General features: G+C 43.7%; 1 protein-coding gene across 1 annotated transcript; it reads left to right on the top strand.

Moving 5' to 3' along the window:
* Positions 1–9417: 9417 nt before the first annotated feature.
* On the top strand, positions 9418–26178 carry tshz3a (teashirt zinc finger homeobox 3a). Its single transcript, XM_079163652.1, has 2 exons — positions 9418–9538; positions 22069–26178. The coding sequence occupies exons 1-2, from the start codon at positions 9499–9501 to the stop codon at positions 25383–25385; spliced, it is 3357 nt and encodes a 1118-aa protein (XP_079019778.1). The 5' UTR covers positions 9418–9498; the 3' UTR covers positions 25386–26178.
* The last annotated feature ends 34770 nt before the right edge of the window (positions 26179–60948 follow it).

The following is a 60948-nucleotide window of genomic DNA, read 5'->3' as shown; positions in this document are numbered from 1 at the left end:
CCTTCTATCGCTCTCTGCTCTAGAGGTTCAACTTAAAAGGACTCACAGATAGCAACAGCGACGAACAGTGTAAGGTTTTTACAGGACTTTAAAATGAGTGCTGGGCCAAGGCCTTTTAAATTACTGGGATAACCTTTCAGGCACCGCTAGTGATTCTCACTTTTCACACACATGCACTACATTGAGGAACAGATAGCGATATAATAAGACATTTATAAATGCCAACTGCCATCCAGCTCAGCAGAAGAAGAAGATTGGGCCATGCCAGATGGACGTGTAAGACGTCTTGTAATGTATTTAATATTTAACAATTTTAGAAGACAATTCCGATCTGATCCCTCTTATTCTGCTGTGAGCGTATAAAACCCACATATTCTGTTGCTTTTCTCCGATACGGATCATTTAAAAACATCACTCTTGGCCTGAAAAGGCGTAGGAATGGTTTCCATGTGATTTAAAAATAAAAGGATCTGTTGTTGAAGGTCTTGCTGGCACACTGCTCCCCATGCTTGTTTCACAACACTTTAAAAAGGTGGAAAGCTGCTTGGCAGAAATTGCCTAAAGCTTTTTATTCAAGTTGCCAGAATGTGCCCGATAGAAGAGACTCAAACATTTGTCTGATGTGTTGGCATTTTCATGTGGATGGCAGAATTCAAGATAGCAATTTGAAAATGCAGGTGTTCACGGAAAACTTTTGACACATAAACGGTGTTTATGAATGTGTCCGCATTAACGTGGACAGCCTGCCTTTAAATAGGACTGAGCTTAATTGGCATCGCAAACACATTTGCGGCAAAAAGGAGAAGCACTCCAGTCGTATGCTGTTGATTTCACTGTAGCTGTTTTGTATCTCTGTATAGGTGAGTACTCCATTAGCACTGTCTGTAGCCGTTATAATGGAGCCAGTGAAGGCTTTTGGCAGGCCCATTACAGCACCAGTCCCCCCCACTACACACCCACCCACCCAAATATCTCTTCTCATTACCTGATCGACCTGTTAGCATTCGTTACCAAAAGCTGTAGCCGCTCCCCGCAGAGTACTTCAGATAGATTTCCCATTTCAGATCAGAGCAAAGTGGAGTCAGCTTCGATTGGAGCCGACATCGGAGGAGTTCTTCAGGGCAAACCAGCTGTGACTGGGCTGATGTGTAGCTGTCACTGTGTCGTGACATGATATAATATGAAATTATATTGAACAACGCCAGTTTGGCACTAAATTGTTAGCAGGGCTTCAGGTCTGACAGCAGCCAGTTTATGGCTTTAATCCCAAGGTCCTTTAAACCTTGTTTGACATAAATTGAGTTTGGCTTCTTGACGGAGAGGAAAAAAAGAGCAATGACAGAGAAAACACTTTCCGTTCTTCTGTCTTGTTTGGCTCAAATGGAAAGTTTTTTCTGTCTGTGAAGTTTCGTTTACTCCCGAGCCACAGTAAATGTAGATGTTAACAGTCACAGTAGGGCAGTTGTGAATTCAGCCCAATTTTGACAGCATATAGTTTAGATTAAACTGACACTGTCTCACAGATCACATGCCTATATCCACACACTGCATCATCCAGATCTTAAATTACAATACTGAAGCTGAACAGCTTAAGACGGTCATCTCATCTCATTGTTAGGACGTTGACATCAGCTAGTGATCTGTGATGAATCTGCTATGTAAAGCTCTATGAAAACCCCGAACACAGGTCTGAGGGACCCGTTACCATGACTAATGCCCCGACTGACAGCGAAAGATAAGACTCATCCTTCACCTCAGCCGAGCCCATTTCTCAGCAATAACGTTCATAATGGAGTGCTCCGGTGTCGTTATTGTGTGAATAATTTAAACGGTGATTTAGGTTATTGGGCACCGAGGTCGCAGCCACAACACCTACCTAGCCCAATGCAGATGAGATACAGCTTTACTGTACAGTATGTTGAGATGCCTCTGAAAAGGGACCTTCCTACACAGAAGTAAAATGGCTGGCGATGACCGAGAGGCAATGATTTGGTGTATCGCTTAATTAGATGTTCCGGTAACATCTGTTTTTAAGGGGAAACTGCAACTCTGGCACATTAATTCACTTTGTAATGAATGGCTGAATGTCAATGCAGGCCGTGAAATCACCAAGAGGAAAGTATGTGTGTCTGTGTGTGTGCAACACAGTGATGCTTTTCCATCTGTTTGGCAAAAACATTCCCCCTCCAACACTGGCACCATCGCTGCGCAGTAGCCAGAACGAGGAGGGATTCAAGATGGCCTAATGCTGATTGGAATGCCTTTTGAATGGGAAAAATGAAACAAAGATGGAGTGGACATTATGCTGCTGAATCTTAGTTAAGGACGCTTCACAAGTGTGTGACAGTGTCATTAATCTCATGGTATTACAGACAGAGAAACCAATACAACAGAATCAGAGACTGCTAATAGAAAATGTACATAGAGAGCTGTACTGAAATGCTTTGAAAATGCACAAAAAAGGATGTCCATACTGCCAACATACACATCACAGGAATGGAGACATAGTACCATAAAATATGATGTTTTATATCAAAGCAGAAGGGAATTTTTCTATCCTAAAATCTATGTAACTCAAATAAATATTATTTTCTGTATTCCAGATGAAACTGATAGAACTAAGCATTTTTCTTCCTCTCCAGCAGGATAAAAATGGGACGCTGCAGTGCTTCCTCCCTGAGTGACTGACTGCAGTCCAAGAAGACCACTTGGCACCTGGAGTGACAGGCTGCCATCAGCGTGTAAAGATGCTAATATGAATTCTGATCACTCACTCACATAGGCAAGGGAATTACTGCCCATCACCAGCGTCGAGTGATTCTCCACACATGGCAAAGTCAAGGGGCACGCTGTAAAACCCAGGTAAATGGAGTTGGCACGACAGTCAAAGCCAAATTCTGCTTGACACTTACTTCATAAGTGATAGTGCTACAAGATGTGCTCTATAATGTAATAAATTGGGAGCTCTGCCCTCAACATTTCAGGCTGATGAGAAATTTCGATGTCAAATCCACCGACAAAACTATCTCTGTCCTTCAATCTTCACGGCTGCGTGAGCCCAGGGGGGTCAAAGGCTAATTACCAAACAGGATAAGAGGAAGAGGGAGACAGAACCTGCACATTTTTAAAAGGTGTAAATTTATGCAGATTATTTCTAAGACTGGAATGTCTTTCAGCCGTAATTCAATAGGAAGAAGCACCTCTCAAAATGCGTCCACAGACATGAGCCATACATGTAAAGTTTAACGGCGCGTAAGGGATGAATAAAACAAGAGCAATTTATATCCAAAGTATTACCTTTTCATGCCACCTTACCTGTTATTATATCTTCAAAGCAATAGTTTGGCATTTGGGAAATACGCTCATTCACTGGTATCAATGTTCTCATCTAATTCTCTGCAAGAAAGCTGATAAACCTATTCAACTATTCCTGTAAGATTATTTCACACATACACAGTATCAGGTCAATGTATCAGTTTGGGGTATTTTACTTTGTTTTTACAGATACAAACGGTGTTATTGTTGTACACCGATGATATTTACGTCGACGTGATATTTACATGAAAAGAAAACGTATATCTCCAGAAGTATAATATGAGCAAGGTAACAAAGAATAAGCAAAAGTACAAGATAACAAAGAAAGAAGCCCAACCTGACACGAACGTCAGGCCAACACGCCAGAGACGACGCCCGCTCTGCACCACTGTCCCTTTACTTCTCTCCTCCCCTGCGAATTCTTGCCTCACTTGGGAGAGTGATGATACTGTCTACTCTGCTAAGACTCCCCCTGCTTGACATCTCGACACGAAGGAGAAGGATGTTCCTGTCTGTCTCGTCACATCACAGCCGTCCTGATTCGGATCCCTCCCATCCAACACCCTGTGATGCCTCTCTTTAAAAAGCTGCCCGTCCATCATAAACATCCTCCCTTTTATGTTCCCCGCCTGAGAGGGAAGGGGAAAGAGAGAAATCAGCCCTCTCTCAAACACAAGCTGACAGCACTAAGCAGACTGACGTGACATCAGGGGAGCGATGTGCCAGACGTAGCTTTGAATTTCCAAAACAAGGTAACGCCACAATTATTAGTCACTTAGTGAGACCATAGCTCTTAAAACTTATTGAAATGTTCCTGGATTTGCTCAGAATGGCAAATAGCAGCAAAACGCAGCAAATCCATAATAGAGTTATCCTGCGTTAAACTTTTCCACCCTAAAACGTGTTCATCATATGAATCATTGGTCCTTAATCAGTCTTCTAAATATTCTCAGCAGTTCTGCAAGAGTCTTAAATTAAATCCCTCACCTTGACTCCATATAAATGTAATACTGTCAATAAAGGAGATATAAATAGATATGGGTGTAACAATTCATAATCTACCTGAATATTTTAAAAGGGTCTTTTGGGCAACGAGGCAGAGAAAGAGAAGAAGAGAGACAGACTTGATCAATCGTCTGAGTTCTGCCTCTACAATCAGAAGTGTGCTAATTGAAACAGCGTGGACTCATCTACCTCCCCTAAAGGATGAACCTTATCAGATTTTTCATAATAATTTACCACAAAATTATATTACAAAAAAAAAAGAAAAAATCATCTTTCGTCTCACACATTTCCTCTCCTCTCCCCTCCCGTCTGGACAATGATTGAGAAGGAGTTGCTTGTTGGCTGTCTGGGGAGAAGCAGTGAGAAATGTTAAGGAGACCTTTTCAACGCCCGACCCATTCAGTTTGTGAATGTTAATGTTTTTTAATGAAGACATGAAGTGAAATCTGAACTATACGGCTTGATAACAGAGGGAAAGGGTTGAAAACTAGAGGAGAGTGACAACCTTATAGCAGAAAAGTGATTTTTTTGTACAGTGGGTAGTTCATGCTTAAGGGCACAAATGGCCGCGAAGAGAAATATGTAGCATGTCAAAAGCTTAAAGAAAGATCACGAGTGTTTAAGGTGGATTGGCGGACATATTTTAAAGGTGCTTACTTTGAGCCTTCATCACATGTCCACCTCTCCATGAGCTTTTTCTATTTTCAGTGTGAAGCTAATGAATTGGGATCTGGAAAAGGTTTTTCTGCAGGCTCACAATGAGAAATGATAAGAGATTATTTTAGAATGAAGATCAATGACAGAGTCCAATTGGTATGAGGAGGAGCAGGAGGAGGAGGAGGAACAGGAGAAGCATGTGCCCTAATGTAAGATGAGTGTAATGTGCAACCCAAGGCCAAAGGCAAGAGCTTCATCTCACCAATTCTCTTTACAGGAGTGGAAATTACTCGGTGCCATACATAGCTGATTTATACAAATTAATGACCCGGGTTATTAATACGCAGAGATACATATATTAAACACTATGAGTAAAGGTAGCTTTAATTATGCATCCTTTATAAAACCTGTTTGACTTCAGTGCCTGGCGTCTAGGTGCATTTTGAAAAATTAATCAGATTTGTGAGAAATGAGAGTTAATATAGCAATTGTGCCTATTTCTCCTTTTGAATCATATCTTTCCTCTAATACATCTATTCTATGCACTAAACAGTGACGATCAATAATGAAAACGTGTATTCAAACAGATAAAAGAACAAGACTGTTATTTATTTTTATGGCTTGGTTTAGCTGCATTGTCAGCCAAAGTACTTGTAATGGTCTTTCCCTGCATATTATTTATAGTGCAGACATTGTTTGAGCTTCACTATGGATGCAGCATATTTACTCAAATGCTGTTCACATCTCACCGGACACTTTGGGGCCACCGTATGAGCGAGAGATCCTGCCCTGCCCCTTCTGTTGTCCGAGGGGACCGCCACACTGACAATGGTGTCACCTCTCCCCCGGGGAGACACCTCCGAGTGATTTGTGGTCGGGGAAGACTGATGAACTGCTATTGCCACCCTGTTTCTTTGCAAGATCAATTCTACATGTAGGAGTGTGCTTTATGAATGATGGAGACCTCCTCAAGCCATCCATACAGCTGCCCAAAGACACAGCCCTGGCCCCCATAGCACCTACATGGCAGGAATAAAGCAATCACTCTTCTCAACAGGGCCATGCATTATACGCACACACACCCACACATGAACGTACCCACATGAATACACAGATGAGACAACAAAGCGCACACACACAGACAAACGGTTGTATGTGTTTGCTGCCTTTTAAGTTTTGTTTGGAAGCATTTTCTTTTTTGGAAATAGCAGCCAAAAGTTTGCCACCTTATAGAAGAGCGGCCCTTCGATTGGACAAAGCGCTGCTGAATGGGACTCGTCTCGAGAACAGAACTGTCAGTTTGCGGCGTGACGCTGCACTGTGCTGCCTTTCTGGACAGGCCCATGGTGCCAATAAGAGCGATCTGATGGTGTTGAGGGATCGCTTACAGCACACATCTGAAAGCTGAATAGCATTGTGAATAGGAGCCGCATACATAGATGTCATGAGTCCTGCCTCCCGCAGAGAGGTTGAAAGTGAAAAGTAGAGCGCAATGAATACTTGAGTGTTCTGGAAGCTATGAAATTGAAAGGACTCTCCCTTTTTTTTTTGCCAAGAGATTTCAATGGAAAAATAGAGGCAGCTCGTGCTTTTTAATCGCAACTTTGAGATTGATTGGGAGAACTTGTGTGCAAATCAGTGCCGGCGTGACAGACGCTCCTCTTTTATGATAATCCTGGTGTCAAGAGCAAGAAAAAGGGAATAATACAACGGGGCTACCTGATATGAGAGAGAATCATACTGTATATAGTACTTATATTTTTTAAAGTACCCACACTTATTTTGATCAAATTGCATTTCCTAAAACAATGGAGTAACCCACTCTGTAAAACCCATTCAGTTAAACACTTCCATCAGCACAATAATGGTAAAGCACAAAAAACATCAAAGATACAATTTAAATGTCACTAATTATCTGCATATTGTCCTCTTTTTCATGATGTGCTAAACATCCAACCAGGTTGTTGTCTCTGGATATCACAGTTTTAATGCACAGAGCAAAGCAAGACAGATGCACAGCTGAGATAACTTCCATTTACAGTGTAAGCCTGGGAGAGCCACTGTGTAGAGGCCATATACTATTTATGGGTTAATCGATACAGTGGCTGGATGACACCATGTCCCCGCTACTTTCTGTCATGATGATGGCTCACTAATTTTGGAACGGCTGCTTTCTCCTCCTGCCTTCAGCAGCCTGCAAGACGGTTTAATTTGGCTGTAAAAACGTCAATCACCAGACTACTTCTTGTTCCTGGGGGAGGTCATGATAGGGGCAAGTCCATAGGAGGAAATATATTCACATAGTTCTCTTAGAGACACTGCTAACCCCTGACATCCCATTTGGGTTGTAATTTCATGTTGTTAAAGTGACAGAGACCCAGCCTCTGTGCTCTTAGAGACGGGGAGGCGGGGGCGAGCCCTGATATCAGAGAGGTCTTTAATTCTTGTTCCCTGAGTGTGGTTGCTTGTGTGTGTGTGTGTGTGTGTGTGTGTGTGTGTGTGTGTGTGTGTGTGTGTGTGTGTGTGTGTGTGTGTAAGCATGTGTGTGCGTGAGAGGAAGAAAGAGAAAGAAGGAGTGCATATGTTTCCATTTGTGTGTGCATAAGGCTTTAGATTTGTATCTGAAAGAGGGAGCAGGCAGATCCTTGACTCTGAGCACTCTCTACTGTGTGTGTGTGCGTGTGATTGTGTGTGTTTGTGTGTGTGTGCGTGCATACAATATGTGTGCAGCATTGAGCACCCACACGCAGCATGTTTTGGTATTTGTATGCGTCTTTTTGCTGGCAGGGGTCAGAAGACATCAGAGGCACAGAGGGTGACCCGGGACCATCCCACTCAGCAGAGATACTGCTGGCTCGAGAAAAAAGCAAGACGAGTGTTGAAAAAAAAAAAAAACTCATTACCTTGGCACTAAGACTTAACGCTCCTTCCTTGAACTGGCTTTGATCTCTACCTAATGTGGATATATGTGAGACGTGATGCTTTTACTGTGATGAAAGCTAACATTTAACGGCTCACATTAAATTAGCGAGGACAGGGCCTCAGGCATGTTTGCATTTTGAGGGAAGTGAGAGGTTGCTTAACAGATTTTTGCACTAGTTATAAGATATATAGACTATGTGAGCATGTTTTCTTTTAAAAGAAATACAATTACAAAATTGACTGAAGCAACATACATAAAGGCCATTCCATTAGGGCTCATTGCCTTCTGTATTAGCACTTCCTTTTATTTACTGTAGGCTATTAAAAGTTATTTTATTTAACTCCATTTTTGACTTTACATTTTGTCTTTTACACTGTACATATTAAAAATTACACTCATGTCATTGTAGGCTATATACTATTTTTAGTTGTTTGTCCATACTGTAATAGTTACATAGCTGACACATCCTACTGCACATTTTCTATTATTTTGTTTACTTATATATCAAAAAGACGTCCCCTATTTCTGATAATACCCCACTGGTTTACTGTTCATTACATATCTTTTAAATTGCTAAACTGCAGTTACTGTGTGCAATATATGATATGATCAACTGTTGAAAATCAAATATAAAGAAACGTTTTACATTTATAACATCAAACTACATAAAGATCTGTAATAAATACTGCCTTAAAATGCTATTTTTTTATTGCACCAATCAAATCTAATTCTTATCATGAACTTGAACAAAAGCTTTGGAAATGGGTGACATTTAATAAAATATGATTAGTGGATGAGTGTGTTTTGCATATTGACGCAAAGCTTGTAACAAATGTGTTTTGCCAATTGTCAATTATAATCCAGGCCAATAATAATAATTAGAAATAACAATAATTGTATATTATTATAAAGTCCTACATTTCAATAGAATATAGGAACAGAAGTATAATAATAATAATATCTATAGAATACATTCTATACAAACATTACTGTGACAGATTAAAACGGTTGAATCCAGTTGCGATGACACATACCTGGGGACTTTATTGGAATGTTATTCGGATTGTTTGTGGTTTTGTTGGTAATTATCAGCCTGCTGTGTTGTAACAATCAACTAACAGCTCATGCGCTGTGATTCACATGAAACGCAGAGGTGGGAGGACACTCGCGCGTGGTGTCCGCCCCTCTCTGAGAAGTAAAGAGTTAACGGAGCGGTGGGTTTGCCCATTCTCCTGCTGTGAGTGACGCGATCATCTCTCTTATCCCTCAACTTTGCCTGTTGCCAGACCAGGCAGCCGAGGTGGACGCTGGCTATCACCGCTGACATTCTCAACGCGATCAAACGCACACGCAACAAAATATATATATTCCCCCACCTCGTTTATCTATTTATTTTTTCTCGCCGACTTTTCCTGCAGCCTGCTATTCCGTAACGATGATTTTTAGTTTCCCTCTCCATCGGACTCCCCGATGTTGTGCAGTCTACTGCACGAAGGCGTGAATCTTTTTTGAGTAGAGGTGGATCTTCCCGGATACGGCGAGGGGCTATATTAAATAAAAAAAAGAAGAGTTTCACGGAAATCCCCTTCAAATAAAAAATGCCACGGAGGAAACAAGAAGCGCCCAAGCGCGCAGCAGGTATGTGTATCCAATTGTAATGGTTTACTATGTGAAAACTGCGGATGTTACCTTTGTTTTGTAGAGCTCACTTTATAGTCACTGCATTTCCGTTTCCACTTTGTCTTCTTTTTTTTCTTTTTTTTTTTGCTCTCTAACGATCCGCTTTGTCAGTCTTGGCTATTCTTGCGAGACCTCATAGAAACTGTTCCTTTATGAAAGCGGATGTACAGTTTCTATACAACAATCTGTGATCCTGCGTTTTCGCTCCGCACGCTGAGAAGCTACTGTAGTCCCGACGGGCGAGTTGCCTGCTGTAAACTTTCGCTTCCTATTGTTCCCAACTTGAATCCCTGTCACTTTACCGATCCCAACTGCCTTCTACGTTTGATCCGTAACGAGTAGGCAAACCCCGGAGGAGATAAGCTGTGTTTTGTTGATGGTGATAGCCCGAGGCGTGCCATAAGGGGGCCATAGGGGCTTTGTGCGCATTTGATCCCAGCGCATAACTTCTTTGCACAAGCTGGGGAAAAAAGCCCTACCTCCTGATTTTTTTTTTTTTTTTTTTTTTGTCCTTTTCTTGGGATAAGATAAACAATTTGAGAGAGACAATGGGGTTTCGTGGGCTGGAAGGAGCCATAATCGACAGTTGCCATGTCTGATTTGACGGTTGATTGATTGGCTGTCATGCGGCTTTGATCTGATCCTTCCCGATTTGCATCAGAAAATCACTTCCCACCATGTGCTGCAGGCCCCTGACGTCACGTTTGAACCACTTTGAAAGGCCCTGTGTACTTTTTTTACCCTCTCACATACACTCGCACTCAATCAGTCTCTCTCTCTGTCTCTCTCTCTCTCTCTCTCTCTCTGATGGTCAACTGACTCACGTAAAAGTGAAAGAAGGGGGGACAAAGTGGTTTCACAGTGAAACATCACACACACAAACAGACACACACACACTTCCAGCAGAGAACATCACACTCCCATGTGCACGTGCTCACTTGTTCACTTTGAACACACACACACACACACACACACACACACACGCATACACAGTGGGTAGAGGAGGCGGGAGGAGTGGGTTAGAGGTTGTAAAAGGAGCCGTGTGCTATGTAATGGAGGGGAGGAATGGGTTTGCTCTGTCAGACCGGGCCGTCACAACGGCTTTGTTTCATGTTTGATTTAATTGTCTCTCCCCTGACAGGCCCATTCATCAATGGCTTTAATGGTCAATCAGAGACAGGCTGAGTGAGTGCTCCCATTCTGTTTAGCCATAAGCTGGCCTGGGCTTTTATTTCATCAAAATGCCCCAGCCTAATGTACATGCTCACTGGCTCAGAGTGGCCGCGGGGAGCACATAAAGAATGACTGAAAGCTTTCTGATTTCAGATCAGTGAGAAGGATGTTTTTTTTCTTTATCTCCTCCTCTCGTCTCTCCTCCCTGCTACACTGCTGTTTCTCTGTTGACGAAAGGGAATAAAGGGCTGTAATATAGATCGTTTTGTGTTTTTAGAAAACAACTTTTTCTCCCTGAAACCGCACTTCTTTGTTCATTCATTCATCTATTCATTTCTTCATTTTTTTCATGCTCCCCTTCCACCCCTGTCAGTCAGCCCGTGCAGCTGCAAGTTATAAAGTTGTCAACTGTTCAGTGGCACACAAAGGGTGATGATGAATTGATTGCAGCACAGAGCATGGTGATAGAGAGAGCAAAGAAAAGGATGACAGATGATGGGCCTTGATTAGGGACTTAGGGGGAGAGTCAGCCCACTGCAACCTTGAGACTTGCATGAAAAATCTATCCCCCTCCCCTCCACACACATGTACACACACCCACACACACACACACACACACACACACACACACACACACACACACACACTGCCTTACTCTCTCATTGTCTCTCCAACACACTCTCTCAGCTTCTCTCTCTCTTTCTTGCCTTCCCCTGTCTGAGAGTGGTTCTCCCTCCACGGTACAAAACTTGTTTTGCCTGCTTCATTAGCGTTGGTCCAATTAGCCGTGAGGCTGATGGAGTCCTGACAGGCCCTGTGATTGGAGATGACAAGCTCGGGGTGCCCAGCCCAATGAGGTTTGCCACCACTTTGATGTAATCAACTTGATATTACACAGAGCCGCTCGCCTTTGGTTGTGCTGTAACTCAATTTTCCGCTGCAGGTGACAAATGGGCCTGCCTACCTGGGTCAGGTCTGAGTGCTCTTAACAACCGAGGGCAGCTGGCCACGTAAACAGCCGAGCAAACATGAGAAAGGGACTCTCCTAGCTGTGGAAACACAGAGACCTACTTCCTTCATGGCTGCCGATTAGCTTCGCCGCAAGCCAGAGGCCTGACGCTGTTGAAAAGGCAAACGCGGAAAGTTAAAATGCTCGGCGGACTTAACAGGAAGTTGACATCGGCTTAACGACGTGTGGGCAAAGACGCGGCCATTTCGCTGGAATGTCTAACCTGTACAGTGTTTCTGCAGAATGGTGCCAGTGTGTTTACGGTGTGTTGCATGTGTCGATGCACTGTCAGGCCTTGTCGTAATCTGGTCATGTGTGTATAAGAGAGAGAGTGCGACACAGAAGAGGGGTATGCGGGGGGGGGGGGGGGGGGGGGGGGGTTGTCTGATTTGGACCAGGCTCCACAGCAACAGTCTCTTGTTTCTGCGGGGTCAGGATTATCGCTGCCAGACTGGCAGCCATCACTCATGTCTGTCTCTGACTGAGTGTGTGTGTGCGCGCTAACATCAGTGGGCATGAACTTTCTGATTTGTTTGCTTTGTGTGTGTGTGTGTGTGTGTGTGTGTGTGCGCGTGTGTGCGTGTGTGTGCGCGTGTGTGCGCGGTTTGGCTTGTGATAGTGATGAAAGGAATTGTAACTTTAGACCACCTGCCGGGGTCAGGCCATAATTCTCTGAGCTCTTTAGGCCCGTCTACGTTGTGCAGTTCCTTCTTCTCTTCCCTTCTCTCTGTCTTTGCACACCGCCTATGCAGCGCACGTAAATCCCGACATAGAAACACCAGCCATAGCACTCAAACGTGCAGTGTTGACGCGAGTAAAGATACGAGCTTTCACAGCACACATTGCAGACACATGCGCACATGTTGTGACCAGATTGTAAAAACTGGCAAGTGAAATGAAGTAAGCTGGTTTGTTTTTTTATATCGGTCTGCCTTCCTGTTGTTTATGTGTGAAAAGCATGCCCTTAACGGAAACAGCAGGGGAGCACGAGTTGGGACTTAATTGTTCGGCCGGCATACAGCGTTAGCTAGCTTTAACAACAATGCGCCTCCGCTGGCGATGTTTGCAGGTGCGAGTGCGGCAAATGTTTTGGCCTTGCAGGCCCCGTTGCTAATGAAAGTCCTATGGCTGGATTCCGGTGAGGTTGAGTCATGTCTGTGATCTATGTGTCTGATAAGTGCATACCTAATGAGGCTGTGAGCACCAGTGGAAGGAGGAGGAGGAGGAAGGCTGACAGAGTGTTTCCCACAGGTATTGACAGATGCCTTTTTGTTTTTGCCATAGGCCCTGACTCCATAAATCCTGCCTGTGTAATGATAACAGTGCCACCCTGCCAGCGAGTGAGTGAAAGAGACAGTGTAAGAGAGAAAGAGGGCAGAGGGGGAGGAAAAGGAGGAGGCGCTGGTGGTGGGGACGATGAAGAGAAGAAGAGCGGGGGCGGTGAAATGGGCCTTCGCTCCTTTTTAACACACACTTGGCAGATGTCAAGCCATAGGGTTGGGCTTCGGGAGAGAAAGAGGAGTATAAGTGCTGTAGTAGTGTCACAAATAGAAAACCGTTAGCCATCCACTCTTCCCTTTCAGCTTTCAGTGTGCTTTCAGCCGAGGTTTTCAGCCGGGACTGCTGTCTGGGCACTGAGTTGGAGGCTTTGTAAAAATAGTCCCACCGCTGTTGTGATAGATGCAGCTGCACTGTAGCGACAATTGGGACAGGCTGGATCCCTCCAACCCCACCTCCCACCCACCCTCTCCCTCTCTCTGTCTCCCACTCTTAGAGGTAGCGAGCGTCAGAGCCTGGTGGGATGTGTGCTCTTTTTCGGGGGAAACTGAGCTGCTCCGGTCTTCAGGGGTCCTGAAACCCAATCCAGGAGGAGAATAGCGTGGCCATGCCAGAGAGCCGATTTCCTTTTCAACAGAGTCATTTATCACTGACCCACCCTTCGCTTCTGACACGGTGACGTGTGTCATTTATCAAACGGGCTTTACCAGACACACAGAGAAGGGAGGTGGATAGGGGGCAGAGAGGAAGAGAAAGAGAGAGTGAAAGAGGGGGGGAAACTAGACAGAGAGAAACAAAGAGAAGGAGAGGAATGGAGAATGAGGTGCAGAGTAAATGTGGAGCTGGGGAAAGAGACTGCCGCTTGTGTGTGCGTCTGTGTGCGAGAGTTTTTCCAGGGAAGAGTGAGTTTTCCTGAAACCCTTGAGGAGAAGCGTTTGGGAGGGGAGATTTTTTCGAGATGACAGGGAGGATTGAGTTACACTGAGATGTGTTTTGATGAGTGACAGAATGTTCTTTCGTGAGGCGCCTCACGATGTCTGAATGAAGAGGAGAAATATGCTTTGTGAGTACACAAAGTCCGACAAGTGTGTTGGTGTTGTTTACTCATAATATATGCTCGACGAACACTCATAGGGGCGCCATAGAGGTGTGTGTGTGTGTGTGTGTGTGTGTGTGTGTGTGCACGCACATTTGGCCATATGGCGTCAGTGTTTAATGCTGTCTGTGTGTGTGTGTGTGTGTGTGTGTGTGTGTGTGTGTGTGTGTGTGTGTGTGTGTGTGTGTGTGTGTGTGTGTGTGTGTGTGTGTGTGTGTGTGTCTGTGTGTGTGTGTGTGTGCTGCTGCCTGATGAGCAGGGCTGACAGGTATCACTCATGCAGCAGCCTGGCCTTTAAATGAACCCGAGCTGCTCTGCTCCCCCGTGGCCCTAACAGGCTCTCTCCAAGATGGATGCTTCTTTAAAAATCAGATTAATGATGGATACCAGGCTTATAGTGCCATTTATCATGAAGAATATTATTTAGGCCGGCCGTGTATGGCTGTAACTGGAGAGCCAGGACGAGAAGAAGCAGGGTGGAAAGCCTTAGACAGACACTCACTGTGTGATGGATGGCTGAGCGCTCTCTCTGAGTGTTACTAGACACCAGTGCCGCAGCAGTAGGCCATAATCAGATAGCCTAGGGATGTTTATCCCGCAACTACACTACCCAGATTGCCTTGCCTGGAGGGTTGCGTTTTGAAAAGTATCGTCTGTCATTATTATTATCTTAAAAAAAAGTTACTGGAATCCTGAAAAAACTCCACACGCTGGCGGGCACGTAGACGCCTCAATGGCGATTATTGCAATTGTACATTCTGAAATGATCCAATGGATCCAATCTAACTGACTGTAATTATTACCTCGAAGTTTCCATTAAGCTTTGTCCAGAAGAGTCCCCTGCCCTGTGTCATTCCCCAACAATCATGAATAAAAGAGTACAGTGAGAGGTCAAGGCAAGGCCAACTCCGCCGCGGCTACAGAAAATGAAAAGAAAAAAAACAGTTGTTTTGTTTATCGTCCACTTCTCGTTCCCTCTCTCTGTCTCCTACCTCCTCCTCCTCCTCCTCACCACTGTGATTTATGGTGGCCATCCATCTTCAGGCTTCGTCCATCACCTCCTCGTTGCTAGGCGATCATGGCAGCAGCTGCGCGTTGTGAGAGGGGTTTGGTCGTCCCACTCCCAAGCCTTGACTTCATTCCCTTCACCCCCCTGATTCAACTCTTAAGCACAGTCCCAGTTTCACTTGCAGCTACAAGCCACAAACCTAATCCCAGTTTCAGACCTAAACTAATCCTTTATTCTTAACTGTATCCCCAGTTTGAGCTCCCGACGTAGCGTCATCTAGACTTAAAGTAGGCCTGATTTTAGACGTGTCCTGAATTGTTGAACTGCAGTAACCCTTGTTTAAACCCCCAGCCTTAAGCTCAGCCCTAATGTGGGTTTTAGCACAAACCTTAAATAAAGGTTGGGTTTTTTTTGGTCCCTATCTTCATAGTTTTACCCACCATTACAATATGGCATGATACAATTTTACTCACCTTTAACCTTAGAAGCAAGGACACAACATCAGACACCTGTCGACCCTGCCCTGACACTAGCATTATTAACTAAGATAGTTTTACCAGTAAGTTCTTTTGATTACGAAAGTATGAGCAGATTAGACTATAATAGATTCGGTTATATTCAGTTTATTAAGTATTAACAATGATATAATTTGCCTTAGAATAGGTTTTATCGAGTGTGTTTGTGAGACTCAAAGTGTGCGTGCACACGAGTTTCTGATGGGGGATTTCCGGCGGGTCAGTGGGAGAGAAAGCGACACTGAACGAATCACAAGCCACAGTGCCTGGAGCACATTGGACAACAACCAGGGGTCGCCGACACCAAACTGATTATTCTGGGGGGTCGCGACTCATAAAAGTTGAGAACCACTGTATTAAGTTACACTGCTAACTAGTTTAGTTTAGATTATTGGCTCTAAATTGACATGTATTAACTCTGTCTCATCTGGTGAAACTAGTGTTTGTAAGTGTGTTGTAAAGCTGTGGTCTGAGTAATTCTTGCATTCTTGTGTCTCTACAAAAAAAGCTGAAGACTAATATATTTACACAGCCTTGTGACCTTTTAACTACATTTTTTTTTACGAGGCCTAAACAGTTTGAGGAATGTGCAAATAAACAGCAGTTCTGTTCTGTTAAATGGCGCTTTGCTTGAGAACTGACTGAGTAAGGCCTCGAGAAAGAGTGATGCAAAGACGGAGGCAGAGATGTGGTACAGTTTAAGGAAGTCCTCCTGACTACATATCATCAAACCAGATAGGCTCTGTGTGCATGTCGGACTGGAACACCGCCTTCTGATCCTTATTACTGCCCTTGGTTCTGCACCTGTGGAAGCTGTTTGTGTTGGCTTTTTGTTTGTTTCCTTTTTTTATCGCTTATTGTGGCTGCGTCAAATAAAAAACTGGGACTGGAACTATGAGTCACCTCGTTCTCTTCTACGCTAAGAGTCAGTAACGGGAGACCTTTATGTGTTTGTGGCTCGTCTCACGTCAGATAAACGAGATAAATGTTCAAGTCTTGAAGGTCTATACGTGCAGCTGGTAGCTAAGAGGTCCACTCATAACACAACAATCAGCCGAGGGTTGAATCTATTCAGTCTCTCTCTCTCGCTCTCGCTCTTTCTCTCTCCTCTTACTATGTGCATTGACAAGGTTCAGCCCTAAGCTTTGCCTGGGGCCAGAATGATCTCTCTGTTTTTCCCATCTCCCATATCACACATCCTGCACTACAATCGGCGGACACAATGTATTCACAATGCCATCAGGGGGTAGAGAACACACACAAATGAAAAACTGACAGAGACATCCTCGATCGCTTGTAACATGAGAGCCTGTATAAGCACGATGTCCTGGAGCAGGAGAGTTATGTATTAAAAACCCAAGAAAAATTAAGAGCACAAGATGGCCTTCCTCTGGTCATATCCGAAAAAAGCTAATTATGTCAGGACCTGTTAATTTTTTCAAATGGCCGGAGATCACCTGTTACGTATTTTCTCGTGGGACTTTCAGCCAGGCTGTAAGGATCAAAGGGAAGGGAGGGAGAGAGCTAAGTTTGATTGAGTGTGTTGCTTTGACAAATGTGTGCAACAGAAAGGCATTTTAGGTATGTTACTGATCTGCTGCTATTTTGACAGAATGGGGCTGTTTTGGACTAAATTATTCTAATCTATTTAAAGAGTTTTAGGCTGCTGGGAAACTTGAGAGAGTGAGTGGAAGTCGGTGGTTTGTGGGTTTTTTTTTTTTGATTGAGACTGAGGTGACTTCCTGTCCTGTAATGTTCTGGAGCCGTTTCCTGTCAGTAAGAGCCCCCTTGCTGAGGGGCTGTGTTGGTTTAAGGGCGTCAAGGTCCGGTTAAAATACTGTGCACATGTCAAGAAAGACTAGTCATGTTTAACTCTCTCCCCACTATCCGATCCCCGACTGACTTCAGATATCTCAACCAACATGTGATCAAAGGTCTTGTTAACTACGTCCACCTTTCCTCTGTTCTTCAAATGAATAATAATATTAATTCGCTTTATTTATGTGTTATCTTTAATACAAGAAATGCATCTCTATGTCTATAGAACAAGATCCCATTGTCATGCATTGTTGTATAATTTATTAAACCATAAACAATAGACTGCACTCTCTGTGCTTTCTTTGTTCCTGTTGCTTGATTTTTGTTGTTGTCTTTGAACAACCATAAAACTTTTTTGTAATAATAACAGTAAGCTATAAGGGACCACCCATGTAGACCATTTCCTCTCTCCTCCCTGTATCCCAGCTGTGTCTTTGTGCGCGGTACAGTTCTCAATGCGTACAGTGATTATAAATATAAATAGAGTGGTAATCAAGCTTTGAAACCCATATAAACAATGCTTTTGCAATAGCATTAGTTTCTGTTTTATTTTCTTAAAAATCCCCGTAGTTTGTTAATTAAGCGTCCTTATTCCTCACTTATATTCGTGTAATGCACAGAAATGTACACATTGAATTTACATTATACATAACATTGGTTTATGAAGTAGGTAGCACATTATTTAAAATAGTAGTAGCTTAATGTCAATTTAAACAAATCCTTTTTAACCCTATTTTTGCAGAACAGAGGTAATGTACGTTTAACAGCCGTCTATGCTATTTTCTAGCGTTAAAAAAAAAAAGCACAGATGAAATATTTTACTCATGATGACCGCACAAAGGACTCACCTTTTTTTCATATCACGATGCCTGGGGCAAGGTTGTCCCTTTTTTCTTTCAGAGACCAAGCAGTCATTTGAGTATGAGGGTCAGACACAGGTAGAGTTTTTAATGACACATCCTGTTTACCCCGCTGCTGTTGGGTGTGATCACGCTCCCAGACTGTTTTCCCAGCTGTGGGGGCCAGACCAGGAATATGCACTGTGTTTTATAAAGGGACAGATTGAAGAAAAGGGACAGGATTTAGTAGCTTGATGGAAAAAGGTATGGGATCGCGCTCCCGCAAATTCACATTCACTAAACGTTATTCAAATGTATTTGAATCGAGCTGCGATAATCTCGCAAAGAACGGAATGCATAGATTTCTACTAGAGAAACACATGATTGAATTTTTTTTTTTTTTTTTTTTTTTAGATCCTCATATTATCGCTCTTGCATACGAAGCCTATTTAAAATGTAGCATCAAAAACAGACATTCAGCAGCGCTTGAGGAGAAATAGCCCATGGGACAGAGGGAAGGAGACGAAGAGAGAGAGAGACGCTGAGAGGCTCTGCTTTAGAGGCAGCCACAGCACCTTCCTGCTTAATCACCCCCTGTCCCTGCCCTGTCTGTTGTTCCTGATCGTCAGAGCAGCACTGCAGTATTTCTATCAGATGATCTCTCCCTCCTCGTCTGCGGCCCTTATGTTTATGAAAATGATACTCCACAGGAATGCCTCCTGCATGCCAAGATGTCACTGTCTTTCCTCATCGCTTGCATCTACGTGCATGTACGAGTGTGTCTGAGAAGAGGGGGGGGGGGGGGGGGGGGGGGGGGGGGGGGGGGGGTTGAGCTGGTGTCATAACTGACTGACTAGCTTTATTTTTAATTGCGTGGGGGTGTGCATGTGACGTGGCATATCTTAAGGTGAAGTGTGTGTTTCTTCACGTGAGACACATATTTTCGGCAGCTTTTGTGTTTGTGTGAATGTGTTGTTGCTATTTCTGTGTGAGCCGTGACTGAGATGTTGATTGTGTGAAAGTGCAGCACCTACCCTTCTTACCCACACCACACCCCCACCCTGAAGAATCAATCATGGAACCTAATGATTCTTGTCTTTCCCCCACATGGCATCAGCTCACTTTATCATAACATGAACACACGCACGCTCTATCTCTCTCTCTCGCATACGCACACACACATTTGGAAAATATTGGCCCCTAAACCAAATGCTTAGATATTAGTTAAGACTGCAATCCAAGAGTATTGTTGTATTCATAATCCTCTCCTTTTTTCTATTCTAAGGGAGCCTCTATACTCCCATCACCTTTTATTAGCTTGATAAATCACCTCTGTTGTCAGTCAAGCCAGGGAGAATAATTGGATGTGGTTGTCGCCCTGTGTGATGGATTATCAGTCATTGGGGATTAAATTAACAGATAGTGCTCAGACATAATGGTTTTTGTTTTGCATTTTAAATTGCCTGGGAGCATGGCTAGACTCTGTAGGCTTTATAGCTGGTCCTTTTGGACTTCTATCCCTCTCTCTGTGCTATCCAGGCTTAATGACAAATGAACAATAACCTATAGGGCCGCAGCTCTATTAGTAAGAAATGTAAAACATTTACGACCAAGTTAAGGCACAGAGAGAGCCCTGGGAAGGTTTACGAATGTGATAACATGACAAGAAATTGGATGTGGCAATAGTTTGATGAAATAGCAAGACAGTGTCAAGAAATATGTGGAATCAGAGAAAGGTGACCTGACAACTTGGTCAAGCGGCGTGCCAGGCTCGCCTGATGCAAGCTGACATCCGTGACCAGCTAGTGAGGACACAAACACATTAACTACCTCATCCTGGCTGGATTTCCTCTTTCAAATGAGAGTCTGACACGAATACATTCCACAAGAGAAGCGGAAGAGAAAGTATATGAGAGGGTGTGGGCAGTCGCTTGAGCGCTGGTAGCAGTGAGATATCTACCTTGCGTGTTTGCCTGAGCGTGAGCGATTTCCCTCCTCGCCCCCTTCTCCATCCTCCCAGACCCCTCCCTCCTCTCCACATCCACATTATCATAATTGTGTCCAGAACATGAGGGGCCGGGGAAGTGATCATGTCATTTTATTTACACCCTGCTTGGCCTTTTTTACAAACGACATGCCACTGACTGCCAAGCGGACTGGGGCCCGACGACATCTTTTGATCAGGGCTGTCGGGGCCTATCAGCGGAGAATGGCAGGTAATGGATACCCAGTGACAAACCAAATCTCCGGGAGGACGGAGAGTGGTCTGCACCTGCCAGGTCTCCATTAGGCTGGCCTCTCAGTGGGGCTGCCTGCTGACTGTGCCCCCAGGGCCCAAATCAGACCAGCGCCAGCCGCATGGCTGCCTAGAGATTGGCTGTTAGCACTGGAAATGAGAGTTATTTCAGCTATGACATTTTTGTTTAGACTGGACGTGAGTGTGTGGGGCGGTGGGGGGGAATGAAGGATTTAGTCACAGTGTGTGTATGTGGGTGTGGGTGCCTGTTTGTGTCCACATGCCCAAGCTCCATTGTATGAGTGCCCAAACTATAAAAGCTTATACCTACGGCTTCTTTCCCTGGCATTTGTCCTCGTTTACAATATTGTCCAAATGGCCGCAGACCTGTCCACAGGCCGTCCGCTATTTTCAGAGATTATTTGTTTTTCCTTAAATTGAGCGGTTTCGTGAGTGAGGTGGACAGGAAATGAGGGAGGGGGCATGGTGACACTGTGGAAGAAAGGGGTGAGTGGACGGTGAGTCGGCGTTGGGTGGGTGGACACAGCAGTTTGTGTGTATTTGTGTGTGCCAACACACACTTTTCATCTTTGCAGTGGGCGGCAACATGCACAGTGACAGACCGCTTATGCTTTGCCATCACGTTGACGCTCCTAGAATCTCACCTTGTGCGTTTTATCTTCCTTTGGTCTCATTTGCTCCCTCTTTATTTTGTTCATTTCTTTTTTTTCTGATCAGAGAAATGTGTTTGTATTATGTTTGAATGACATTCAACACCTGTTTAGACCGGTTGCAATTTGCTTTTAAGAATGCAGCTTGAACAGAAGAGTATTTACTATCTTCTACATTTAAGACACTAATGAACTCACTTCAGTCCAGATGATACTGTCTCTTCAACATGTCAACATTTCATCAACGAAAGTCTGACATCCCTTTCTTGAAATCCTTCAAGATATGCTCTTTGTCTGTGTGCGCATGTGTGTGTGTCTGTATGTACTGTATGTGTGTGTAATCAGAGAAGAGGCAGATGAAGAGGCGTCAGACATATTAACTGACAGATGGAGGTTGATCCAACTCATTTATTACCCCAGAGGAGAATGCCACAGTGAGATTGGGCTTCATTAATTTCAGATTTAGTTTTCATTTCAAGCTGTTGCGCCCTGAGATAAATAAAATGGCGCATTATGTTTTTGCCAAGATATTTCTTTTTTGTTTTCCTCCAATAGAAGGAGTGAAAAGAGGGGAGGCATAAGTTCCGTGTGGCTGGGGTAGTATATAAATACAGGCTCGCCTAGAGGAAAATAACACCTCAACGGTTGATGAGGTGAAATGGGATGACTGTAATTTCTCAGCTCAGCTTTAAAGGCTCCCACACAGATGGCTCATTTATCCCTGGGAGTCCTCGGGCACACATAGCAGGGAAACTTTTTCTCCAGTTATTCTAACATAGCGTGTTCACTCCCTGCAATTTAACTCATCTCTTTCTTTCTCTCTTTGTCTCCATTCTCCTCGCAGCCTATTCTCCGGAGGAGCTGACAGAGCACACTGTGGAGGATGAGGAGGCGGAAGCAGACGACCTGCCCACAGCCCCTCAGGATGACCTTCCCATGAAAGATGAGTTTGTGGAGCAAAGCGGAGAGTCTGCCAAGGAGCAGGCATGTGACCAGGAATCAGCTGGGGCAGCAGAGCTCTCAGGACCAGAGATGGACAGTGAGTCACATGTGAGTGAGACCAGTGACCGTCTCTCAGACTTTGAGAGTCCCTCAAGAAAAGCCGAGGGCAACTTGGTCACAGCACCTCTGAATGGTGGCACTAAAACACCTCCCATAGGCATGGACACCTTAGAACAAATGAAGGTTATATACTCCAGCTTCCTCACCGGCCCCTTGTGGTCACCGCTGAACTTTAATTCCACGCCGCCACAGGCGCAGACATCGGCCTCTACGGAGAAGCCAGCTCGCAGCAACAGCACTAGTAGCAGTAGTAGCTGCAGCAGCAGTAGCTATGACTGGCACCAGTCTGCAGTGGCAAAGACACTACAACAGCAGACTCCCCAGAGCCGTCACCCTGCACAGTGTGAGCCTAGCCTCTTCAGTACAGTCCAACTCCACAGGCAAAACCCAAAGCTGTTTGGCTCAATCTTCACTGGGGCCAGTAAGTTCCGCTGTAAGGGCTGTAGTGCCGCTTATGACACCCTGGTGGAGCTGACAATTCACATGAATGATACAGGCCACTACCGCGATGACAACCATGACAGGGCAGGCAGTGGCTCAAAGCGCTGGTCTAAGCCGCGTAAGCGGTCCCTGATGGAGATGGAGGGGAAGGAGGATGCCCAGAAAGTCTTGAAGTGCATGTATTGTGGCCACTCCTTTGAATCGCTCCAGGACCTCAGCGTCCACATGATCAAGACCAAACACTACCAGAAAGTGCCTCTGAAGGAGCCCATGGCCCCTTTGGCAGCCAAAATCATGTCTTCTAAGAAAAGGGGATTCGTGGGGTTGGACCTCACGGCCGCACCACGTTCTAGAGAAGGAACCCCCAAAGCTAAGCACCCACAGGCAGACCTGGGTGAACCTCCACATAAACCTTCCTCCAGCCCCTACACAACTCCTAATAACCGCTACGGCCACCAGAACGGTGCCAGCTACACTTGGCAGTTTGAATCCAACAAATTTCAGATCCTCAAGTGTATGGAGTGTGGGAGTTCCCATAATACACTGCAAGAGCTGAGAACCCACATGATGGTGACAGGACACTTCCTAAGGGTGACCAGCTCAGTGGGGAAGAGAATCAAAACACTTCCAGAGGCCACCTCCCCCAACCCTGGTAGGGTTACCACACCTACTGAACAGAGGGTCCAATCTGTCCCACTCGCACCCTCCACCTTCTCTCCTCCACCTCTTCAAACTACGACAAGTCCTCCCGCTACCTCCCCTCCTCTTAAAGATATCAAAAAGGAGGAAGTGGAGGAGGAGTGCTCTAAGCAAGAGGCTGTAGGAAATGAGAAGCGAGTTGCAGCGTCGGATGGGAAGGAGGAGGATGCTGAGAAGGAGGAAAAATATGACATCTCAAAGTATAGCTATCTTACCGAAGAGGATCTGAAGGAGAGCCCTAAAGGTGGCTTTGATATTCTCAAATCACTGGAAAACACTGTGACGTCAGCCATCAACAAGGCACAGAGTGGGAATCCAAGCTGGGGGGGCTATCCTAGCATCCACGCAGCCTACCAGTTCCCCAGTGCCCTCAAGCTCCAACAGGGCAGCATGGAAAAGAATTCCGCACTGAAGTTCTTGTTCAACGGAGGGGATGGAGTGCTGTCCTCCCTTGCCAAGAACCAGCCCCTCGTTTCCCCACCTCTTAGTCAGTCCTCCCCCTTCCCCAGCAACAACTTCCAGGCAATGGAGGATTTAGTGAAAAAAGTGACTGAGAAAGTAGCAAAAGTAGAGCAACGGGTGAAGCAGATGTCTCCAAAGATGGAGAACCACCCCTCTCCCTGTAGTAGTGAGGCTGGAGAATCACATAGGGGAGGAGAGGCTGACTCACCTCGGGAATGGAGGGCGGTCACGCCAACCAATAGCGACAGGGGAAGCCATAGCGACAGAGCATCCCCGGCAACCGAACCCAAGAGGGAGACAGCAGTCAAATCCCCGCTCGCCTCTACGCTGAGATCTAGTACAGCCATTATCACTGGCCATACTCCTCCAGAGCAGCCCTTTGTCAACCCTCTAAGTGCTCTTCAGTCAGTAATGAACATTCATTTGGGGAAAGCAGCCAAGCCCTCCTTGCCAAACCAAGATCCCCTGAGCCTGCTCTCCAGGCTTAGCCAGAGCATGGCTGAGAGGGCTGCTGTGGCCGCTCCTCCCTCACAAACCAAAAAGCCGGAAAGTGTAGTTGATAATAGCTTTTGCCAGCCCAGTGATGACCAGCCTATGGACCTCACTAAAGGGAAAAGTGATAGAGGGGGCTCTGTAGGCTCAGCCCCCCTAACCCCTTCATCCACGGCTTCCTCCATCTCCCCCTCCTCCCTCTATACTCCTGCAAAGCTAACGGTTGTCTCTCCCTACACATCCAGCAGCCCTCTGCATGAAAACGCATTGTCGGATATCTCAGACATGCTGAGGAACCTGACTCAGTCCCACCATGTCCCAAAGCCTCCCTCACGGTCCCGGGTCACAGACAAAGCCGAGATCGTGGGCTCTACTCATGACGACGACGAAGCATCCCTGCACGGCCACAAGCGCAAAGGCCGTCACTCTAACTGGAACCCCCAGCACCTCCTCCTCCTGCAGGCCCACTTTGCCTCGAGCCTGAGGCAAACATCGGAGGGGAAGTACATCATCAACGACCTCAGCCCACAGGAAAGAATGCATGTGTCTCGCTTCACGGGCCTCTCCATGACCACCATCAGTCACTGGCTGGCTAACGTCAAGTACCAGCTAAGGAGAACTGGCAGAACCAAGTTCCTCAAGAACCTGGACTCGGGTCAACCTATATTCTTCTGTAGTGACTGTGCCTCACAGATCCGCACCCCAGCAGCGTATGTATGCCACCTGGAGGCCCACCTAGGGTTCAGAATCAGGGACCTGGCCAAGCTGTCCCCGAAACAGACTGTCAGAGACTCCCACACTCTCTCTGAGAAACTAGTGCCCCTGGAGTCCTTCCTTTCTCCACAATCACAAGATGACTGCAGTAGTAATGGGACAGTGTTCCGCTGCCAGCTCTGCGTCCGTAAATTTGCCACTAAGCACGCCATCAAGCTTCACCTCAGCAAGAGCCATGGGAAGTCTCCAGAGGACCATCTGCTATATGTGAGCGAAGTAGAGAAACACTAAATTACTCTCAGCAGTAGACATATTGGAAAACACATGTAGAATAGCTGTTGGAAACAAAAATAAAAACAGCATATTTGAAAGTGTGGTAATGCACAATGATGGGCATGAACTACTGTTAAAATAGTCAGCACATAGTGTTTACATCTATTCGGCCGATAAACATTTCTGATTTCACCAAAATATACTGTAGGTCAAAGATATTTAGCGTGATTTGTTGAGGACAGATTCTTTCACGATCATGGTGAATCTCTTGACTAGAAGGTCAGCTAATAACTTGAAATGTATTAACTTTATTGTATTTATTTTGTATTTTTGTGAGTTTGGTTCTGATTTGCTGGTAGACTGCATGTTCAACAAGTTTTACTGTTAACATTTGTACAGTCCTGTCCTGTCCTGTCCACATTTTAAAATGCCCTTTCAAACTGGTCATTTTTTAACACCTTAAAACAGCCAAATGCCTGGGAACGCTCTTTTAAAAGAATCTGCCAAACAGCAAAGGTTCATTGCTTGTTTTGTTTTTTTGTTTTCTCTGTACAGCCTGTTGATTTTCTTGCTGATTGTAAAAGCTGCCTTGTTCTTTATCATTGAGTAAGGGGAACTTAAAATCCAGGTCTGTGTAAAAATGTATATATAGTGTATAAGCTTACAACTTGCTGTTTAAATTATGCATACTTGTTATATTTCCTAATTTAAGAGGACTATGACTATCCACTGGTGCAGAGCCTTTGAAGAAGATGAAAAGGACATTGTTTTGCACAATAGTTTTATAAATGTTATTTGATAAAAAAAAGAAACCAATACAAATATGTTAATGCCTTGTGCTTCTATGATTAAATTGAATTAACTGCTGCATAAAACATTTGTTTTCTTTCATATTTACCACTCAAACATTTGTAAATCAAGGTGTATTATGAATCTCATCTAAAATACAATATTTCAACAAGCGACATCAGTTTGTTTAATGAAGAGTGGCACATCACGGTATTGTCCAAAATGTTATTCTCAAGCTGTTATAAAATGTTTCACCTGGCTTGCAGGAAAACAATACGTCTTAGAGAAAAAAAAAACTCATCACTCCCAATTTTTGCCCCACCTTGTGATGACTAAGCATTTACAAATCAGCTGACAGATTTGACACTGAGCAGAACTTAAAGAACCCTCAGCATTTTCATCCGCAGTTGTCTTCACAACCACAATTTTTCTAGATATTCCCAGTGATTTCTGTGTCGCCGCGTTGTTGTGAGGCGCACTAGGTGCGAGCGGTGCCACTGCCTGCAAGGCGTCTGGCAGGTGGTGTGTGCTGCATGTAAACCACCAGATGTTTCTGAAACGAGCCACTGGAGGAGGAGGAGGAGGCAGGCGGGCTGCAACAGCAGGCAGAGTGGGCTGATTACCACGGGGGCTTGGATGCCATCAGGAGCCCTGGGCACAGACAGCAGATCTGGCACACACCTGGACTCCAAGACTGTCCCTTGGAAAAAATAAAGCAGATCCTATATACGCGCGCTGAGACAAGCTGACAGTGGTGCAGAATGCACAGACAGGTGCTATTCCCTCAAAGCAGGCTTTTGGATCTAACAATCTTACTGGCAGGTGTTGATGCTATCAGAGTAGTCACAATTCAGGCTCAGTGCCATGTAATGAGAAAGTTTTTTTTTCCATGTTTTTTAGTATGCATGATAAAGACTCACATACACACACATTTACTTCTCAGATTTTCCACCATCTACCTTTTGTCTTATTTGAAGACGCCTTGGGACACCATGTTCTTTCCGTTTGATGTTCCCAGGCTTTGCTTGTCATCACTGACTGACTGAGTGACTCGGGGCCGGGGAAGTTATCTGGTTACTATGGTGACGGCCATTTGCCCAGCCTCTAACCCTGCTCGCTCACTCAACAGAGGACAGCTCGAGTGCAGCACACCCATTTACTCTCTTAAATCTCATCATCTCGCTTCAGTTCCTCCCACCCGGGAACAGATTAATTAACACACACACACTGTGTCCTGACCCCGTCTTCTCACACAAACTCATTACCGCCTCAGACTTGCTCCCGGCCCTCCGACGTTTAGGATACATTGGTCTAACGTTGTGGGAGAACCCAGTGATGACTCACATCTGACAAGGAGAATAAAGCCCTTAACAAAGGATGATAATTGAAAGATGGGATTCAGACCGGTAGCCATTGATAATGCAAATGAAACAGGCTGAGATGCCTTATTGAATATTTTGTGAGTTCTCAAAGCTTGCAGAGTCCTTCCAGATATGATCCATTTTTTTTTTTTCAACACTGTATGTGTTGATGAATGCTTTAGGCTTAGTGGTGGACTCGGGGTGAGGATGGTTGGGGGAGTTAATGAGATAGTTGACACTTTGGGGGTTAATGAGGGGCTGGAGGGAGAGGGCTAAATGATTGGACTTCTGCTTGGATGAGCATTATAGTGGCTGCTAGAGGAGAGCAATGTAGAAGCTATGGATCTGCTGTAGCCAATTATTTAATATGAAAGACACAAACTCCTCTCAGTTGTATTTTTCTGCGACAATAAAGAGGAGATTAGATGTGTTATCCATTGTTCTTTTGTCTTGACTATCCTTGAGGGCTGGGTAGTTATAGACGCCGATGCGCCTCAATGCTCCTAAAACAAAGTCAGCAGTGAAGGGGGAAGAAAGGAGGCGGACAGGACAGGGATAGGATAGGAGGAGAATGAGTCCCCCCACTCCTCCACTCCACAGATCTCCCATCAGCTCTTGTCATCCCTCTAATGAATATCAGTTAAATTGCTCTGTGGATCTGAGGAGTTTGGATGTCAATGTGATTTGTGTGAGTGTGGCGGATGGAGGGGCCCAGACTAATGAAAGGCGAGCCTAGCCTGACAGAGTGATGAGCATCAAGCCTATCAGACCAATCACACAGGAGTGGCTGACAGCACCGACAGACGGACAGCCGAGGAGCCGTGTATTTAGGAAAACAAAATGGCTGCCAAAATAGTGGTGGATGTCTTTAGAGCATATTGATGTATATGTCGCTCCCGCCTCAGTGTGATTGTGCCGTTGTGTGAACTGATACAGACAGCTGTGTCATATGCAGAAATATGTGTGGTTCTGAAAATGCATAAATTGTGGTTTCAGTACGATTTATAGACGTCGGCTCCCTTGTGTGTTTTAATGCTTCACGTTAATCAGAAAGACTCTTAAAAATATCAACAGGTTAATAGGATAAAATGGGTAAACTGCTATTAAAAAGGTCCACAAATCAAATGTTCCTCTAAGTGTCACTGGCTTGACATCGTAATTTGATAAACAACCGTGTCGTTGGCTACAAATAAACTTCAAGCCTCACTAAACCCCTGCATGCCAAGATGGAAGACAATGTAAGACGTGTTGTCCACACAGACTCCATAGGAAAGGTGACATGATGTCTTCTGACAGCAGCAAAGGAGACATGGGTAGAGCCAAGTTAGCTTGACCTTGCACCTCTGACCCCGGTCTCTAATGTATGGGAGGAGTCACACGCATCTGCGACAGCCAATAAAAAGGTCCGTGGCCAGTTTCTATTTGTACCGGAAAGAAAATATCGCCTTCACTTTTTACAGCATTAAAGAAATTGACTATAATATGATTTATGTAATTGGCACAAAAGATTTAAGCCACCAACAACATGCAAAGATGTGTGAGTGAGCAAGAGGGCAAGAGATGGAGACAGAGATGCTGAGAGGAAGAGACAGAGAGGTGAGTTTATGGTGGTCTGATTTCCAAAAAGGTCCTTTACTAGTGAGTGCGGGTTGTCATGCTGCTGTGTTGCAGTGTGCTGCCGCTGCCTGAGATAGCTGTCAGAGGCATTTTGGTGTGATATCTGACAGATTTGCTAAAGACACTCGTCTCAGGGCACTACTCTATATATCGTTAGTTTAATGCACAATGACATGACCAATTATAGCGAGCTCCATGCTCAAATAGCATGTCAAAACCTGTGTATCAATCCATTAGATCCTGTCTCCCATCACATTAAGTGGTACCTTTAGCTATCTGTTCGGCACGTAAAGGAAAATGCTGACGGAATGGAAAATCTGCCGGTGCTGTTCACAGAGTTGATGTCTTTTGGAGAAGGAGGTTGCCTCTCTCTCTCTCTCTCTCTTCTCTGCTTCTTTGTCTTTCTGCCGCTCTCTCGCTTATCCCAGCTACCGAGCGGAAAAGAAAAAAAATGCATAAACAATACATCTAGATAATGGCCTGCATTGTTTACTTAGCTCTGAAAATGTATTTGTGCAAAACTCTAAAATGCATTTAGGAGGAATCATTCACTCTGTGTAAAGCCTTGTTGACATTGGGGTGCTCTCAAAAGCCGGTGAAGTGTCATAACAACATCATATATCACGGTATCAATTGGAATAAGAGGATGTGATGTGAAATACCACGAACAAACCAGTCCATTCGACCAGTAGCCGTTCTGCCTCTCACAGTATTTCTGCATCAACCTGCTTTGCCGGCCATGACAGTGGGTGGGAGGAGGTATGTGATTTAGTGCACTTGGTCCTAACGACCTCTCTGTCCTTGTGACGAGGACAAACAGCCTCAGGGCGCTGGCATGGAGGATGTGCCTTGGACCGCCTGGCACCTCGCCTGGCACCACGCGTGGCAACACGTCCACAGTCTGCCGCCGTTCTGATGGATTGGCCTGTCTCTGGTGCCACCTTCATGAAATCACTTTTTGATTTGTTGTCATGTTTTTCTCTTCTTTTTTTCCTGCTTCTTGGGTTTTTCACGGGTAAGAACACCCTCTGGTCAGGTATTACAAGAGTGATTAAATTAACCTTCAATAAATCAGCATAATAGAGCATTACCTGTGAGTGTGTGCGTGCCTGCCTGCCTGCCAGCCCGGCGGTAAGAAGGTGTGCGATCAGGAGGTCAACATCAAATTTCCATCCATGACTACTGTATGAAACACCAGTGCCCCGTGGCTGAAGCTGCTCTTTCCAATGTGCCATTTCACAGGAAACACATCAATAAGGCGCGATTACAAGGCTGACAAAATTAATCTCAGCTGTCATTTCATAGAGCTCCAGTTTGAGAGTGCTCTGATCAAGTTACATTAGTGGGAAGCAACTGAATGATTTGGAGAGGAATCAAAATCCATTTGACTTCCTTTCTATTTGCCAAGGGCTTATTATCATCAAGAACCATTTCTTATTAGAAACAAATGACATTTATGAGTGCATTTTAATCTAGGTTCCTGAATTCAATACACATCATGCTATAACTGTGGAGCTTTGTTTCCTCAGTTAGTGTAGGAAATGACATGAAGCAGAGAACTAGTAGTATGACTTTTCCAGTGTGGGTGTACACGGGCTTGTAATGCAAATAGACCGTTGTCCTTTGCAGTGGTGGAAGAGAAATGTTACCTACATAACAGTAGTAATAACACACTCTAGAAATATTACATTATAAATAAAAGTCCTGCATTCAAAATGATAATGTTATAATCCTTAAAAGCATAAGAAATCAAACCCTGTTTGTGATATTCATGGCTGCACTTTTTCAGCAATACCCATTCAATGCATTTTATATGTTGTAATAACTAGCCTTCTCTATATATATATATACTCTTTATGTAGTTTTCATTGTTAGTGGCGGAGTCCGCCATTCCTGCACTTCATTCACTTCATAGGAAACTAGGTATGTACATGTTCCAGCGTCACTGTTTTACTGCATTTGTTGTTGCCACCAGTGATCACAGGTGTCACCACATCAACCAGAATTGCAACTCTAAAGTACATAAATATCATCAGCAAAAAATATCTATTCATTATGCAAAATGGCACCATTCAAATTTTTATATTCTGATACATATTATTGAACTATTGTCCCTGATGTATTTACGTGTATGTAGCATCCTAATGTTGTCATGAAGGAGCAAATGTTTTGACAATTTTAGAGGCATCGTGATCATAATTTAGGAAATGTTACGAGTAACACAGTACAAGTGAAGTATCAAATAACATGAAATTGAAATACCTAAGTAGAGTACAAGTACTTTAAAATAATATTAAAGCACTGCTTTTGAGTAAATGTACTTAAAGTTAATATTAGTGTCATTTTCATTCAATTGTAAAATGTCTTTCTTTGGTAAAAGTTTTCTCTACAAACGAATGCCATCAGGTAGGTTATAGCTTAATAGATTAAGGTAGGTAACCTACTTTATTAAAAAAGTAAACAAGCTGAGTTGGCAGACCTGTTCCATGGAAAAGGAGTATTTTCAAGACTAAGAGTACTACGCTGTGTGATTTGTTAAGATGAACAAATCCAGAAAATACAGAGCATCCTGTTTCTCATCATAAAACTCTTTCCTGACGGAGAAACAAGCAAGACCTCAGACAACTCATTCTTTCCATCTGCGCTGTCTTCGGTGTCCTTCAAGAGCAAATCTTGACAGCTCTGTCCAGAGGAGGAAGGCAAACTCAGGACATCTGCTTCTCTGCTTCACGGAGACATGGCAGGGATTTTGACACAGGATGTCAGGGTAATCTGACAAGACAAGCCTCATGTTTTATCGGAGCGTTCAAAAAATGTGCCGCCGTCGCTCCAGCTCGTGTCTTCCGTACATCATTCTGTCTTCTCCTTGACTGTTATGCATTGCGTAGGTGGCATTGAATGTCCTGTAAAACAGACGAAAGAGAAGGAAAGAGAGAGACAAAGAGAGAGAGAGAGCGAGAGAGAGAGAGAGGGAAAAAAGAGGAGTCAGACCCGTGACCTCTTCGGCCGTGCGATGTGTCTGGAGCTGGCAGGGGACGCAATTGAGAGTGACACTCCTGGTTGGAGCTGCCAAACTGCCACTTCCTGTCCTCTTTATTCACACATAGCAGGAGTTTAAGCTGGACGTTTGAAGAGCAGTGAACAGACATGTGTCTCCTTGTACAGCATCGCTTCTGACTGTCATTATTGTGGTTCACGACCACTCCGTCAACGTCGCAGTCCAACACCCATCTGCGAAACAAAGACGGGGAAATGGGTGGAAATGACAGGAAAGCAGCGTAATGGGTGAAGACATGAGTTTGTGTGTGTTCTTTTCCTTGTAATTGACTGAAATATAAAACTTTTTTTGTCATCATTGCTCCCTTTGTTCAACTCTTTATGCCTCCTCTGGTGTATCATTCGATTTGGGAGTCCTCAGTGGCTCAGTGCGATCAAATTGCTGTAGAATTGGAGAAATTGGACTCATAATTTTGATGTTTTGTGTTGAATAACCCTTTAACTTTGTTAGGATCAAGTTTGTCACTCTCCCTCTTCTGCTCTCTCCTTTAATGGCTTTGTTTTTCTCCTTCCCAGCATCACTAATAATCCTTTTGCCTGAGATGGGTCACTTTCACCAATACAAATAAGATTCAAAGTCATGTGTCCAGCTCCAGGTTTTCATTGAATTCTGTCCCCTTAGGTCAAGTTTGTTTTATTTCTCTGATATTCTTGTCTTTCATGCCTTTGTCTTACCCCTATATCCATCTTTGTTTCTGCTCTTTTCTCTCTCTCTCTTTCGATCTCTCTCCACACAGGCACACACTCTTTCACTCGCACACACGCACACATTATCCTTGGGCTATTACCAGGATAAGTCAATTTGATCCATCCAAGGCAGTGGATGTCATTTTATTCATATATATTTTCAAGCCTAGTGACTTTATTAAAGGCTACTGCTTCAATCTATCCTGAATGGATGAATGCATCCACTGATGAAACACAGGGAAAAAAGAGGCCCACACAGCCTGAAATGACCACAGCCAATCAGGCTGTCATTTTCAAACATGTTCTCAAATTCTGTGTTTTATATGCAATCGAATACAGCTTGGTGATTCCAAAGATTTTGGCACAATGTTTTCTATTCATCTGTGAGTGAAGAGACAGAGAGCTGCCTGCCCGCCTTCCAATGACAAGAGAATGACTGTTGAGACTTCCAGCTTGGGGGAAAAAATGAGATGTTACAGTCAGTGGAGCCACGGAGCAGAGAACGTTGGAGACGAGACAAAAATGTGTCTATTCATGCCAACTGGTGTCCTGACCCTCCTCCAGGCTGCCATTGCCTTCTGTCAGGAGAATGAATTAAAGGGCCATTCTCCAGACATGAAGACTTCCACTTCTTTCCACCCAGGCCTCATCCATTCCCTCTCACCCTGCTATTACTCCTTTTAGGTCAGCTCTGATACCTAATAGGTGCTGAAAGAGGAGACTTCCCACTGAGGTTCATTCAGCAAAAGAGAAGCAGGTTCTGTCTCTTTAAGGTGAGTATGGAGATGCCAGAGTGCACACGGCCAACTAGCCTTCCAGAGCAGAGGGGAAGGTCATATAGAGTTCAGAGCTAGAGTGATGACTGATGGCTGTAGGGGGACTCTGGTGTTTGCTGCTGCACCTCAAAGACCAGGCTTCGCTGACTGTGAACAAGCCAGGCCAGGCTGGGACTAGACCAAGGACAGCCAGGGCTGAACTCAAGTCACAGTGCATTCAGACATTAACGGGATCAACATCTCATGGAGAGCCTGTTCTTTCTCTGCTGAGACATCAACACAAAGGTTTTGGCCATCAGAGAGCTTGTCAGCTGCAAAAAAAAAGTTATGGAAGATGCTGAGCATCAACAGTTCACTATTTCTAGCTGAAGAAGTCATATTTTTTTTAAACTATGGTTCTGTCTCAAGAAATGGCCCGTGAAGTTCAGCTTACTCGTCACAAGAAGAACTTGTGAAAACAGTTGTAATGTCCTCTGTGGCTCTTGAGGGAGCTTTCTAAAGTTAGAAAAATGATGATGTCATTCGCGTTTTTGGAGCTTGACCCATACTACAAAATGTCAGGATATCTCGGCCTCCACTGCTTCAATTTTTATCGTTCTTTTGTAATCTGTCCCTTGTGAGTTCAATACTAAATCACTGGACTGCCCCTGTAAAGAGAAATGGGGGTGTTTTTGACAATGTGGCTCTCTTTCTTATATTCTGTTCATAACATTTTATTTACTAACAATGTTTCAGAGATTCGTGAAACACAAGGATGTTGATCGGAGGCGTCCTGCAGTTGTCCAAAACGCTTCAATCTAAAAGAAATATTTGTGTCCGACTGAAAGTAAACACAGAGAGAAATTCCTACACCTGTTGTGTTGAGCTGCTTAGCATATCCACTTTATGTCAAGGAGTTGACCATTTTCAGAAAATGGTTGCACAGCTACATTTGGCAGAAGACTGCTCTTTGAGGGAGCTCTCAAAGAATTCAAGCAGATATTCTAATGATTCAAAGATTCACACTTTAGTGGTGAGCCCTGACAGTTAAAAAATGAATCTCATAGAATGTTACTAGTCAGCTGGTAGCCAAACAGAAGAGGCATGCTACTGAGCATGATGAGTACGCTGACTCAACTGCTAACAATAGTATTCAATACTTTTATTATTAAGACTTACATTAGCTGTGATATTGTGCTTTGCAGGAACTAATGCAAGGCTCTTTTTTCTGGGCAACCCGCCAGCTAACTTTCCTGCTGTATTCATGTGCGCATGCCGGTTTGAGTGTGAAGCTGTGTGCATGCTAGAATATGTAATAGTGAACACAGGAAGATGGATTGTGTCTGCAAGTTTTCAAATAGCAAAAAAATACAAGACAAGGCAGGTATTGTGCACACAATGCAGTTGTGATCCAATGCGAGTCTATTTGTTAAAGTGAGACTGCAGTTGTGGCTAATCACTCCAGAAATATATACAGTATATAGATATGAATAGGACTATTGTGTGTGTGGCAAACCTTTTTAAAGAGTTGACTACCTTCACCAACTCAGATTATCAACGCCTCAACCTGAAATCTACAGCTGTTGGAAGTCGGGAGACCAAGTGCAGGAGGTATGCCATGCAGTTTGCTAGAACAGCAAAGGATTGCTTTCTGTGTTCACCTCCGGTCAGACTATAAAAACAACATATTGGGAGGATTTCTAATAACATAAAGTGTTTCATGAAGCTATAAATGTCTCGCACACCCGAGTAAGTCTGTATTTCACAAATATTTAGCTGGTAGTTTGATGATAAAATGTCTGGAGAAAATATTTTGAAAATCCAAGAGAAATCTTTGAATAGAGATAGTGTAGTAATACATATTTTTAAATGAAATGTAGAGATCAAATAGTCTAGTAGCCCCTTTAATATACTGTTTCTAAGTTAAGACTGTGTTGCTACAAGGAAGTAACCAAACGTACTCTAGGTGAACACAGAAACAAGAAGTGGAAGTTGAGGGACATCACAAAGATTTCGCATCCACATTGTGACTCAGATCCCCAGCAGTAGCCTTTGACGACATCCCGTGGTCTTCTTAATGCTTTCTGTTTGACTTAACCACACCAAGTGGTAAACCAGAGGCTCCCACAGCTGTAGAGAAGAGAGCTCCGTGCGAGTGCACGTGTGTGACAGTAACAGAATCAAAATTCATCCCTCTTGCCTCCGAAAGCCTCCTGCAGCCCTCCACCTCTTTCCTCCCTCCTCATATCAGAGCTGTATCGTTTTGCAAACCTCTGCGGTGATGTTGTCAGGCTTCTTTCTGTGAAGTGGCCCCAGCCATAAAACAACAGTGACGTGAGTGATTGATCCAGCAATGAAGATGGCAATACTCCTCTGCATCAATATGAAGGCAGCCTGCGGGACTGGAGCCCTTTCAGACAGCTCTCTGTTTCTCCTCAGAGGAAAAATCCATACACAATTGATGGCAGTTCAAAGAGAGGCTTTATTGTGGGATATCAAATAAAACATCAGAGAACACAGAGAACGGGAGAGAGAGATAGAATGAAAGAGTGCATGTGAGTGAGTGAGAGAGTATGGGTGTGAAAGAGGGGGAGACAGAAAGAGCGATCTGCATTTTGCTTTATCTCCTTTTTGCACCTGAATGGTAATGAACTGGCTTAGATGAAATGGAGAGACTTCATCGTTTCCAGAGGACTTGCAAACAGCAAGTGGATGTCAACAGTATCTATGGCACAATTACACTATATGATCCTACACAAAAAGGGTATGCAGATACAGAGACCAGGTGATTGTGTGCGAATGAAGACAGCCTAGATAGGGCGGTAAAGGTGTTAAGTATTTATAGGGTTATTTCAGGGTATAACAGAGAAGTGTAAGTAAGAGGGAGAGATATCACTCGTTTCCTGTCTGTTCTCTGCAGCCTGGCCTCCGGCAAACCCCGCTATGATTTCATCAGCACTGCTTCTAATCCACTTACTTAATGAAATACATAATTAACACATCTTAATTGTGGTAGGAACAGTTTCGACTGAAATCATTTCCTGTGGCCACTGTTGCTGTAATTGAATGTGTTCTTCACACCCAATCAAAACCTTTGGGTTTAGGCTGAGGTTTGTCGGTTTTCCCTTCATTTGTTTTCTCATTCTTACGGTTTTGTTTTTGTCGTTTATGTCTGATTGTTTTACCGTTTGTTGCAAACAGCAATCTGATTTCAGTGATCAGATTTTGATTTACATTACGTGACATACAGTTACCCTAAATAATCAAGGATGGATATTTCTTTAATTTTTACATCTTTTGTTTCCTTTTTTTCAGAAACAACTGATGAGATTTTGACAACATTTAGCAATTATGCAATTCACTGCTGCAGATACAATCAGTTTTATTCATACTCAATTGTCCAGATGAGTTGCCAAAATTACAAGTCAAAACAAGATAATGTATTGGGTCATAATTGGCTGGGTTTCATTCATACAGTGTTTAATGTTCCTGTAGTTTCTTTCTTTTCATTCTGACTCTTCCTCTCTCGCACTCCGTCTCTCTTTTGCTCTTTGGTCGTGATTGATCGGTGTGTCAGGTATGATGGGGCATCATGGTGTTAGAGCGGGTTTGCAGCTCAGTCATGTGACCGCAGCAGATGGCACAGCTGAGTATTAGAGTGGGTTCACCTGCTGTTTGCGCTCCTGCTTCCTGCTTTACTGCTATCAAATACCACCTAGGGAGAGCAAAGGAGGGGAGGAAGGAGCAAGGGAGAGAGGGAGGTGAAGCAAAAGTTGCAAGCCAAACAGGGAGGGAGATCAGGTTTAATAAAGAAAGAGCAAGAGAAGGGACAAATGGGAGGGATGGATAAAGGCGAGATGACATGAAGAGATGATGAGTTAGGATGAGGGAAGGATGTGTGATCCTGCAAATAGAGGGGGGGGGCACTAAAATTGAATGTGCTGTATTCTGTCAATGATCTCTTATTCTTAATCACCCCTCAGCGTTGTTCCCTCTCTCCTTCTCTCTCAGTCATAAGGCTCAAATCATGAGCTCATAATGACGGGATGTGGTCTAGGATCCATTTAACACCCGTTCCAGACCAGTGGATGAGTACAGATAGAGGGGCTTAAGAGAAACACAAAGTAACTATGACTGATCACAGAGCCTAGTGACTCCAAGGGACATCCTCTTTGTAATTCTCTTAGTGTAGCATAATATCATTTATCCCACAAATAGACATTTGACCCTGCAGTGCCCGTGTCGCTCAGAGTTCAGGACTCTGGCAGTGCACTTGAAGCAGGACAACATTCATAATTACACACAATGTGGTTATAGCACACGCATAAACACGCATTGCATTTTACACACATGCCTGTGCTGGGAACAAATGGTGCTGCATGAGCACAAGTGCACACAGACGCAGATAAGAGACGCCATTCACACATATACACACATGCTCATTACATATGCATAACCAGCACACAGCGTCGCGGGCATTGCTGACTAATAGAAGCACTCTATGCGGCCTGCAAACATAAGCGCGTTATCAGTGATGAATTCCACCACACCTACCCACCTTGACAGCAGTCCAAGCGCCAGCCTCCTCGGCTGCTATCTGCCCTCTACAGCCCTGCTCCTGGGCTGTTTGGGAGTGAGTGGCAGGTGTGTGTAAATGCTGGTGCCGATATGTCACAGGCACCAATCTGCAGTCCCCGGGGATTGTACTGGGAGTTCAGCCTGAGTATCACACCGCGGAGAAAACAATTTCTGCTGCCAATACTCCCGCGCGGATGAGAAATGTTTTAATATTTGCTGCTGCTTTATGGCCGCGGCTGTGACAGTGATGGAGAAAATGTCAGCTTTTTCCACCCTTAAATGCCACTCTTTGTCTCAGTCTGTTTCTTTTCATTGATCTCTGCCTCTGCCTCGGAATCAATAAGGTCCACCAAACAGTCGCTTGTCTGAGAATGCATTGCCGCTTTCCCCCTCTCAGACCTTTCAGCGATACAGGATTTCGCACTTTACTTTCTTTGCCTAATTAGTTATCCAATACAGGCCCAGCTTGTGTAAGGCAACATGTACAAAGGGAGAAATAGCATTGTAATTCCACAGCTTATTTAGTTGTCAGTCACTGGAAGGAATGTGTGCACCCCACCGCCACCAGAGAATAGGCTAATGCAGACGTTGTGTTTGAGAAATTTGTATGCTCACTTTACTTTTCTTTGGCTCTGAGTTGTAGTTGTGTATGTTTTGTCTAACTGCGGCAACATTTACTCCAGTAATAGCACACCATAAAAAAGGGACAACAATACCTCCCTTCTTCCCTCCAGCTACTCCAGAGCTCGGCAGAAGCTTGTCGATAGTAACTGACCCAAACTTGCACCCTCACGGGGTGAAGGGTAATTCAGTCAGTGTTGCCACTCAGCTGCAGTCCTTCTTCGGCGCTCCCCTCTGGTGCTGCCACAAAGAGGGAAGAACAAAAGAGATAGAGCAGTCACAGTTTAAGGCTCGAACAGGATGGTGGATGTTCACCATCGACCGTGGCCCTTAGGAGTGGACTGCTGCTGGAGCCGGTGTCAATCCTGATCAGATATCTGTGATGTCAGTTAAATATACACAGGAAATGACTTAGACGGACATTGTTTTGTATTCTCCTTTTAAGTCACATACACATTTCATCAGATGACTGAAAGGTTAAGATTAAAATGAGCAACAATAGGTCCATTTAGCTGAATCGTTGATTCTGGGGTCATTCAGGGGACTCCAGGGAGAGTGATGATATAATATAACGCATCACTTCCCTTACATGTCGACAGGGCAGACAATTAAAGGTTTGTTCTCACAAGAAATGTCTTCCATTCCTGAGGAGGAGGAAGAGGAGGGGACATGAAACTGATCCCTCCTGAGACTTACAGGACAATGTATTGTTTTTATAGACATGTGTCGATGCACACACACACACACACACACACATTCGGTGTGATTGTGAGAATTCATTAGCTTACAAAATGTAACAATAGAGTTATAGTGAGTCTTGTAATTCATCTTTCATTAAGAAAGGAAACAGATGTACAATACCTGGAAGCACCGAACTGTATGCATGCTGCAGGCAGTTACAGTGTAATGTTTGAAAGGGTTTACAGCTCACTTTAACAATTGGCATGTTTTCCCTATGGCCTACTACGGTTCAATCAATAGTTACAACATGAGCAGCTGTCTCCCAAATGCTTTTTCTGACCTTTCATGTTATCCTGACTGACAACCTGTACAAGCAAACAAGTTGTACTCCTCCTGTAGCCTACAATGAAGAAGAGAGAGCATTTTAACAATAAATGGCTGACTCACAGTGAGGTTTTACACTAATGATCATTGTTTTAACCCCTTTAAAGGATTCGTTCCATATTCTATGAAATGCACTTAATCTCTTTTTTGCCGAGGGTTAGATGAGAAAATTGCCAGCACTCTCAGATCTGACTACAGAAAGCCACAGTCAGGCGACAGTAGGCTTAGCATAGAGACTGTGAACTGGGGTAAATAGTTAGCCTAGCTTTGTTCAAAGGCTGTAACCTAATCCATCCATAAAGCTCACTGATTAACGCGCTAGATTTCTTGGCCGTGCACAGTGACTTCCTGGTATCTTGACTTCAGGAAAACATAACATAACCACAGCTTGTCATTTTAACGCTTCCGGTTTTGTACAAATGAAACAAACAACGTATTAAGAGGTGCTGGTAAGTGGATTTTCTTTTTACCTTTCGAAATTCTGGCTGTATCCACCTACTCCTAGTCTTCACGCTAAGCTAAGCTAACAGTCTCAGTCAGATTCTCAAAAGAGCAACACAGAGGCGAACAAATTACAAAAGCAGCTGACAATATGACTCAATTTAATACTATACCACTGCAAATTTCTTGTTTATGATAATCACCACGGAGTTGAGGCAGAACCTTTCTGATCTTCATAAAGGTATTTATTTTTTACTGTATGATACTATCAGATGTTTCTGATTTTGTCTAAACCTTCTTCATATGTAAAAAAAATGAAGCTAGATCTTGTCTTGTTTTAATGAAATATCACATGCATGTGATCAGCCATTTAGCCTAAATGTTTGGTGATTTAGATATCGCATTCGAATCCTAAAGGTCGTTGAAATCCTCTATTAGCACTCAATAACTTAAAGAATGTGTAAGCCGCGGAGACCCACTCTACCTACATGAGGCAGGTCCTTGAGAAAACATGAAACTGATGGCGCGTGTACACGAGGTCTTCAGAACACTTCAGCTATGGTGCTGCAGCCTGTCAAAGCGGTCCAGTGTCAGGTGAGAAGTCACTTGGCCCAGTAACGTCTCTGCCGATGAACCACGGGCCGCAGCTTTGTCCCTCCATCACAGCTGAGTCCAAACAGCAGCCTGCTGCTGTCACTGTCTGTTAATGTGTCTCCACATAAACACCTGCCTTAACCGCGTCAATGCTTTTCCTTCTCGTGAGCCGTTATCATTATCGCTTTGTTTCAGCTCGCTTTGGCTCTGTTTTTAGAATTTGTGCTGGTCAGCGTTAACGAGACTATGTGACATTGTTGCGGGTCTATGTAGGAAGTGAAAAAACATTGTACTCTGTGTAACTAAGTACATTTACTCAAGTACTGTTTTAATTTTAAGGTATACTACTTGCACTATACTTGAGTATTTCAATTTAATGCTACTTTATAGCTACTTACACTTGTACATTTCAGATGGAAGTATTGTATTTTCTACGTCATTTCATTTATCTGACAGCTGTAGTAACTAGTTACATCGCAGATGATAAAGGACAGCACCACCTCATTGCGTGGGGACTTAGATTGTGAACCAATGTTTCGACGTCCTGAGTGTGAACTGTTCACCTCCTGGTCACTGCCGAGACCCCCAAACTGCTCCCTGGCACTGTAAAGGAGCTGCCCACTGAAATTAGCTTGGGCTAAATGCAGAGGCTAAATTTCACTGTGCTGTGTACAATACTGTGAGGCATAAAAGTTGAATTATTCCGGTTGTGCATACAAATCATTGGAGCAATCTGCAAAATGCAATGTATTGTTAAAGATGAAATAGTTGTATATATAGTAGAGTATATAATGTAGCAACTACAACTACAACATGAAAATACTCCTCACTTTAATTGCTTGGATTAACATCGTGACGTTGCTTTAAAGAAGTCCACTGGAAAGATTTGTCATGTGATTCGACTTATTTGGAAGATATAGCAAAAGCAAAATGTAAATTCCAACTCAAATATTCCATTATAAACATTATTTATAGTTTACAGACTGATTTACTGACTTATTGTAGTTGTGCATGCACACAATTTTCCTGTGAAATGATTTTACTGACACTATGCTGCGCTAACGTTAATCTGGCTAAACTGTTGGCTGGTTTACAGTCTGTCTGATCATCTGACCACTTGTGTTTCTTGCTCTGTCTTACTTTGTTCATGTCATAGAAACACTGGCCAAAACTGTGACAGTTAACCTTGGACCCGAGCGAGCCCCATTTGGGGTTTACGAGATTTTTAATCTATCTATGCCAAAATGATGCCAAACAGCTCTGTTAGGATAGATTGTACAATATGAGTGACAAATAAAGTGAAATATATAATTATAAAGTATATAAAATGAGAATTTTGCATGTTTTTGTTTAGATAAACACCTATAATTGGGGTTTGCTTCACTTTATTTACACCAAATATTTTTGTGAGGTTCCTGCACCCTTTGTGCTATGAATTGGGAATGTTTTTAGGCTAGCCAGGGCCTCATTTAATAAATTACAGTGCTTTTTCTTCAGACGAACTTGGGAATTTTCACTGTTTGCTGTGTTTGCTGTGTTCAGCTACTATTAACCAGTAACATATACACAATATTTACTCATCTCATCAAATCTCACAATCGTGTTAGTGTTATTCAAGCATCAACATTTTTAAAATAGACCTTGTAGTTACAGAATTGTAGTCTCTTTTGTATGGGTTACAATTTTCGAGAAAAGGCCTAAAAAAGGCTTAGGGTCCAAAAGGCTACACTCAAGTTGCTTCCTGTTAATTATAAACGGGTTTTGTTGTGACAACAGCCAGTGTGAGAACATGACCAAATATAGTCCCGATCTCTAGCTCGCGACAGCTTTTTGACATTCTCATTGGCTTTTGCTTCACCGTGAACAACAACCAATTCTATTGATTTTTGCTGCTAAAACAAAAGAAAACAAAAGCAATCTTGTTGAATCTGATTGAGCAAACAAATCACCTCTGAGAGAAAAGACTCGCTGAATAGCATTTGAATGCTGGCATTGTACAACATGTTTTCCTCTGCCACACATCTTCATAGTATTCTGCTTAATCCTCTTTTCCACAGTCTAGTCTGAAAAAGGCCTTTCACTCTGTGGCCTAAGGGACATGAATAATTTTTGATACAGAGGCTGTTTCATAAACTCCTAACACTGTAATCACACTCTGACAGATGTAGGACTACTACATATAGTCAGACACTCACACACACACACACACACACACACACACACACAGATTTAACCCCCTCTTTCTTTTCCCAGTGACTCACTGCTCATATCAGCATAATGACCGCAGACTGATCCAGCCCACAGGGGCTGAGGGTTGGAGCAACACTGGGTTTTGAATAAACAATGAATGACGCGCGAGGAGGGGCTGGATGTGGCCGTACTCTAGTGTGCGTTTCACAATGTAAAAGGATACTCACAGTCTACAGACACCGGCCATGTTGCACTGATTTAATAACAGGCCTGCTGTTGATTGCAAGACTCATCTGCTTCCAGGAAAAAAATGGATGTTTAGTTTCTTCACATGTAGGGTCCCAGAAAGCATCAGCTCGATCCTTCACACCTCCTGAAACTTTACGTTTTCTGTTATTGCAGCGGATTATGAAATGAATGACATTTGACCAAATGCAGAACAATAGCTCGCAGCCTAACCTTTTGTCCCTCGCTAAGTGGCAGTATCCTGGTATAGATTCTGCGACGATGAAGCATGAATAGTAATTGTTTACCTGCAGTTGGTACAATGTCAACAGACTAATCCATCACATGCACCCTGTCTACTTATTTATAGACAAGGGGAATAAATCAGGCGAGTGGATGAAAGTTGAAAAGACAAACACAAGGACACAAATAGGAGTCCCATAGATAATCCTTTAAACATTTTTAATCAAGACGTCAGCAACAGGAAAGATGAATGAAGCATCCATCTATCTGTAATTAAACCTGTGCATCATCATAATGTAGATGTAATGTGATAAACAGCCTGACGGTGATATACTGATACTAATAGTGCAGTGAATGATCATCGCTTGAGGTTTGCATTGTAATACAAAGTAAATAATTTGAGCTACATTGGCATTATGTTTACATTGTGTAACTTTGCGCTGATGGATTCAAACTAGTCCATAAGTTAGTCAGTGTATCAAATTGCATGATTTTGATTATCAACACAGAATGAACTTTCTAAAGAAACCCATGCAAACAGCTCCTGTAAATATTATAGACGGCGAACACATCCTTAATTCTTTAGAAGACATGATATCAAATTCAAATATCGAGATGTCTGGTCCATGTCTTATATTTCTTTTTAAATGTTTATAGTCATCTGACTGTGTCATGTTACCAGTGGGAATCGACATTTCACTGGAAGGCAGTGTCATAAACTCTTCCCAGGATTCAGCAGAAACGATTATATCTTTGAAAATCTGTTTGCAACATGTTTGTCTTGTGATCTCTCGGACGCCTTCAACAGTGTTGCTTTCACTGCAAACTCTCCATCATTTACTGGGAAAATCCCCCACTCATTTACACAAGTGATAAGAAAACACTGCCAGTACTTATGAGGAAATGGAGCATGCATTACATTTTCCACATGAGCCTCATTTTGAAATTTTAGAGAAATGCTCTGTGTCACTCTTTTTTGCGTCACTCACACACTTGGTGTGCTGTCATGAGGTGTTCTTTCCAATGTCTTTTTCATCAAATTCAAGGAGCGGGAGACAGAACAACAACTCAGACGGCTGGAGAAGGAATGCAAAGAGACAAGAAGACAAGAAAAACACTGTTAATCTTTGCAAAGTGTGTTTCCTTCACTGGGAGATTTAAGCTGATAGGTCTGATTCTATCTGCTCCCAAAAACTCCCGGTACAATGCTAACTTTCAATGTCATTGGATTTGTCTGTGTGTGAGGAGAAGGGCGGGGTTGGGGGCAGGGGTGCGGGTGCGGGGCTGAGATTACAGTGAATGTCACCCTACCTCCTCTCTCAATCATCCACTTTCAATCCATCGCCGTCCCGGGGTTTGCGAGACAGCTTGGCGATGATGCCAGTAAAATGGGATCAATAGCATAGGGAAAAACGGACCAGACAATCTCTTACCCCCTTGAACTTCTGTACCCATGATTGATTTGTCCCCTGCCACAGCAGAGGAGACATTAGAGACAAGGAACATGTGTGTGGCTGCACATGTGTGTGTGTGAGTGTGTGTGTAGGTGTGTGCGGATGTGTGAATCTGTGTACGTGTGTTGAAAGCATGTTTTTGTAAAAGTGGGATGTCTGGTTGTGTGTGTGTGTGTGTGTGTGTGTGTGTGTGTGTGTGTGTGTGTGTGTGTGTGTGCGCAGTGATTGATGATCTGAAGCGCACACACATCATCAGCAAGGCATTTGCGAGGTGTGTGAGTCAGGAGCTGTCATCCCCCTCAGTCTCCCCAAGCAGAGGCCTCGGCTGCTGATTTATAGTAAATCATTAAAATCTGCTTATTATTGCAGCAGCTCATCACCCTATCCCCCCCTCCTCCTTCCTCAGTCCCCATAACCAGCCCCTCCCCTACCAAAAACTTGTCACGCCACTGCAGAGACACACAGATTCTCTGACCAGCTCAGCGACACTAACTTATACACACAGAGTGATGGTCAGCAGGTTTTGGCACATTAAATCCATTTCTGACGCGTGTTTGAAAATAAATATAACAGATGTCTTGTTTCATAAACATCGGCTGAAGAATCCAATGAAAGAATCTGGCTGTGTTCCTGAACAACAGCTGGAGCAGAGTGGAAGTATCTATCCACAAAAAATGAAAAAAAAAAGGGATGAAGAAACTTTCTTATGGGCACTCATGTGCATAAACACACACACACACACACACACACTCCTGCACACCTCTGCTGTCTTCTGTCTATAAAACTGAAAATGTGATGTGACTTGAACACTGACAGGTGTGTTTGTCAAGGATGTGGCTGTCACTTCAAATCAATGGACGGGAGCATCTTCCCAGAGAGACTTTCCACTTCTTAGGGTTTGACTGGTTACACTGCGCTTCAGTGCAGGTTGGAGAACAGTAAGTTGTCAAAGTGGCATTCTGGCAGCCCCGCTTCGGTGTCATCAGATCAAAAATATCAAAAGGTAGCTCATTTTAGCTCTTATTTCATTAGAAATATAGATTCCACAGGCTGTTGTATACTGACTCATGTGGTGAAAAAGAAAATCATAATCTGGATGTCTATCCATCTGAAGATCGTTAGCATGAACAAATCCGAGAATCACTGTTTTAGAGACGTACTATTCAAGCAAGTTGTGCGGGGCACAGAATAAAATGATGATAATCATTTCCACTGAATAACTCAAGTGAGAATCACAGCTTGTCTATTGTCGCTTTGCGGTGCGTGGTTTGTCAAATGCTTTTCAATTACAGCCTTTAACTTGAGGCACTATCACATCCCCATGAAGTGATTTTAATGGAGTTTGGTGCAATTGTTTGTTAATGCGAGACAGGTCTTTTCAGCAGATAGAGCAAAAGAGAGCGAGAGAGAGAGGAGGCTTGAAACTCAAATGAACTTTGGGCGATAACACGACACGAGCGGCTGAGCAGGGGAGTAGCTGTGGCCTCAAATCTAGTCACTTCCTGTCACTGGTATTTAACTAAACATGTGTATTGTACGATATAAGGGCGGTTACTCTCCTACACGAACGCCTAAAACTCAAAACATGGGTGCTGGCATCTGATTTGGCAGATACAGCATTTTGGGGCCCGATTGCTGTCTCCAACATCCCCAATCAGTCTGTCCTGTCCTACTTTTCTTTTCCAACCCTCCCTCTCTCTCTCCCCTCTTTTTCTCCCCCCCCCCCCCCTGACACGTACAGTATAACAACCTCCTCTCCATTCTGTCTCTAAAGCTCCTGGATCGGCGGAGCACAGGTGCAGGACTGCGGGGCTACAGCCCACAGGCCCTGGATGCTGAAACAGGAGAGGCAACCGGCACACATGCAGAATTACAACACCTCCATTTCTCACACTGACATAATCCCCATGTTTTATTTGTCCCCTTGTAATTCTTTTTATATCTTGGGCTTATGTTCTTTGGCATCTATTCAATCCCAGCCTCGGGACACAGGGCTCTACCAGGCCCATATGCGTGCCTTGCTCCAGTTAACGCATATTAGTTCCTTTGTAACTGTGACTAAACTGGCACATCTCAGCAGGGAGATGCACCGGCTTTGACTGACAGCCCGTGTCTGGATCCTGTACTTTGAGTTTTGCGCAGACTTGTCAAACACGGACCCTGTCAAAGCATCTCTCACTCTGCTGTCAAGCGCAGGTAGCACGGAGAGCTGCAGAGGGTTCACAGCTCTGACCACGATGTGTGTGTGTGTGTGTGTGCGTGTGTGTGTGTGTGTGTGTGTGTGTGTGTGTGTGTGTGTGTGTGTGTGTGCGTGCGTGTGTGTGAAGTATAGCGAATGAATAATACCTCACACTCCGCTGTTCCTCAGTGTTACTTTAACCAAAGCTGAGTCTCAGAAGCATGTTTCTGGCATGTTCCGTCTTTTCCTCAGTGGAGAAAATCCTACGGGAAAAACTAAGTGAAACATTTTTCATGCTCACGTTTTGGCCAGATTGCCTGCGAGAGAGGGAAAAAAGAGGGAGACTTGTATACCCTGATCAGATCAGTCACTAAAATTACATCGAGAAAGCTTTTCCAATAACAGCTTGATATTAGGACTTCAGCGCTGTGTTGATGTATGTTGTCGGCGGAGAAAATCTGTTAAGTCTGTGCCATGTGATGCCAACAGTCTTAAATATTGTTTTCACAACTGTGCAAGCTAATTACCTTTAATTTTTCATCTGTGCTCCAAGGGTTGTAAGAGACTGTGATTAGTGATTCATTACTTCTCATTACCTGGCCTGTCAAACTGTTTCCTTTACTTATTCAGGCTGATTAGCTGTACATGGCCCGCCTCTCTCAATGAGGTTGGGAAAGAGACCTCAAACATGGTCTGCAGATAAGCAACTGTAAATAGTAATAATGATGAGAGGGATAACGATCAGGAGCATGAAGAACGGGAAAACAAGAAGAAAACAAAAGATTATGGTGATCATTTTCACAATGGAAAGACAAGAAAGAAATAACAAAAGATAAAAAGACTATATCTATATAGCCAATTTTCTTAACTTATCAACGTTTCACTTAATATCAATGAAAAATGAGATGATTCTGATCTGGGGTTGATAGATAAAACCCACGCCATCAGAGATACTATGAGATGGCATGTCCGCCTTTTCTCCAGAGAAGGGTTATTTATAGGTGTCAGAGAATGAGGATTGATTTACTGCAGGTAAACAGGATGTCATTCTCAGCAAAAGGTCAAGGTGAGCCAAAGCTCCGGTGGATAAAATACAGGAATTTGGCATCTGTGTTTTTCACTTGTCTGTCAAGCCAATCAGGCAGTGGAGGCATGACAGGACGTGATCACATGCAAACTGCCTTTTTAGATAAAGCGATGACACGATGAGTCCTTGAGTTCAAACGTAAAACAACACCGGGAGCGATAAAAGAAAAACAGGGCTGTACGCTAGAAAGATGAGCCCTTACAAAGCAGTAACAGAGCCTGAGTATGACATTGACTACGGTTGTGAGACGTTAACTAAAACATTCATCACCGTTAGGAGTAATTAACAAACTTCCCCTGCATTAATTAAAGGCCCTGCTTTAAGGGAAACTGCGCTTAATTAGGAGGTTTGACAGGATGAGGCCTTAGGGATGATCCATATCCAGAGGGCTGTTGGAGGGGTACAAGTGACAGAATTTCCACAACGCTGTGAGTTTTTGGCGCATTTCTTCCAATCGCCACAAAACTCTGTGCCCTTGGTCAACTCACAAGCATGGTCTGGTCTGGCCTGATCTGGCTTGGCATGGCTCTGAAAAACTATTGACAGGTATGACAGGTCTCCGATTAGCCAGTCAGCTGGAGGCCCAGACCTTGTCACCTGTCAGCTAGAGAGATGAAGGGTCGAGTGAGCAGAGGAGGAGGAGGAGGAAGACGGCGGCGAGAGAAATTGAGGGGAAAAAGAGAGTAGAGAAAGAATTGGTGGCAGTAGTGGCGTAGAGCGCTGACGGGGTACACACAAATACAAGAAGCAGCAATAAAACTGCATGTATATCAGGCCTGAGTCACCTGCAGAAGTGTTTGTGAAGCAGTCCATTACAAAAACCAGAGGGTTTGAGGATGACAAACGTGTACCCAAAGAATCTGTGATTGGATCGGGGATTAAGGGGCTGGCGTGTCTCTGAAGGGAAACAGGGAAGAGACGAACGGACACAGAGTGGAAGAAAGAGAGAGAGATGGACGGGACGGAAAGGGGACAGTAAACGAATGTCAGACTGCCCAGGCAGGCAGACAGAGTGGCAGAGTGGGTGGGCTTTGACAGACACATCTCACACAGGCTGACAGCTCCGTCAATAGCCCCAGGATGGCCACCCTGATTGACAGCTAGCAGGTGGCGCATGAATGGAGTTGTCAGGCCGACTGTCAGTCAAAGTCACATCGCTGTGGCTACAAGGCCCCGGCTGAACAGGCACACAGCTGCCCAAGGTGATCTCTGGGTGTACAGGCAGGCTTTTGGCACAGGAGGCTGAGGCAACTCAGATCATGCTAAAATTACTATACATGGTCGTGGCGGCACACAATAGCTGTGTTGATTGGGACTATTTCATACTAGTGGGCAGATCTGGTACATACACACATGGCTGGTTCCACTCAATTTACAAAAAAACGTAAGAAAAAAAGGATTTGAATGTACTATCGATGCATCTCTGCAGTTTTTCCATTTCCTTGGTTCCCCTTAATTGAGCATTGTTCCAGCACGAGGGCATGAAGCATAGGAGTTAATGGGCAATAATTATATGTGAGAGAGGCTTTCTCCCTGGAGTGGAATCCAGAACAAATGGAAGCTCCGATGTGCAACATTCTACTTCATTACATCTGCCGCGATTAAAGCCCGAACATCTGGCACCATATCCTGACAGATAGACAAGACTTCTGGACTGGAAGGGAAATCGAGCGATATTTACAAAAATGTAACACAGGGTATTTACTGGATGAAAGAACAAGTGCTTTGGGCAGGCACGGTACATTCTCCCTATCGGACAAGTGTTGAACTGATAGATGCGTGTAAACACAAGTAAATCGTTTGGACAATTCTGACAAAATGAACGGCACTAAATACCCTCGCTACACTTTCACATCACAACGGACTTTATTATTATTATAGGCAGCTTTTTTTGCTACAGATAAATACGTACTGTGGCTCTTCAAGTAAACACTGGAATGTACATCAAGGTTGGTTGTTAACTCTTTTTTTTTTCTTCTTTTTTTTACAATTTCAATCATCCTAACCCCTTCGACACGAAGATAAAACAATAATCATAACTGTCTGTATCTGCTGTTGCCATGACAACATCAAGTCCCACAGAGCGATGTCATGCCGATCTGGTCTCTTCCCGGCGCAAGGTTATCTCCCGTGATGCTCTGAGGCAATCTGGAGGGCCTCTGGGGCGTGTGCGAGCGCCGGAGGCGGCGGTCGGGGTAGAGGCTGTTGTCAAAGGGCTTGCGGTGGACACAGAGGACGTGGGTCTTCAGGTTGCCCTTCTGGGAGGCGCTGTAGGGGCAGTACCGGCACTGGAACGGCTTCCGAGCTGGGAAAGATGAAGAGGGCAGACAGAGAAAACAGACTTAATACAGTTACAGAGCTCAAACTTCGTCCCAGATGACCACTGTGAGCCAGTCAAATTAACACAGACCAACAGCTCTGGCTCAAAACAAAACATTCAGTGACGCTTTGTAGTAGTACAGGGTGCTAACCAAGAAAAAGCTTTTGTGAAAATGAGCAGGGTGAGATTGAGTCTTGTGAAAAAGACTTGTTTACAATTCTGGATATTAAATATAATTTTGACGCTCATGTTTCCAGTATTCTAGACCAGATGTTGGCAGGTGAGAAGTTAAACTTTGACTGAGTTTTTGTAATGTCAGAGGGAAGTAACACACACAGTGAAGTTTCAATGGGGCTCAAACAAGTCCCCTATTAGTTACAGTGGGCTAGAGTCACTGTAGAAAAATGTTTAAAAAAAATAACACTCTAAAAATGTGTTTTCATAATAACAATTTGCTCTTTCTAACACTGTGACACTTCATGGGCTGACATGTTTTTATAAAAAAGGCCAGCAAGTTCTAATTCATTGTAACATATTTCCTGCACACAACACACAGACACATGCACACACAGACAAATAAACACACACACACAAGTGTTGAGTTGAGGAATGACAGACGTCTGCAGCTGGGAGGCAAGGCATGCCAAAACTTCCTGTCTGTCCCCCTCTTTACCGCCCGCTACATAACTCCGCTACAAATAATGTGAATCTACATGACAAAGCACAGAGTGTACCTTTAAGATACAAACAACAAAGCATACCGTTAATAGCTTCCAGAAGTTTACGTGACCTTAATAAAAATCAGTATGACACTAAAGCCCGAAGGTGTAGCTAAGATCAAAACAAAAACGGTGCTGGATGACTCATTTACCTGTCTGCCTCGACAGTTATGTGTCCTTGTTCACTGCTGTGCTATTTCTGAGATGTTACTTCATATAATGACTTTCTCTTTTCCCCTCTGTCTAACACTTTAATGTGTTTCTCTGTGATTCATGGTTACAGTAAACCATTATGTGCTGATGTCATTTGACATCACTTCCCAAAAACTGAGGGCTGTCTCAGCCTTTTCACCCCGCCCTCGCCTCTTCCTCTCTATCATGCTCCTCATCAGAGCCGAGACAGCTGTACGCAGCTGAACACTCGCTTTCACATCTACATAAAAAAGGTGTTTTTGGGGGGAAAAGTGGGAAAACTCACAGACGGTGTGAGCAATAAAAGGTAATGCTCCATCTGTTGGTGTATAATAACCTGATGGCCGTAAAGGACACACACAGGCATTCACACACCAGTCAGAGAGAGGATAAGACCTGACACATCTGAATATCATCAGGATGGCACAGAGGGTTGTGTGTGTTTGTGTGTGTGTGTGTGTGTGTGTAGGAGTAGTCTTATTGAGCGAGGAAGGGAGAGCTGTCTGGGAGGAACAATTGTAAAAGAAAAGCTTTGTCAAAATCCAGGTACAGAGCTGTTAGTGGTGTTAAACTCAACTGTCTCTTTTTCAAGCCTCAATCAATGGAAGTGGGAAAAACAGGAAATGGGGGTGGACAGCAAATAATTAACATTTCTGATTCTGTGCATCTTTTAATCTCACTTATAAAATTGCCGTCATGAAAGATAAGCACATAGGGAACAGAAAAACCCCACATTTCCCAAATGTTACACATCTATTGTAACTTGAGAGACTGAACAGATTTACCTCAATCTTGTTAAAATCTTGTAAATGCACTCAGATGATGTGACAAACCCGTAGCCCATTACACTTTCATAAAGTCAGTTAATAATGAGCCAAAAGGTCTCGCGTTTGCATCAGTCGCTTGTTGCCCTGCTTGTCTCCCCCCCTAGCCTTTCTTTCTCTCCCCCATCGTCTCCCTGGGTCTGCTGTTCTTTCTTCCCTCCCACCAGAGGAGAGGGGAGGTCCAAGAGAGGGCAACCTCCAAATAAGTTCCATTAATCACAGGCCACAGTCTAATGTAACTAATATTTTACAATTAGAGGAGACAGCAGTGGGCTCGGAGCCATCCATCTCTTCACCACATGATCCTCCATTCATAGGCTGCTCGAGCCACAGTTTCAGACTAGCCGCACACACTCACACACACACTCACACACACACTCACACACACACACACACACACACGCGGATGTACAAAATAGACTGGACAGGAAATGAGGGGGGTGGAATTGTGTGGTGTTGAGAGAAAGAGTGAAGGAAGAAGAACAGAATGAATGATTACTGACTTTGACTCTGTATAATACTGACATTGGACTGTATTAAAGGACAGTTCTGGTTTATTACAACTTGGGTCTTATGTCATTTTGGCCATCGTTTGCATCTGTTATGATAACATTATACTCACCGGAGTTATTGCTGAGATCTGGGAACACGGCGACATCACTATAACGAAGTCAGACAAGAAACACGGGCAGTCAGACAGATTGTAAACAAGCTAACAGTACAGCCAGATTATCTGAGGAAAATCACAGGAAACTTACACAACTATGGCATGTATGCTAGGTCAAAGATGAACCAGGAAGTCATAAACTGTGATGGATGTTTACAATAGACATTTTGGGTTGTAATTCTATCGTTCAGCTTAGTCTCTCAAAAAGTTAAGCTGAAGTTTGTTTAAAAACCATATAACCGTTTGACCACTTGTGTTTCTTGTCTCCTCAGACTTACTTTTAGCAATCAATGCAACCACCACGAAAGCGTCCAGTACGTAACTCTCTGTAAAACCATGATGTGTAATTTTACCTCTCAGGTTTATGTAAAAAATGTAACAAAGGAGATATAATGTATTTTTTAGTAAACGTGCTAGTAGGCAGATTTTTTAACTTCAGACAGAGCCAGGCTTTCTGTTTCCAGTCTTTGTGCTAGCTATGCTAACCTTCTCCTGGCTGTTGATTCATATTTAATGTACAAATATCAGGGTGGTGTCTTCTCCTTTAACTCTCAGCAATAAAACTAAAAAGCCTATATTCCGAAATGTTAAACTAGTCCTTTAGGTACAAGTGTGTAACCTTCTCTTGACATAAGTAGGGCTGTGACTGGCCTCAGAATATTGTGGTACGTGTATATTGTGTCAGTAGCAGAGTAGCACTCTGTAAACTTCTGGTCCGACTATGTTCTAAAAATCAGGTGTCCAAAGTGAGTGGAAAAAAAAATTCCCATTAGCTATTACATTAGTTGTCAAAAGAAGATCATATATAATGTGTGTGATTTGGTTAAAGACATAGTTCAGAGATGCAGTGTTTTTTTCCCAGAGTCAGAAACAAATAAACGCCTTAGGACAGACCTCTTTTTATGTATTTGGTGTAGTCGGACGTCATGTCAAACAGCAATATTCGGCTATCTTCTCTCATTTGTTGAGTGTTTATGGGATCAAATAACATAATCATGATCCCATAGGCATCCAGAAGTTGAGCAAAACTAGCCCACAGTCTAAGACTTTGAAAACCCTTGCTCTAAACAGATATTAACTGATTGCAAAGGTTTGACTTTAATTTATGCAAAGTTCTTGTACGGGTTGTAACATTTGAGAACTTTGGCTTCTTTTGTGTCAGAGAAAGCTATCAAAACTAGTTTTAGTGTGGTATTATATTGAAACTCAAATATTGTATAGTCACTGTATAAAAAATGTAATACCACACCCTGCCTGACTTTAGTGCATATTTGCATTAGTTTGTACACATGTATATGTTTGCACCTGTACGCATGAATTCCCGTGTGTGTGTGTGTGTGTGTGTGCGGTGAGAGTGTGTTGTGTGTCACAGGCTGAGATAATGACCATGATGACAGTGGCGGGGCCGACGGGGGCCAGAGGAGCTGAATGGTGACGGATGACACAGGGCTGAGCTCTGATGGCACACAGACAGTGAGTGATGACTGCACATCCTTCCCAGTGCTCCACCCTTCATTATCTCTATGGGGAGAAGCACGGCACAAAGGCAGGCCGCGCTGCCCTCTCGCTGCCCTCAAACGACATCTGCTCATGGAGACAGCCGCACTACCGCTCCTCTTTCACCTCGCTGTCGCTCCATCTATCTCCATCTATGGTGATCTTTCTCGCTCCTTGTCTCTCTCCTTTTTCTCTCGCTCTCTGTCACCCTCTCCGCGGAGGGTATGCAGAGGTCAGACAATGAGATAATGACTCACCCCTTTCAACCTTTCAAATCAGGGCCTTTTCTTCCTCTCTGTCCTCTGTTGTTCGTTCATTTTTAATCCTTTCTTTATCGATCTTCTCATATTCTCTTGTTCTCATGCGTCTGAGAGGCCCGATCTGATGTTGCAGAAGACACAGCTGGTTTAGTTTACTGGTTCACTGATTTAAAGTTCGATGAACCCTGAGGCATCCCTGGCGCCACGTGACTGTGTTCTCAAAAATAGTTGTCCTAATTGTGCCAGTGAAAAATGAAAGCGTGCCATAATACCTGGTACAGAAACATTTACAGGTTTTACCACAGCCTAACTGTTGAGTGGTAAATGTTGCCATCTAGTGGTTTAGTCAAAGCAGTGCAGAGTTTCTGTTTCACACACACGGGAGGGCTCAGTGAGACTAATGAGCATGCAGACAGGTTCAACCAGAGGTCACCATCTGGCCAATTACCACTGCTGGCACATTGGAGCCGACCTGAACTGTCATCACAAACACATCACTCCATGTCCAAACTGCCCGGCAATATGTCACCATGCCACTCGACGTGCCATACAGTACGGAGAGGATGGGGGCAACAGGAGACAGCCCCGTGACAAAGCCACCTGGTCAGCACTGCAGACAGGACAGCCTGCCGGGCCACCTGCTTAGTTCAGCTTTAGAGGACACTCAATGGACTCTCAATGTCAGTTACTCATCTCAGTGTCCAGTTTGACTGACAGGTGTTTATTGTGTCTGTGACATCTTCCTCCTCAGGGAGAGAGACAAATATTGAGGATCAATCTGCAGCAAACAAAAGGGAAGGGATCCTTGAAATAACTCCGAGCAGGAAACAAATACACTGATCAGATTGCTTAGAAACACAAACGATGGTCACAGAATAACGTGCTGTGTATGAGGTTAAAATAAATACGTTCAAATACGACGACTCAAAACGGTCATCTTTTCTAAATGCCTATCTTTTTTTTTGTAATTCAAGTGACTTTATACGCGATAAAAGCAAGAAATAAACATGAACAGTGCGACGGCCATGACAGGAGTTGAAGGAGAGGGGTGGTTTTCGGCATATTATTATAACCATCTGTACAATCAAATAGAAAACTACATCTTGCTGTTGGAATCATAAAGAAAGGGAACAGATGTTAATCCCTAATGGAGTTGACAGGCACTTTCCTGTCTTTCACATGAACATATTGAGTTTCTGAATAAGAGGGGGATCAGAGGGAAGGTGTATCATGTTGCACTCATAATACATGCATATCAAAGACCCCAGCTGTTGGATTCCCTCTCTTGAGAGACAGCATTATTAAATCTGCACTCAGCGAGCATATCACACCAGCACAAGAGTTTAAGCCTCTCCATCAGTGGGCTTCCATTGGTTTGGGTGATTTGTAACCTATCACACAGAGAGATTATATCATCCTTTAAAGTGTAGGGTAATCAGTGCCACACACCTGTGTCTTCTTTAGCCCTTATTTGAGAAAAGAGATAGCAAAAAAGAAAAGAAAAGTGAAGTGCTAAAGGAGGTGTGTTGTTTGTAATTGGCTTCATTTATTCACACACTCACACTCACTCTTTACACTTCCTCTGTCAGGTGATGATGGTGAAGATACTGCCAAAAACGTTTTCTTTTTAAAAATGTCTGTAACAGCATCCTTGGGGTTGACAATGACACGCATGCTAGTCAGCCTCTTATATTTAGAATTAAGTAAGCCGACTGTAATATTGGTATATGGCCATCTGCAGTGGTCTATCACATTCAGATGGGGTGGTACAAAGCATCTGAAAGGAGATAACAAGATGGGGAAACAAAAGCAAAGACCAGCTTGTGTCCAGTAGGTGGCAGTAGAGACCTTTAAATCCTAATGCCACCCTGGCTTCATCTTGATAACAGTGACAGCTGCATTTAACATACATGATATAGATGCTCACCTGATGCAACATCTTTCTCCATGTTCCCACCATCGCTCAGACTCGCGTTGTGTGCGCTGGCAGATGTGCTGCTCAGGTTCCCCTGGGACCTGAAGAAGGAGAGCAGGCCGCCCTGGTGCTGGACTTGATCCGCCTGTCCTGGAGTCAAGTTCTCCAGAGGGGAGATGGGAGATTCAGCCACAGGTCTGCCCCAAAGTCCGGGCGTTTCGTGCTTCTTCTCGCCAGGACTCTGGAAATCAGCCTGCCCCAGCTCCTCTGGCTCGAGGATATTATTTTTCAGCATCTTCCACTTGGCATCATTTTCGTCCCCCCTCCCGAGCTCTGATTTCTCGAATTCACCTTCACCGTCGTGACCTGTGGAGCCGGCATTCTGTGCGTTCATCTCTTCTCTTGTTCCCTGCACCAAAAGGTCACACTGATATGCAGGTTTCACGCCGACTTCAGCTGCAGCGTTAGAGTAACTTTGTAGCCGGCGGGTAATGGAGGAGGAGAGTCCATTACTGAAAACGCCAGACATCTGTACCAGTACAGCCGGAGACATGCCTGAATGAGACATGACAGACTCCGGCCTGACAGACAAATCTAAAGGCTCATACTGGGACTTCCTGGTTTGAGCCGATATAGAGCCCTCTACACCTGCTTCTTTGTCAGTAAGGTCAGGCTGCTTGATGAGCAGGGCGTTTTCACCATGGCTCTCCAGACCAAGATAGTGGGCTGGGCTCCAGTCTTCCCTGGATCTGGGTCTGAGCTTGGGGTTGGGGTTGGGGCTGGAGCTGCTGCTGCTGCTGGTGGGCTGCAGTGGAGAAGAAAGATCCCTGCTGTTTTGCCAGTGGGGGAAGTGGTAGCGATCCAGATGGAAGCCGAGGGAGGCTGTCTGTGCAGCGGTGAAGTCGCTGGAGAGTGGACACCTGTAGACTTTCTCACCTAACACAGACAAAAACAGCAAAGACACAACACAATCCAAATCAAATTAGGAAACTGTGTGCATATGAGTCATACTGAGCACTCTGTTCTGAGAAAAGTATGTACCAACAACCGTTGTCTAAACATGAAAAATGTTGCAATCCCACACCAGGCTGAGTTGAATGATTTAAGCGCTGCCCTGCAGTAAATCAAGCTTGTAATCAGCTTTCAGCTCCAGTGATCCATCATTTTACAGTATGGACGCCACCACCATGTGCAATAAATACACCCAAAGATGTTAACACCAAACAAGATTCTTCCAGAAATAATAAACAGTCAAATTCAAAGCAAGTAGAACAAGGCAGATGTCGCAGACAAGAACCTCATTCCATCAAAACCAGTAAGTGGGTTTCCCAGTCAAAAATAACGAAGTCCAACATGTGAGCAGTTCTGATTAACCGCACCATGTACTGTAGCTGAGTTTATTTTTGCTTCATACTAGTGAAAAATGGTGTGTTGGAGCCATAATTCAAAAAGTACAAAGTGTGTTATTGTGGAGAATGACAAAGGGTAATTTTTCTCCTTTTAGCCGATGAAAAATATCCATCTGCAACAAGATTTGATCCTGCTCACCATAACTTTTAATTAAAGGTAATTTAAACATCTTCTTCCCTCTGTTTACCTACAGTTTAATCATTATAGCTACCACAGAAACTCCCTCCAGGGTTAAACACACTCCCTGTGACCATTTTGAGTTAGTGATTGTCTGAGACCTCAGCCTTGCACTGTCTTTAAACAGCCCAGCTGTTTCGCTGCCATTCCAATTACAGTAAAAGTCATCCGACGCCATTAAGCCACAAATATTGGCAGTTTATTGCCCAACACTCTCTTGGCATTTGAAGGTCAGGTCATACATTATACTGTGTCTTTTAGGGATGCGTCTGGGATTGGGAGATAAACCCACCACCATTAATTTAATTCTATGCATAGTGATGCCTTATTGTTCTTCTTTAATGGACTAATATCTGAGTTACAACGGTGATTCATCCCCGCCAGAGAAATATCAATTTCATACACCTCAAGATCTGACCCTGAGGTAATTCTCTGAGGTAAATCCAAATCTAATGATCTGTAGTTGTTACTTTACTTTGTTTCCAACTTTATTGGAAAAACCACCTTTGTGAGGTGGATGGTAGTAAAAGGAGGGCTGTTTGACTTTTTGACTTTTCAAACGTACGGAAACCATAAAACAAAGCCCACATATTACCTGAATAATAGCTGAACCTAATGAAATTGAAAAATCACTGCTGAAATGGCAAATCCGCGCCCCTGAACTGAAGGCAGTCACCCCTGTTTGCACAGTTTGTGTGTCTACAATGTGTACAGTGTGTTAGATGTAATGTGCGTGCCGACATGCGTGGCTGTGTGAGAGCGGGAAAGAGACTTCAACGGTGCCACACCCTTGTCTCCAGTAAGAAATAAAAAAAATCCAAACAGCTTAATGGAACTCGTGTCAGACACGCCATACATCTCAATTATTCTGCGGCTTAAATTACGATGACATTACCGGCCAGCTCCGAATGCAGAAAACATATATCTGACCTCATCTTTCAGCGTGGACCTTCCTAAACCCATTTGCCAGCCTACATGAGAGCAGTAAAACAATACAAAGAACGAAGACTCTGCCTATTTCTTCTCTTCGTTTGGACGGGTGCCATCTTTGTGATTGCCTGGTTCATGCTAACTTAATCAGTTTAAGATTTACTTACACTGCCGAGGCTCACATTATGTGAGGGGAGTAATTTTAGAGCTTAGATTTATCAACCAAAACTCCAATTACTGCATCATTACAAACCCCAGCCTCTCTCACCTAACACAGAGCAACTAATGAAGTGATGCGTATGAGTTATCCGCCTTTACTGGATGTGAAAGGCAGAGGAGAAAGGTAAATAAATAAGTAAATAAATTCCTCAAGTGAGCCGTGTCTTTGGAAAAAGCATGCAGCTGGGCTTGGACGAGTGATTCATTTCATATGGAAATAAGCTTTAAGATTTACAGCCATACATCACCGTCAATGCAATCACAGGCTCACATACTATATGCTTACATAGGCATTTGGCATTATATTGTAGACATCAAACTCTATACACAGTAAGGTTTTTGGCTCTTTCTATATATGCAATCAAGCACCTGAAATGCAAAGCAGAGATACATTGTGGCTGGTTTGGTTTAAGATGAAACAGAGTGAGGGAGAGAGGGAAAGGGAGTAACACACAAGACTGGTGAGAAAAACAGGGGCACCAGATGTTCTTTGATGTTTATAATAGCATATATTATTAATATTAATTAGACCACATAGTCAATGACGCATTTGGGACGTTTCCAAGTCAATTAAGCCAAATGGCATTCAGGAGATGGTGGAACAATATTTCAAGGCAGGTGTTCAGAACTCCCTGGGTAAATCTTTTTATCTGCATGCTAGGAAAACAAGCATTTTGAGCTTAATTTGAGCCTCATATCTGCAATAATAATTAAAAAGAGGATTAAAAGACAGAAGTGAGAGGGAGACAGAAAAGCCAACAGGTAATCAGTTCAGACAAACCAGTCAGGCTGGCTCTCTGAGTAAGAAGCTGAATTTGTTGAGCCAGACACAGGGCCGAGTTAGATAAGGACCCGTTTGGTTAAAAGATGCTTTTACTGTCAGCAATCACAAAGAATAGACTGATGTAACTGGAACAGCCAAATGAAAAGTGACACTCTGTATAGCAGCTTGCTTTATCTGTGTTTCTGGGTAAACCACTGCTCGTATTACCAGTCACAGCTTTACAGACGCTTATCATTTCTTAGCTTTAACGCTTACAGTAAAAGAAGTTTTAAAGCAGGGAAGAAGGGACAAAACACATGTGGGGACAACATCATTACATGGTGTCTGCTCACTGACCTTAAGGTTAAGAGTATTGAATGGGACTAATTAATAACTGTCAGAGCATTTTATGTTTGTTAGGCATGTTTTTATTCTGAGCAGGGATCTAACTGGTCCAATGTAGGTCAGAGGCCTGAAGCGTGCACCCTTCATTAGTTTATCATTTTAAGAAGAGTCGTTAGTCTTAATCTCAGATTATAATTAAAGTCAAAGTGCATTTTCAAATCAGTCCTGGTGAGATATTGAGAGAAGTAATTCATGACACACGCCTTCTATTGAAATCAAAACGCAATTTCTAATTTAACATGCTGGGCTTCTGCAGTTAAAAATCTAAATCCAGCACTGTATCTGGAATGTATCGAGCAAAGACGCCGTCTCTCACTCTGACAGCCATGACTGTACTATA

This window comes from Pholis gunnellus (assembly GCF_910591455.1).
Source record: "Pholis gunnellus genome assembly, chromosome: 7".
Classification (NCBI taxonomy): Eukaryota; Metazoa; Chordata; class Actinopteri; order Perciformes; family Pholidae; genus Pholis; species Pholis gunnellus.
Note: the sequence above shows the minus strand (reverse complement) of the source record. Positions and strands in the feature narration are given on the sequence as shown.

What these genes read in the sequence shown, in the direction of transcription:
- tshz3a (XM_079163652.1), top strand. Translation starts at nt 9,499, where the DNA reads ATGCCACGGAGGAAACAAGAAGCGCCCAAGCGCGCAGCAG. An exon ending in AGCGCCCAAGCGCGCAGCAG is followed by an intron (nt 9,539 to 22,068) that starts GTATGTGTATCC and finishes TTCTCCTCGCAG; the next exon opens with CCTATTCTCCGGAGGAGCTG.